Source organism: Salvia splendens, chromosome 2 (assembly GCF_004379255.2).
Source record: "Salvia splendens isolate huo1 chromosome 2, SspV2, whole genome shotgun sequence".
In the NCBI taxonomy this organism is placed as follows: Eukaryota; Viridiplantae; Streptophyta; class Magnoliopsida; order Lamiales; family Lamiaceae; genus Salvia; species Salvia splendens.
The window spans coordinates 24,193,040-24,265,128 of record NC_056033.1 but is presented as its reverse complement, the minus strand read 5'-3'; the positions used below and the strand labels follow the sequence as shown (position 1 = coordinate 24,265,128).

General features: G+C 40.4%; 2 protein-coding genes and 1 non-coding gene across 3 annotated transcripts; 2 read left to right on the top strand and 1 right to left on the bottom strand.

Annotated features, from left to right (window-relative positions):
* The first annotated feature begins 33,842 nt into the window (after positions 1-33,842).
* Positions 33,843-38,444, top strand: LOC121792028 (F-box protein SKIP5-like). The gene is made up of 5 exons (XM_042189811.1): positions 33,843-34,031; positions 34,539-34,683; positions 34,773-34,851; positions 35,715-35,773; positions 37,823-38,444. Exons 1-5 carry the CDS (start codon positions 33,905-33,907, stop codon positions 38,172-38,174), a joined length of 762 nt encoding a protein of 253 aa, XP_042045745.1. The 5' UTR covers positions 33,843-33,904; the 3' UTR covers positions 38,175-38,444.
* Positions 38,445-38,730: 286 nt separating this feature from the next.
* On the bottom strand, positions 38,731-40,197 carry LOC121792020 (aspartyl protease AED3-like). The gene has a single exon (XM_042189809.1). The coding sequence runs from the start codon at positions 40,110-40,112 to the stop codon at positions 38,796-38,798; it is 1,317 nt and encodes a 438-aa protein (XP_042045743.1). The 5' UTR covers positions 40,113-40,197; the 3' UTR covers positions 38,731-38,795.
* A 21,172-nt stretch (positions 40,198-61,369) lies between these two features.
* Positions 61,370-61,471, top strand: LOC121793174. The gene has a single exon (XR_006049015.1). It is a non-coding gene; the product is annotated as a U6 spliceosomal RNA (small nuclear RNA).
* Positions 61,472-72,089: the final 10,618 nt, after the last annotated feature.

The window sequence follows — 72,089 nt, the reverse complement described above, 5'->3', positions numbered from 1 at the left end:
TAATAGAAGACGAAGGATTTGCTGTAGAGCGCTGGGCACCGGAAGATGGCGCAAGTACAAGTCACAGTGTTTCCTCCGTGCCGATACAGATGGGTGTACCATGTAGTAATGAATATTTGCTCCAACATTTCATTGATATGCGCAGGAGCACATCACATACCACACTTCAGGCCGATTTGATTGAAGAAGTTTGGGCACGTATGGGAGGTGGCACAGCGTGAAGAACATTGTGATTTTCTATAAATTAATTTTTCGTTGTATAATTTTACTATTACTTTAATACGACGAAAATTTAGTGTTTAATTTTAATTTATTCAATTATAGCCATTTTTTTCTAATTACGTATAATTCGATAATTTTAATTATAATTGAATTATAATTGAAATAAAAATTTTGGGGCTATTGAAAGTGTCCACCTTATAGTTGCGGATAACTTTTTTTGTGGGTGCGGATATATAAACTGGGGAAAAAAAGGGGGGGGGAGCTATTAGGGCTGTCCGCCTATAGTGGATACTCTAATGCATAAATATTTTAGTCTTATGAGTAAAATCAACATTTAATAGTGATGAGTTAATTACTATTTGAGATGAGTAAAGTGATGAGTTAATTATTTGAGATGGTTTTACTCTTATGAAATGCATTGAGAAGACAAAATCAAGACTTAATCACAGCTATTATATGATAAACAATTATATGAACGGATTTGAATTCCTTATGAAGCCCTACTTAAGAGAGATAAAAACAAAATTCATCTCATCTGCTATAGCCTATAAGGAAGATAAGAAGGTGAATTTGGAAAGAATCGGCGAAATGCTGTTGAGCGTCTTCGTCGAGGACGTGCTTGAGCGTACTTTCCGCCTCTCCTGTTTTCGCTTTTCTTGTCCAACCCATTTTCTGCTCAATTACAAATAGAAAAAAGAGAGAAAAGCGGACGACCACTCTCCTTTTCCACAGGTACGCACTCCTCTCCTCCATTAGAGTGAAGCTTAAAACTTTTTTTACCTCCAAGTAAATTAGTGTAAGAAACTAATTACTAATCTACAAGAGAGTGGGCTTAAATTATTCTAATCCTAGGAGGATATTCGGAAGAACCGAAAGTTTTGGTTGACGACTCTGCCATTCTCCCAGAACTTAACTTTGTTTTATACTACAGTACTATTTCAAAACTTCTTTTGAAACCTTCTTTACACTCTGTCCAGTCAGCAAAAACAAATATCTATACTTTCCCGCTCAAAACATGCCACGTGTCGCTTCAAAAAATTGTAGCTTTATATATGTATAGATAATAATATATATAGATTCATTAAACACTAAGGACCTATTCACTTTTCAATGTAGGAAAGGAACAAATTTGAAACTTGGGCTAATATAATTGGGTATGGCCCACAGATTTGCTTCTCATTTCTTGTGTTTGGTGTGAAAGTAATGAACCCCTATTTGCATTTATGGCTCAAATATTCTTTTATCACTGAAAAGGCAATATGTACATACCGACCAAAATAGCCCATAATAAATTTGGAGAATCCATGTCTGCCACGCGAAATGAAAAAATTGGGCGCAATGTTTGCAATTTCCAATTGTCTTCATCCTACAAAAAGGGCCAAGTGATTTCAGACCTCCTCGACAAAGATTCGAAGTGGGTACTGAAGTAGCAACGGTATGCACGCATTTCTCAATTTGTTTGTTAAGTGACCCCTAAATCAGTTATGGTGTGATGCATAAGGGCTCCAATTTGTAATGTATGTATCTGTTGTACCGAATTGAACTACGAGTTGAGTTTAGATGTTGAGGTGATAACTCACCGACGACTGTTTTTAAACGACGCTTAGCTTGTAGTTTCACTTTGATGCAATTTTTTTGTGGTGTGTCGCTCCTTAATTAATTTGGGTATCCATTTTCCTACTGCTGAATCAAGTAGTTGCGATGTCATTGGATGCCTAGTGTGCAAAAATTTATTGTGTATGTGTTTTAATTAAATTGTTGTGTGGGTATGCCTTCCTCCCAACATCCAGGTGGTGTTCGTGGGATTGGTAACACCAACGCAGGTTTTGTGGAGCTGGTTCTTACGATGAATAATTTGTGATTTCGAGGGCTACTTGGGTTAAGATTTTGCTATTATTACATTATACCCGAACATGGTTCTCCGGCTTGCCGCGGAAAAAGTATGGCAAGGGTGACAGGTCCTATAAGATGTGGACAATTCACGAGGAGGAGATTTTGGCTGCTACTTTACTTGACTTGGTTGCTCGTGGTTCAAAGTCCGATAATGGGTTTTGCGCCAGCTATCTCCGAAAAATCAAAGACAGTATACGCGCAGAATTCCCAAACACAGACATAAAGGGTACCCCACATATCACCTCGAAGATTCAAGCATGGAAGAAGAGCTACATCAGTCTAAGAGGAATCTTAGGTCAGAGCGGTGTAGGGTACAATCCCCATGCTGATTATAAAATTGTTTGCAACAACGAACAATGGGAGCATATTGTTCAGGTATTCGATATTTATATCCAATTCAGTGAACGAAAATGTAGGCTGCATACATTCAGTCTTACTTTAACACATGAGTTGCAAGTAATGAGATTGTCCATGTAGGCTGACAAAAATGCGAGGGGAATGCAGCACAGTAGTGGAGCTGGTGCATGCAGGATATGGGTTTAGGAGTTAGACACAACTTACATACATTGTACTATATAGAACAAGAGATACCAACTTACATATAATGTAAGGGCATTCAAACACATATACTCGTCGTGCAATTGTTGGACTCATAACACCCTCCACACACATCAGCTACGGGCTCACTTGGTCAAGTGAGGCCACCAACCAATTGGTGAGTTTGACCCACACGAATTGGCATGCGGTGATAGTGTTGAGGGACCAGTTTCACCAAGTTTTTTACCAAGATCAATGAAGTATATGCCCACATCTGTCGTAGACTCTCTGTCCATTGGAGCCTGCTCTTCATGGGAAAGCTTTCGGCGGGCAGTTGGTGGGAGGAAAATCGCCGAGGAAGTCACCTCGTCATTTTCTTCACCAATTTCATTTCCATATGTCTCATCGCTTGGCAGAAGCTCAGTAGTATCAGAGATGACTATCACCTCCTTGGCTCGTCCTTGTGGTAGCGAACCAATTATGCTGGAATAATTTTAACATGTCGAGGTCAAATTATGTTTAACATGAAGACAAACACACTTTTGTTAGGTTATAGAATGTCAACGAGAGTATAATGAAATGTGAACAACCTTCATTATTTTCTCTCACAAATCATCGCCGGCAACCACCATATGGTTGGTCTGGTCCCACGGTGCGCAGAAGACAACAACAATGTCCTTGAGGACGCGTGATAAGTCGTATTCTATGCCTTGGTTACGGGTCAGTATGATGTGCTTAATTGATTATATTTGCAAAACAGTTGTTTAAAGTGTGCAGGTTAAGCATTCTAGCCAGTAGGGAAGTTTCGGAATGTTCAGGTGAAGGAGGCGCCAGCATGATCTCATACTGATCAGTATTCGTGCTAAAACGGCTTGAGATGGAGAAGACGGATAGCTGGGACGGATTACCCACAATTAAGGGCAAAGAAGTCAAATTGCAACGAGGATTTACCCTAAAATCAAGGGTAGCCTCCCTATAAAAGGAAGCCAAATTGGAGAGAGAGATAGACACATTCACTCATTCACCACCATCTTTAGGTAGAAAGTTTTCTCAGTAGTTTCAGTCTTTCAGCCGTGTCCCGCTTCTTGCCTCGCCGTAGCCATGATCACTTGACGTTCAGATGTTCCCAGAATTCCAGTCATCGTCCATTCCAGCCAGCAAGATCGTAGTTTAGAGTCTCATCGCCCGGAGTGGCAAAACACTTTTACATTGCTTTCGTAGTTTTAAATTTCTCGCTTTCCTTACGTTGGATCTTGTTTGCCTTTGGATATTTTCTGCTTTTGAAGTACTTTGTTGAAGATCCGAACGTGTTTATGCTATGAAGTTGATTTCCATTTCGTTTATTGTGGTGTTTCTTTATTCCCTTGCCTAGTTAGCTTAGATCTAAAGTTTCTCGGTGTTTAAAGTGCTGAATCTCTCAATTCCGTTTACGTAACAAATTTCTTTAGGATAGATAAACAAGTACTGTTTGATCGGAAAGTAGATCGTTGCATGCAAAGCTTAGTTTTAATTTCTGAATCGTTCTTTCATGTTGACCAGTATGCAGAAGTCCAGTTTCTGTGTTTGATTTCAGATTTGATTTCTTAGTTTTGGATCTGTGTTTGTGAGTTGTTAATCTGAGTTTTCCGTGTTGAATCTGGAATTGTTATCTGAATTTTGGAAGTGTTTGTTGAAGAAGATGATGTCTATTTCAATTGGAGGGGACCACTTACTTTTCGAGATGCTTTTGCTTTTGTCCTTCACTTTTAGTTAAGCCCTGTCAGCCTAGTCATCAAACTTCCACTACACTCTGAATATTCTGTTTAGCCCAAAATAGAAACCCGTACCTTTCAAATATTTTCTGTTACAAAATTGTCTCCCCATTCCACGTACACAGTTACATTCTAAATGTTTTCCTTACCGTCTGACTAGTAGAACACCTCCTTTAAGTTCCAGCCTAGGTAGAAACTCAACCCAAGCGTGGTAGCTAACCAAATCTTCCAATTGTCACCGCGGTAGTTTAAGAACGCACCATCTCTGTGGGATTCGACCCTTACCACCACTATACTGATCAGTAGAAGTGGGTTGAGGAATCTTTGAAACCAAGGTCTAGGTTAGTTAGGATCTCTATCCTGATCAGTAGGATATATCCTTGCTTGAACGACACCTACGCACCTAGGTCCTTTCAAATGGCGCCGTTGCCGGGGATGGATAGCGTTATTTGCAATTACTGTGAGTGATACTTCGGTGTATATATTGTGCATAACCTTTCTTTTTTTTCTTTTCTTTTCAGTTTATGAGAAGCAGTTCGGCTGCTGACCAGTGGAGGCCGAAGATACTTCAGCGAGGATCGATACTCGTAACCACTCGATCCGGGTTGTCGACGGCTTTATCTGACTTAGGTTCGAGTAGCGACGAAGAGCAATACAACATAGAAGGACCAATACCAGAGGAGATACCACTGTTGGAAGGCATTCCAGTTCAGATGGCCGCCAACGGAGATGAGGATCCAGAGATCGGTACCCTTAACGCGCATACCGAGGGAGAACCATCGCAAGCCATAGTCGTCACTCCAGGGCAAACCGCCTGCGATGTGAAGCCTCATGTGATCGCGATTCTGTCTACATACTGTGGGAAGAGCTATGAAGGGCCGTATGAGTTTCTGCATGAGTTTTGTAAAATTTGTAGGGCGCAGAGGAGACCAGCAGGAGCGAATGAGGATGATTATAGGTTGAAGGCCTTGCCATTTGTGCTCAAGGGGGAAGCCAACACCTGGTTCATGCGCCTGCCCCCCAACTCCATTGAGACTTGGGCCGATTTCAAGTCAGCATTCCTAGGCGAGTTTTTCCCGTCATCAAAGATAAGCGCGCTGAAAAGGGAAATAACTAATGTGAAGCAAGGGTATGATGAACCCTTGAGCGATTATTGGGCAAGATACATGGGTCTTTTGGAATCATGTCCCAACCATCGAATGGCGGACATTGAAGTACATCATACTTTCTACAAAGGTATGAACGCGGTAACCAAGGATCTAGCAAATTCATCGTCAGGAGGAAGCTTCACACAATTACGGGTCAGCGAAGCGAAGAGAGTCCTAAGGAAGCTACTGAATGCAAAGAAAGAGTATGACCATTCAAGGGAAGGATACAACCGAGAGCAGGCTGTTGTTGTCTCGTCTACTGATCAGGAAAATAAACTAGAGCAGAAAATGGCCTTGAAGATGGATGAGCTGAAGAAGTCACTTCTGAGTGCGATCAAGAAAAGCACCCCACCACCTCCCCCAACTGGGAATTACAAAGGTGCAGAACAGGGAAATCAAGGACCGAACTATGAACAGCCTAGTGACTACCTGAATATGGAACAGGTCAATGCTGCGGGGTACTTCAATTCTAGTGGGCATTGGATTCAGGGTAGACAACGGGATGCACCATGGAGGGATCATCCAAACTTTCGATGGGGAGACGGGGGCCAAAATCAGAACCAAGGACAGAACCAGTATAACCCCAATCCAAACCAAAACCCTAACCGTGGACTAGCAAACCCAGACTACCAGCCCAACTGGTCAGGAAGAAACCAACAAACCCAAAATCAAAGCCCACAAAGCCAAAACCCGAATCCTGTTTATGTACCACCCCACCAGAGAAACTTCCACAGTTTCCAAAATCAGCCAAATCATGCACCCCAACACCATCAGAACCAAAATCAGTTTCAAGCCCAGCACCAGAATCAATATCCTCAAGATCAGTACGTCCCTCCTGCCCAGTATAACCAATACCCGCCTAATCAAGGCCAGCAAAACTTCCAGAACTATCAACACCAAGGGCCGAATCATTTCCAAAATCCGAACAGGCCAAGGAGGTCCGTTGAGGACATGATGGGTGAAATGCTAGCGTCACAACAGAGCATCAAAGGAGACTTGCAATCCCATAACGAGGTCGTGCAGGGGATGCAAAATGCCCAGAAAGAACATAAGGCGAACATGGATATGATGAATAGGCAGTTAGCCCAACTGGCCAGTTCGGTGGGGGATTTGAAGGGAAATGCAGGTAAACTCCCATCTACAGTCCAAATGCCCGACAAGGCAAATGTGAGTAAGGTTACGTTGCGGACCGGAACTACTTATGACGCGCCTCAACCCAAACGACCTAGTGGAGGATCTAACGGAACGAAGATAGGAGGCGATACCGTTTCAGCGGAAGAACTAGGGAGGCCTATGCCTCAGATGCAGGATCCATTCTTCTTGGATGCTACACCAATTGTAGGAGATGAACCCGAAACCCTACTGACCAGGAAGGAACCTCATCGAGAGGAAGAGCCCAGAATGGAAGCCCAGACTCAGGAACTACCCCGGAAAGACTCCAAGAAGGTTGCTAAGGGACAAGTAGATGAGAAAAAAGGGGAGAAACCATTCCCATTCCGATTTGTCACAAAGAGGAAGAAAGAGAACCCGGTTGACTATTTGTCGATTTTTGGGAAGTTGGATGTCGCTATACCATTTCTCCAAGCCGTGAAACTACCCCCTCTTGGGAAATTCATAAAGGACTTCATAGCCGGGAGAGCCCAGAAAGATGGCAAGATTATGGTGGAAGGGATAGCGTCAGCAATAGTGCAAGAGACGTTACCACCCAAGAGAGCCGACCCAGGTATGTTTACCTTACCAATAACTGTTGGAGATGTGAAGGTCGAACATGCAATGTGTGATTTGGGGGCGTCTATAAATGTCATGCCATTGTCTATCTATAACCGGTTGAAGGGAGTGAGGCTGTCAAGTACTAGAGTATTGATCCAACTGGCTGATAGGTCGTGCATAAGTCCGGAGGGAGTTTTAGAGAATGTATTAGTTAGAGTGCATGATTTTACATACCCTGCTGATTTTTATGTGATCAAAATGAGTGAGCATGAAGCGAGGGAGTCTAGTGGAGTCTTGTTAGGAAGACCATTTTTGAGAACGGCCAAGACGATCGTGGATATGGATGAGGGGACTATTTGCATTGATTTTCATAGGGAGAAGTTTACCTTTGATATAAATGATGCCATGAAGAAACCTATTGATTCTGAAAATCTATGCTATGTTGATGTGATTGACCCTTTAGTCCAAGATTTTCTTGAGACCGAACTATTGCAGGAGAGACTCCAGGCTTTAGATGTTTATGAACAGGCTGACGTAGAAGCTGCTGCATGGTGTGATCTGATCAGTAGCCAGGGGTTGACCGATGAAGAAATTGAAGGAGCAATCAAGGATTTTTGTCAAAAGGCGGAGTTCATAGGAGCCGCAGGGGCTCAGCTACCAGTCAGTATAGAAGAACCATCAGAAGGAGATTTAGAAAAAGGGGAAGAGTCCGAGAAAAACCCCCTAACCGAAGACACACTTCCACCCCAAGTTGAGCTGAAGAAGTTACCCTCGAATTTGAAGTATGCCTTCCTCGGAGGTGAGAACTCCTATCCAGTGATCATCAGCAGCAGCCTTACGAAGGAACAAGAAGCTAGGCTACTGACCGTGCTGAGCAAGAACAAGAAGGCGATTGGATGGAGTCTTACAGATTTAGTTGGAATTAGCCCCGACGTCTGCATGCACCATATTAGGCTGGAAGAGGGAGCAAAGGCACATCGAGATGCCCAAAGGAAAGTAAACCCTAACATGCGAGAGGAAATATTGAAGGAAATCTTGAAGTTGTTGTCGCTAGGGATTATCTATTCAGTGCCAGACAGTGAGTGGGTCAGCCCGATCCACATGGTTCCAAAGAAGTCGGGAATCCAAGTCGTCCAAAATGAGAGGAATGAGCTGATCCCAACGAGGCTAGTCACGGGTTGGCGAATGTGCATCGATTACCGCAAGCTGAACAATGCAACAAGGAAGGATCACTTCCCTCTGCCTTTTATCGACCAGATGTTGGAGCGACTCGCTGGGAAGAAGTACTTTTGCTTCTTGGATGGGTACAACGGATATTTCCAAATCTACGTGGATCCTGAAGACCAGGATAAGACCACCTTCACTTGCCCATTCGGAACTTATGCATACCGGCGCATGCCTTTCGGCCTATGCAACGCTCCAGGTACGTTTCAACGTTGCATGATGAGCATATTTTCTGATTTGATTGAGGATTGCATAGAGATATTCATGGATGACTTTACGGTCTAGGGAGACTCATTCGATTCTTGCCTTCATCATTTGGATATAGTTCTTGAGAGATGTCAAGCGAAGAGTTTGGTTTAGAACTTTGAGAAGTGCCATTTTATGGTCACCGAAGGGATTGTTCTGGGACACGTGGTCTCGGAAAGGGGAATCCAGGTGGATCAATTTTTTGGGACAAGCTTTTGTAATAAATCGAGATGTCAGAATATTATCAAGTTGAGATCGACATAGTTTTGCTTGGCACACAAAATTGATTTAATTGGGCGGTGTTACTTAAATATGAGACATGCTCCCAAAAGAACACAAACCGGAGTTGGGGTCTTATTCAAATCATTTGTTGCCTATCAAGACGACATTCGAATTCTCTTATCTTACCTCCATTATTTTTTTTCTTCGAAAGAGCTTCGCGTGGGTACCTTGTACGCCTCAATCGGAGCTCGAATGAAGAAGTTATGATCCATTGACGAAGGTTGCGTGGAGCAGTACCAACCCAGACCGGCCAGGTTCGCAAGGCATGCGAAGCTGGCGACCCACTAGCTGGGTACGAGATTTTTGATGCAGTTCACCAGCGGGTCACCAGCTTCGAGCCATATTAACTTATAGACTCCCCGGACTTGTCCGGAGGTGCGTTTTGGGTTTGTTTTTAGCTTATTTTGAACTATTTTCCCACCCTAGGGTTTGTTCTTGGCCAAATTTTGTTATCGGGAGCTTCATTCGATTTAAGATGGAACTAACGAACTAAGAATACTATCAGGTAGGAGACAATAATACTGGTAATAAAGAAACACATCATCTTCGACATTATATCATACAAACAACGACCATCGATGTTGCAAATGTACGCAAGCTTGGGGCTGGACTAAGTAGCTTCGTCATTTAACAAAAATACATATACTACATAATTATTTTAACAAGCTTTTATCTCAAATAAGCTTCCCAGTCAATACACCAAACAAGATCAACACCAAACCCATAAGGCCAATGAGAAGATGCATCTTCAAATGATTGCATGACTGTCTCCCATGGCATTGTCCGCATTCGGCTTCCATCCCTACTACAACTTCAGCCTTGGCCCATGGTCGTGAAGGTCGACCTCATTTGCCTTTATCAACATCCCCCCAGTGCTTCCGTATAATACTTCTCGATGATACTTGAAAGGACCAGGGGTGCGTAGGTGTCGTTCAAGCAAGGATATATCATACTGGTCAGGATAGAGATCCTAACTAAGCCTAGACCCTGGTTTCAAAGATTCCTCAACCCACTCATACTGATCAGTATAGTGGTGATAAGGGTCGAATCCCACAGAGATGGTGCGTTTAAACTATTGTGGTGATATTCTGGATGGTTTGGTTAGCTACCACGCTCGGGTTGAGTCTCTACCTAGGCGAAAATTTAAAGGTAATCTCCTACTGACTAGAATGAGGGAGAAGTGTAGAGTTGCAGCTGTGTACGTGGAAATGGATAATCATGGTGTAACAGAAAATATTCGAAAAGTACTGGGTTTCTATTTTGGGCCAATCGGAATATCAGAAGGCAGTGGTAGTTGTGGTGACTAGGCTGACAGATCTGCAGGGTACAAACTAAAGGTGAAGGACAAAAGGCAAAAAACATCTAAAAAGCAAAAGTGGTCCCCAACTATTGACATGGACATCATCTTCTTTAACAAACATAACTAAAATCAAATGAAAACTTCAGATTCAGCGAGCAAAACACAGAAATAACGACTCACGAACACAGATCCACAAATAAGAATTCCAAATCTGAAATCAAACTCCGCAACTGAAACTCCGCATACTGGACAACATGAACACAAATCGAAACTAAAGACTAGACTTTGCATGCAACGATTTACTTCACAATCAAACAGTACCAGATTATACTAACTTCGAGAAAATTACGACGACACAGAAACGAACGATTTAACACTTTTAAAAAAACAACCAGAAACATTAGATCTAACTAACTAGGCAGAAAAGAAAGAAAGCAGCTCGACAAACTGAACAGAAATCATCTTCATAGCATTAAACATTGTTCGGATCTTCAACAAAATACTTCATAGCAGTGAAATTCAAAAGCAGCAAAGATCCAACGTAAGGAAAATGCAAGTAAATTAAACTACGAAAGCGAAATAAAAGTGTTTTGCCACTCCGGGCGATGGAACTCCTAAACTATGATCTTGCTGGCTGGAACGGACGATGACTGGAACTCTGGGAACATCTGGGCGTCAGGTGATCATGGCTGCGGCGGGGCAAGAAGCGGGACACGGCTGAAAGACTGGTATTACCGAGAGAACTCTCTACCTAAAGATGGTGGTGAATGAGTGAATGTGGATTTTTTTCTCCAAGTGGCTTCCTTTTATAGGGAGGCTTACCCTTGATTTTAGGGTAAATCCTCATAGCAATATGACTCCTTTGCCCTTAATTGTGGGTAATCAGCCTCAGCTATCCGTCTTCTCCATCTCGAGCCCTTTTAGCATGTATACTGGTCAGTATAGAATCTTCCTGACGCCCTTTTCACTTGACTCATTCCAAAGCTTCCCTACTGGCTAGAACGCTTAACCTGCACACTTTGAGCAACTATTTTGCAAATCTAAACATTTACGCACCTCATACTGACCCGTAACCAAGGCCTAGAATACGACTTATCAAACTGCTCACACTTACCACATGTTTATCCTCAAGCGTGAAGAACAAACAAAAAGAAATAAGTCGAATTCTAGCCTGGTTACTCCCCTGACCGACGCAAACCTAAACTAGACTCTAACTATGACGCAAAGATAAACACATAGAAAAACACAGAAAAGCACACATAACACTAAAACACAAAAAAAAATCGGGCTATATTTTCAACCATCCCTTACCTCAGGATCAGGTGCAATTCGGCCTTAGACAGCTTTGAACTTCTGCCGCCCCCCTTTTCTTTCCCAATCAGTATATCTGCTTGTCAAGATCGCCCAAACTCTCGGCCAAACACTAGATTCACTCGGTCTCTCATACCTCACCAGGAATGTTAGGACCGCAATCTCTCAATATGCTCAACCACAATTGCTTCGGACTTAGATCTCACGTGCAGCTACCGAAGGACTTAAAGGTTTGTACTGGGGTTATTGGCTTGTAGTGTTTTGGGGTAGATGTTCCTAAGGCTCTAAGTTTTCAAAACCTCTTCTTTATTGATGTGGGGGGGGAACTGTGTGCATTAGGCTCTTGATCAGTTGCTTTTCTCAGCTGGCGCTTCTGACTTGGGTCTCCAACTGTGGTCAGTAGCATCTTTGTGGCTTCGCCACCCTTATTCCTTATTTTTTCCTTCCTTTTCTTTGTGGCTTCGCCACCCTTACACCTTCTTCTTTTTTTTTTTGTGGACCTGGGATGACTCCCTGGTTCCTTCCTTTTTGTACAGCTTTCTGGCCAGTAAGCTTCATTCGCCTCATACCTTGCACACACAGTCCCAGTGGCTAGGGGTGTTTATCTGGATATAAAAGGTTGGGAAAAAGGGTTCTAAAGGTGTATTTTTTTTATTTTTTTTAATTTTTATTTTTATGGGGGGGGGGGGGGGGTTTCCTACTGCCTTCAGTGTTTGCTACCCGTGGTCACTTCATCCTAGGCAATTTGTGGTAGCCACTCTTTTCTTTTCAATATGTGTGGAAAGTGGTTCCACTTAAAGCTTATAACTCACATTTTTAAGAGGGCTTTCGCGTTTGGCTCTAAGTATGGGCTTTTCTCTCATACTCACATCATCTATCCTGACTAGGAGGTACTAGGGAGGGTGGTTTCAGTTTTCCAGCATGTCTTATCTCCCTCAATTCCCCTCATCTTCAGCTCGAGTCAGTTGAGTTTTAAGCCCAATCAACACTCTAAACAACAAAAAAAACTAGACCTAACAAGACATAAGCACAAGCACAGACCACACATACATCATACTGACCCTTGCGTCCCCCCTCCCACTTCACAAGTGTCTGCCCTCAGATAGGGCTGTGAAGTGGAAAATGTAATGGTCAGTATGGTGGACACACAGACAACAACAAACAACATACTAAAAACGAAACTTCTCACACTTAGACTATAGAATAGGCTAAGTGGGAGAGTTTAAACACCTAAACAGAAACCAACAACACAAACTCATATATACACACTTCTCACACTTAGGCCATGCTATGGACTAAGTGCGAGTCAACATACAAACGAAAAAAACATAAGAAGAAAACATAGAAAAACATGCTCAAACGATACAAACCTTTACTTCTCACACTTAGACTATAGAAGAGGCTAAGTGTTATGAAGTGAAGTCTGCGTACAACCACAAATTAACTACCTAAACAAACATTAAAACAAACATGAAAAACTTAAAAAAAAAACAGAAAACTAAAAAGCAAACTAACTTGTCAGTATGGGGGGGTCTATCGATGTCTCCTGCTCCTTAGCGGGGCAGGTGGTGCAGGTTGCTCCTCCAGTTGTTCCTTCTCCTTCCCATCTTGGTCCTCATCATCCTTCGCCGGCTCCTCGGCAGCTGCCTCGGTTTCAGTTGGTACACTTGGTCCGGTATCCTGACTTACATGGCCCCCTACTCCCGCAGCTTCTTCTTTCCTCTGGTGGGTCATTTCCTCTAATATGTTATCGATCATGGATAACAGCCTGTTCATCTCTTTCTGCATCCTGTGGTTCTCTTCACCTAAGTTGGTCACTATCACTTCCATAGATGCCTGCCTCTGGGTCAGTAAACTCTGTCCTGCAGACTCCTTCAACATTCGTTCCATTACCGATGCCAATGGCACCACCTCCGCTTTCAACTGCTGATTCTCTTCTTTCACTTCTTCCATCGCTTTCTCCATCCTTTTGCGACGCTGCTCTTGTTCTGAAACTTCCTGGGCTGCTGCTACCCTTCCGGTAGGCAAAGCTTCCTCCCCCATTGCATAGAAGCGGGGCACACCCTGCCTCAAATAGACCGTGTTCGTGCGGACGAACAACGGTGTGTCAAACATTCCCGGGGCGTCCACCATGCTTAACGGGGAGAGGTCTTCAGCCTCTCTGACGATGATATTGTTCTTCACGAACATTCCCAAGATGTGGCAGAGGGAAAGATTCCGTGCGGGATGGGTAGCTATTTGGTAGCACTGGTATGCCGTCCAAAATCCCAAGTGCAATTTCCTGCCCTTCTTGGCACACCACAAGATGTACAACTCCGTCATTGATGTTCTCACAGCCGAATTCGACTGCCCCAAAAGGTTGAAATCTAAGAACAGTTGAACTAAGCGTAAAATAGGGTCGTTGAAATGGATGGACCGCGAGAGGGTGGACTGGAACTCTCCTGAAGCTGGGTGAGTCAACTCCCCCCAAGCCTCCTGTGGTTCGAACTCTACGTGTCTGCGTGGGATACCCCTCTCCCTATTCTGCCACTCCGAACTCAACGCTTCCTCCAAGTACACATACCCAACCTCACCGTCCACTCGATTATACTCATCCTAATCTCACTCCCAAACACCTTAAAACTGATGCATTCCTCATCCAAATCAGTGGTAACTTTAAATCTAAAAGACGAGAAAAATTCCTTAGCCAGCTTGACCGGGATGTTCATAACCTCATTCTCCAATAGCCACTCGAAACCCAACGCACGCAAAAGAGCGAGAAAAGAGTCGCGAACCTCCAATTCATCCAAAGAGGGGAGATGAAGTACCTTTCCACTCTTGATTTGTTTGCTCTTGTCGTCCTTTTTCGGGTAGGCGTTCTGGAGTTTCTTGGAGTCGAACAGCTTCATCTCCTCTATCACGCCGTCATTGAGGCCGACCGTCCACCGCCGGTATCTTAATCTCTCTACCGCCGGATGAACGAGCTCCCTATGATCAGCCAAAAGATACTGTTCCGTGTACTCCTCATCGTCCAGAGAAACATTGCTGTCGGACGATGGTTCAGAGCTGGCTGTATATTCGTTGTCACTCAACTCCCGCTGGCTCGGTGGAGTTCTTTGGGTTGCTTCCGCGATGACGATCCCGATGTTCACAACACGCTGTTTCTTGGTGCTAGGCTGTTTCCTCATAACAGCCTTGCCCTTCCGCTTTCTTTCTACTCGGTATCGGGTTTCCTCCTCCGCCTCGGTTGGTTGCATCTCCTGGGTAGTGGGGCTACTCTCTATTTTGGCGTCTTCCTTCGCCGGTTGTTCGGGCCTAACTGACTTGGGTGCGAGGTCCAGACCCTCAGCCACCCGCTCGGTTTCCACACCCTGATCCTCTTGCACCGGAGAGGGTTCCTCGACTACTACTTCAGCATCTATTTGATCGGTAAAAGATGGGGGCTCCTCCCCAGGTTTTGTGGGAGTTTTCCGTTCGTCGTCACTCACGATCTCTAGAGGATCCTCCGCCGTGTTCGGTTTCGCCATGCTGGATGCCCACTTACACAAACAATCATGCGATATCCTCTGCGGTTTGGCCGGCTCTGCCTTGGAGTCTGTCTTCACTACCAGTTTCCGTCTGATGGGAATCGGCTTTACTACCTGAGGTGCCACTAGGGTGGATGCTTCTACCTCTGGTTGTGTTGTCTCTGTTCCTGTTTCCTTGGCTTCCGTAATCGTATTGTCCTCTTCTTCTTCCAGCTGGTATGCCGGGCTTTCTGGTTCACTTACTCCCTTTGTTTCCTCGCTCATGCCTACTGCCTTTGAAGCGAGGTCTAGACCCTCAGGCTCCGAGGCAGTAGCTTCCGCTGCTTGGCCTACTTGGTTCAAGATGGAATCAAACTCCTCATCTGTCATCAACGACCGCTTCTAGGCTGATTCGTTCAGATCTATGTCCTCCCTTTCCACTTCATGAGACACCGGCTCCTCCTCGGGCGTCCTCTCCGTTTTGCCACTCCCCTCATGGGTTGTCTCTTCTTGGCTGGCCCTTTTCTTACGCTCCTCAGGGTCGGAGTCGTAATGGGCGGCGACAGCGTCGAGCTCCGCCGAATCTGGTACCGAGGTTTCCGATGGCGCGGTCGCCGAGGGAGATCCCTCCTCCGATTGTACTTCTGCGTGACTGACCGGTGCAGGTGGAATTTCACTGGGTGCGGTTTCTACGCCCCCCATTTGACCGAAACCAGCCAATGCCGTCGTCCAGTCCCGAGTAGGGTCCTGTTGACGAAGAAATGCCATCATGGCATCCATGGAAATCATAGGTGGTGGCTGAGCGGTCGGTGCTGGTGCTGGTGGATTTTGCTGTGGTTGTGCCTCCTGGGTTTCTTGGCGGCGCGGTTTGATTTTCTTGGCGAACGCTTTCTTCCCCATGATCAGAAACCTGCGATTTAGTGGTGGAAAGTAGGGTTTGATATCTTGGAGAGAGTTGGGGTTGAGAATGATGTTTCCGTGAGAGAGATGGACAAGAATTTCTTGAAAGCGAATTTGAAAATGAGGGTTTGTGAGGGAAAAGGGTTGGGACGGTGAGTTTAATTTGGGTGAGAGAGAGCAGTTGCAGGTGGTTGTAACCGGTTATCAGGGGTTGCCGGTCGCGACGCTTCAGAAGGGAGGCGGTTTAGATTTCTGGCCTCTGATTGGTCAGCGTGTCCCTCCTCTCTGCTCACGCGCCATCCTAGCCGCTGTCACCCTGCAAAAGCTGCACAAGCCTTAATTTAAATTATCGTCCTCTCCATAATTTCCCCTATACTTACCTAAAAAAGAAACTAATTCAAACGGGCACCTAAATAAAATTTGAAATAGCACCAGATAAGTAATCCCTTGGTCAATGTGTACTCCAAATTAAAATTAAGGCCCGAAAATATTTTTGGATTTTTAGAAATTATCTTGCATGCAAAGATTAACTACATATTTACAATATTTACATCTTCCTTAGGTAATTTGGAATTCTACTTGACCAGTATATGCAAGCTATTTTTTTTTTCAAAAAACTAGCCATGTGGAAATCCGAATTCCTATCTTACTGATCAGTAGGACACCGTAGTAAGTGGTTGCAGTGGAATTTCATCCACTACACCCACCTCACTATTCTCCCTAAATAGTTTCAGCCTATGTCCGTTTACTATGAAAGGCTCAGAGTTAGGAAAACTCCCTGAAATTTCCACTGCCCCATTAGATCGGAGTGCAGTTATGATGTAAGGTCCTGTCCATTTGGACTTGAGCTTTCCTGGCATCAGCTTCAATCTTGACTGGAAGAGTAGTACTTTCTGGCCAACATGGAGCTCCTTAGTTCTTAGATTTCGATCATGCCACAATTTAGTTCGCTCTTTGTACCACATGGCTGAGTCAAATGACTCCAATCTAAGTTCCTCAAGCTCCTGCAGTTGCAGCTTCCTTTCCTCTTCACAGGCTGTAGCATCCATATTTACTTTCTGTACTGCCCAGTATGCCCGGTGTTCAATTCCAACCGGTAAATGATACATCTTCCCAAAAACGATCCGGTAAGGAGACATGCCTATGGGAGTTTTGTAGGCTGTCCGATATGCCCATAGAGCATCCTCTAACCTCACACTCCAGTCTTTCCTAGAAGGATTGACGGTTTTTTCCAAAATTTTCTTTATCTCGCGGTTAGAAATCTCCGCTTGACCATTTGCTTGCGGATGGTAAGGGCTCGAAAGTCTGTGGTGCACACCGTATTTCTTCATTAAGGCTTCAATTGTGCGATTACAGAAGTGTGTACCTTGATCCGATATGATCGCCCTTGGAACTCCGAACCGGCTAAAGATCTGACTTTTTAAGAACTTGGCCACCTCCTTTGCTTCACACGTGCTTGTGGCTTTGGCTTCTACCTATTTGGAGACGTAATCCACTGCAACTAGGATATACAGATTGCCATAGGATGAAGAAAAAGGCCCCATGAAATTCATTCCCCATATGTCGAATAGCTCGCAAACTATTATGGGTACCTGCGGTATTTCATCCAGGGCAGATATTCCACCGGTCAGTTGGCAACGCTCACAGCTCCTGCAGAACTCGTACGCATCTTTGTTGAGAGTTGGCCAGTAAAAGTCGCTATCTAGAATCTTCCTTGCCGTCTTCTTGGACCTGAAGTGCCCTCCACATGCTAACTAATGGCAGTAGGTTAAAACATCCCGCTGCTCCCAGTCAGGAATGCACCTCCTTATCACTTGATCGGACCCTACTCTCCACAGATAGGGGTCGTCCCAAAAGTAGTATTTTGCTTCACTCTTGATCTTCATTCTTTTGGCTTTGGTAACACTCGGTACTTCTGGAAGCTCTCCAGTTACTAGGTAGTTGGCCAGGTCCGCATACCATGGCTCTTGCCCTACCTTCTCTTTCCCTTTTGCTGTATCATTCTGACCAGTAAGTTTGAACACTTCTTCCCAATCAATTTTTCTGGGCGCAAAAATCACCTCACACAAATGTTCCTCTGGAAATTTATCATGCACTTCGTCACCGTTTCCATCTTGCATTATTCTGCTCAAATGGTCTGCCACCTTGTTCTCGACTCCTCTCTTATCTTCCACCTCCCAATCAAATTCTTGTAACAAGAGTACCCATCGGATCAAGCGTGGTTTGGATTCCTTCTTGGCAATCAGATACTTAATCGCTACATGGTCAGTATACACTATGACTTTGGATCCCAGCAAATATGGCCGAAACTTCTCGAAAGAATACACCACTGCCAGCATCTCTTTTTCAGTGGTATCGTAATTCCGCTGGGGTTGATTCAGAGTCTTGGACGCATAAAAAATTACGTACCTCTTCCCATCGATCTTCTGACCCAGCACGGCTCCTACCGCAAAATCGCTGGCGTCGCACATTACTTCGAAAGGATGGTTCCAGTCAGGAGCCCTTATGATAGGTGCGGATATCAGCTTTTCCTTGAGAAGGTTGAAAGCAGCCTTGCATTGCTCATCAAAAATGAACTCCACGTCATTCTGAAGTAATCTGGTAAGGGGCTGGGCGATCTTGGAGAAATCCTTGATAAATCTTCGATAAAATCCGGCGTGCCCCAGAAAACCCCTTATTCCCTTCTGATCAGTAGGGAATGGTAATTTGGATATAACATCTACCTTGGCTCGATCCACTTGGATACCTCTTTCTGAGACCACGTGTCCTAAAACTATCCCTTCGGTGACCATAAAATGGCACTTCTCAAAGTTCAAAACCAAACTCTTTGCTTGACACCTTTCCAAAACTATATCCAAATGGTGAAGGCAAGAGTCGAACGAGTCTCCGTAAACCGTAAAGTCATCCATGAATATCTCTATGCAATCCTCAATCAAATCGGAAATATGCTCATCATACATCGTTGAAACATACCTGGAGCGTTGCATAGGCCGAAAGGCATGCGACGATATGCATAGGTTCCAAACGGGCAAGTGAAAGTGGTCTTGTCCTGGTCCTCAGGATCTACGTAAATTTGGAAATACCCGCTGTACCCATCTAGAAAGCAGAAAAACTTCTTCCCAGCTAATCTCTCCAACATTTGGTCGATGAACGGCAGGGGAAAATGGTCCTTCCTGGGCGCATTGTTCAGCTTACCGTAATCGATGCACATTCGCCAACCCGTGACTAGCCTCGTTGGGATCAGCTCATTCCTCTCATTCTGAACTACTTGGATGCCCGACTCTTTGGGACCATGTGGATCGGGCTGACCCACTCACTATCCGGTACTGAATAGACAATCCCTAGCGACAACAACTTCAAGATTTCCTTCAATATCTCTTCTCGCATGTTAGGGTTTACCTTCCTTTGAGCATCTCGATGTGCCTTCGCTCCTTCCTCCAACCTAATGTGGTGCATGCAGACGTCGGGGCTAATTCCAACTAAATCTGTAAGACTCCATCCAATCGTCTTCTTGTTCTTGCTCATCACGGTCAGTAGCCTAGCCTCTTGTTCCTTCGTAAGGCTGCTACTGATGATCACTGGATATGAGTTCTCCTCTCCAAGGAAGGCATACTTCAAATTCGGTGGCAACTTCTTCAGCTCAACTTGGGGTGGAAATGTGTCTTCGGGTAGAGGGTTTTTCTCAGTCTCTCCTTCTTTTTCTAAATCTCCCTCTGATGGTTCTTCTATACTGACTGGTAGCTGAGCCCCTGCGGCTCCAATGAACTCCGATTTCTGACAGAATTCCTTGATCGCTACTTCTATTTCTTCATCAGTCAACCCTTGGCTACTGATCAGATCACACCATGCAGCAGCTTCTATGTCAGCCTGTTCATAAACATCTAACGCTTGGAGTTTCTCCTGCAATAGTTCGGTCTCAAGAAAATCTTGGACAAGGGGGTCAATCACATCAACATAGCATAGATTTTCGGAATCGATGGGTTTCTTCATGGCATCATTTATATCGAAGGTAAACTTCTCCCCATGAAAATCAATGCAAATAGTCCCCTCAGCCATATCCACTATTGTCTTGGCCGTTCTCAGAAAAGGTCTTCCTAACAAGACTCCACTAGACTCCCTCGCTTCATGCTCACTCATTTTGATCACATAAAAATCAGCAGGGTATGTAAAATCATGCACTCTTACTAACACATTTTCTAAAACTCTCTCAGGACTTATGCACGACCTATCAGCCAGTTGGATCAACACCCTAGTATTTGACAGCCTCACTCCTTTCAACCGGTTATAGATAGACAATGGCATGACATTTATAGATGCCCCCAAATCACACATTGCATGTTCGACCTTCACATCTCCTACAGTTATGGGTAGGGTGAACATACCTGGGTCGGCTCTCTTGGGTGGTAACTTCTCTTGCACTATTGCTGACGCTATCCCTTCCACCATAATCTTGCCATCCTTCTGGGCTCTCCCGGCTATGAAGTCATTTATGAATTTCCCGAGAGGGGGTAGCTTCACGGCTTGGAGGAATGGTATGGTGACATCCAACTTCCCAAAAATTGACAAGTAGTCAACCGGGTTCTCTTTCTTCCTCTTTGTAACAAATCGGAATGGAAATGGTTTCTCCCCTTTTTTCTCATCTACTGGTCCCTCAGCAACCTTCTTGGAGTCTTTCTTGGGTAGTTCCTGGGTCTGGGCCTCCATTCTGGGCTCTTCCTCTTGAGGAGGTTCCTTCCTGGTCAGTAGGGTGTCGGGTTCACCTCTTACACTTGGTGTATCATCAAAGAAGAATGGATCCTGCATCCGAGGCATAGGTCTCCCTAATTCTTCCGCTGAAATGGTATCGCCTCCTATCTTCGTTCCATTGGATCCTCCACTAGGTCGTTTCGGTTGAGGCGCGTCATAAGTAGTTCCTGACCTCAACGTAACCTTACTCACATTTGCCTTTTCGGGCATTTGGACTGTAGATGGGAGTTTCCCTGCATTTTTTCCCTGCATTTCCCTTCAAATCACCCACTGAACTGGACAGTTGAGCTAACTGCCTATTCATCATATCCATGTTTGCCTTATGTTCATTCTGGGCATTTTGCATCCCATGTACGACCTCATTATGGGATTGCAATTTTCCTTTGATGCTCTGTTGTGACGCTAGCATTTCACCCATCATGTCCTCAACGGATCTCCTTGGCCTGTTCGATTTTTGGAAATGACTCGGCCCTTGGTGTTGATAGTTCTGGGAGTTTTGCTGGCCTTGATTAGGCGGGTATTGGTTATACTGGGCAGGAGGGGTGTACTGATCTTGAGGATATTGATTCTGGTGCTGACCTTGGAATTGATTTTGGTTCTGATGGTGTTGGGGTCCTGGGTTCGGCTGATTTTGGAAAATTTGGAAGTTTCTCTGGTGGGGCGGCACATAGACAGGGTTCGGGTTCTGGTTTTGTGGGTTTTGGTTTTGGGATTGTTGGTTTCTTCCTGACCAGTTGGGCTGGTAGTCTGGGTTTGCTGGTCCACGGTTAGGGTTTTGGTTCGGATGGGGGTTATACTGGTTCTGACCTTGGTTCTGATTTTGGCTTCCGTCACCCCATCGGAAGTTTGGATGATCCCTCCATGGTGCATCCCGTTGTCTACCTTGAATCCAATGCCCACTAGAATTGAAGTACCCCGCAGCATTAACTTGCTCCATATTCCCGAAGTCATTAGGCTGATCATAGTTCGGTCCTTGATTTCCCTGCTCTGCACCCTTGTAATTCCCAGCTGGGGGAGGTGGTGGAGTGCTCTTCTCGATCGCACTCAGAAGTGACTTCTTCAGCTCATCCATTTTCAAATCCATTTTCTGCTCCAGCTTATTTTCCTGATCAGTAAACGAGGCAACAACAGCCCGCTCTCGGTTGTATCCTTCCCTTGAATGGTCATACTCTTTCTTTGCATTCAGTAGCTTCCTTAGGACTCTCTTCGCTTTGCTGACCCGTAATTGCGTGAAGCTTCCTCCTGACGATGAATTTGCCAGGTCCTTGGTTACCGCATTCATACCTTCGTAGAAAGTATGATGTACTTCAATGTCTGCCATGCGATGGTTGGGACATGATTCCAAAAGACCCATGTATCTTGCCCAATAATCACTCAAGGGTTCATCATACCCTTGCTTCACATTAGTTATTTCCCTCTTCAGCGCGCTTGTCTTGGATGACGGAAAAAACTCGCCCAGGAATGCTGACTTGAAATCAGCCCAAGTCTCAATAGAGTTGGGGGGCAGGCGCATGAACCAGGTGTTAGCTTCCCCCTTGAGCACAAATGGCAAAGCCTTCAGCCTATAATCATCCCCAGTCGCTCCTGCTGGTCTCCTCTGTGCCCTACAAATTTTACAAAACTCATGAAGAAACTCATACGGCCCTTCATAGCTCTTCCCACAGTATGTAGGTAGGATCGCGATCACATGAGGCTTCACATCGCAGGCGGTTTGCCCTGGAGTAACGACTATGGCTTGCGGGGGACTCTCCTTCAGTATGTGCGTTCAGCGTCCCGATCTCCGGGTCTTCATCTCCCTGGTTGGCCATTTCCCTTGGGTTGCCTTCCAACAGTGGTTTCTCTTCTGGTATTGGTCCCTCTATGGTGCCCTTCTCTTCGTCACTACTCGTGCCTAGGTCAGACGAGGTGGTCGACAGGACAGAACGAGTGGTTACGAGTATAGTTCCTCGCTTGAGTATTTTCGGCCTCCACTGATTAGGAGACGAGCTACTGCTCATAAACTGAAATGAAAAGAAAAAGGAAAATTATACACAATATATACACCAAAGTAACACACACAATAGCAACTCAAAAACGCCATCCATCCCCGGCAACGGCGCCATTTGAAAGGACCAGGGGTGCGTAGGTGTCGTTCAAGCAAGGATATATCCTACTGGTCAGGATAGAGATCCTAACTAAGCCTAGACCCTGGTTTCAAAGATTCCTCAACCCACTCCTACTGATCAGTATAGTGGTGATAAGGGTCGAATCCCACAGAGATGGTGCGTTTAAACTATTGTGGTGATATTCTGGATGGTTTGGTTAGCTACCACGCTCGGGTTGAGTCTCTACCTAGGCGAAAATTTAAAGGTAATCTCCTACTGACTAGAATGGGGGAGAAGTGTAGAGTTGCAGCTGTGTACGTGGAAATGGATAATCATGGTGTAACAGAAAATATTCGAAAAGTACTGGGTTTCTATTTTGGGCCAATCGGAATATCAGAAGGCAGTGGTAGTTGTGGTGACTAGGCTGACAGATCTGCAGGGTACAAACTAAAGGTGAAGGACAAAAGGCAAAAAGCATCTAAAAAGCAAAAGTGGTCCCCGACTATTGACATGGACATCATCTTCTTTAACAAACATAACTAAAATCAAATGAAAACTTCAGATTCAGCGAGCAAAACACAGAAATAACGACTCACGAACACAGATCCACAAATAAGAATTCCAAATCTGAAATCAAACTCCGCAACTGAAACTCCGCATACTGGACAACATGAACACAAATCGAAACTAAAGACTAGACTTTGCATGCAATGATTTACTTCACAATCAAACAGTACCAGATTATACTAACTTCGAGAAAATTACGACGACACAGAAACGAACGATTTAACACTTTTAAAAAAACAACTAGAAACATTAGATCTAACTAACTAGGCAGAAAAGAAAGAAAGCAGCTCGACAAACTGAACAGAAATCATCTTCATAGCATTAAACATTGTTCGGATCTTCAACAAAATACTTCAAAGCAGTGAAATTCAAAAGCAGCAAAGATCCAACGTAAGGAAAATGCAAGTAAATTACACTACGAAAGCGAAATAAAAGTGTTTTGCCACTCCGGGCGATGGAACTCCTAAACTATGATCTTGCTGGCTGGAACGGACGATGACTGGAACTCTGGGAACATCTGGGCGTCAGGTGATCATGGCTGCGGCGAGGCAAGAAGCGGGACACGGCTGAAAGACTGGTATTACCGAGAGAACTCTCTACCTAAAGATGGTGGTGAATGAGTGAATGTGGATTTTTTTCTCCAAGTGGCTTCCTTTTATAGGGAGGCTTACCCTTGATTTTAGGGTAAATCCTCATAGCAATATGACTCCTTTGCCCTTAATTGTGGGTAATCAGCCTCAGCTATCCGTCTTCTCCATCTCGAGCCCTTTTAGCATGTATACTGGTCAGTATAGAATCTTCCTGACGCCCTTTTCACTTGACTCATTCCAAAGCTTCCCTACTGGCTAGAACGCTTAACCTGTACACTTTGAGCAACTGTTTTGCAAATCTAAACATTTACGCACCTCATACTGACCAGTAACCAAGGCCTAGAATACGACTTATCAATTCTCGTCATACCACCGGAATGACCCTGGATGCTTGTGATTCGTTGGACATTTAAGGTAATAGCTCCCTGCGTTCATAGCGACTTTCCCGCACAATGCAACACCATTTTTTTCCAGAATCACATCTACATTCTGAGAAATCAAATGGCTCAGTACTCGTGGATGAATTTGTGCTTAAACAAATTAGTAACAGAATAGATGATGACTCCACAAATTTACAATGCAATAAGCAACAAAGGTCAGTATTTGTAGATATCATAACATCAGAATACATAGTTTTGAAAAAAAACAACAAAAGCAAGTAAACATCAGTAACATCACATAAATCAATGACGTTGGTTGTTCCACATGTTCATAGCTAAGTTGTTGGGCGTGTCCACTTCGTAGTTGGCTCAACGCAATTTACATAATCTACACCGATAAACTGTTCATCAGTAATAGGTACAAACGCGTTGGGTTCAACTTCTACTGGATCAACATTTATTTTACGTTTGATGAAGTTATGGAGTAGGAAACACGCCATGATTAGACGAATTTGAGTCTTGATTGGATAAAATGAAGCACTTCTATGAATCCTCCAACACATTTTTAGTATTGCAAAAGCATGCTCTATAACATTTCTCTGCCTTTGTGTGTCTCATGTTGAACATTTCTTTTGGATTCTGAGGAGCTGTAGTGCCCAGTCCCCACTCCTTTATACAGGGTCAAAAATCCATTACTGTTAGATTAGGCATTATCGCACAAGTAATAATAACCTATAAAAAACACATCAAAAACCTTAGGAAACAACAAAATAACAAAGACACACCTTGAAACCGTTATGCCGAGCCACAACATCTCTAAGTACACGCGAGTCACCGGTTGACCCCTCCCACCCCTGTAATAGGAACAATGTAATATCCAAATCTTTTAGAAGTTTAGAGTTAGAAATTAGAAATTAAGATTAGTGGTCTTATACATGTTTTTACTTATTTATATTAGAATTAGATTTATGATAATGGAGTTATTTACTTTCACTAGTTTACATAAGAGAAAAATAGAAAATATGAGAAAACTAAGATAAAGAAAAAATACAAAGAAAAAGAATAGAAAGTTGATGAGTAAGTTAGAAAAAAAATGTGTCATATGGGGAAATTTAGGAAAAAGAAAAAGAAAAAAATAGAAAAGGTTTGGAGATAGATTTTAAAATCAACACTCATACTTCTCTTCTCTCTCTCCACGTACTCCCTTTCTCTGTGAGTTTTGGGCAGCTCCTCTACTCCCTCCGATCAGCCACCGTGATAACTCTGGCGACTCCAGCACGAAGCATATAGCACACACCATAAAATCCCAACTCCCAATTCCCCATACTTTCTCTCAATTTTGGAGTCTAGGCTGCAAACCCACCTCCATGTAACTTACAAAATTATTGAAATTAGAGGTTAGATTCTTCCACAGCTCCCTAAATGTTGTTTCTAAGTATAGTAGTGATGTCAATTGATGTGAATCCATGCCCAAAATTGAATAGGACGAAGCTCTAGTTTTTGCCTTTTTGTGCTAACTTGAATTTTGATTTTTGATTGAGCGTTTTGATGAAATAGGATTTTATTATTGATCACTTGTGTGATTTAAAGCATGAAAATAGATTTAATTTGTGGATTTATGGGAGACAAAAATTAGGGTTCATGGATTTTAAGGATTTTGTATCATTGATGAGTTTGTGTAAATTGGCTTTGAAAGTATGTAATTGGAATTAGAGTGTGTTATATAAGCACGAAAGTGATAGGAAAAATATGATTTTGGGATGATATTTGACCATAAACCCTTGATATGAATTCAAAATAGTCACTTACTAATTTTTGTACTACATGATGTTGGGGCTGCCTTGTGGTGAAATTTGATGTTGATTATTGCTCCATATACAAGCTGAATATTCTTAAAAAGGATATAGTAAAAGAGGTTTAGTTGTTGGTTGTTATCAAAAGGTTTTGAATTGAAGTTTTAGCTTCAAAATGTCAATATTTTGAGTTTAACTTTAAAATAAATTGGTTGTCCCATGTTTGCAAAATTAGCTAGGTTTGTTTTATGAAGAAAAAATGAAAATGAAAAAATGAAAATGAGAAGATAGGATGGGCTTAACCTAGGAATTCGGGCCCAACACCTTCTTATAAATAGCAAGGAGAATGCATGCAAAAGGAGGCTCGGCCTTTCAAGTCCAGTATCACCTCAGTTATCACACAGTCCTCATTACATATTCAAGCATGGAGAACGGGAGCTAGGAGTCATCCGAGTCGCAGTTTTACTTCAACCGTCCTCTTTTCTTCCTCATCGGGAAGAAAACACGCAGATTCGCCTAAGAAGCCTTCATAGTTTATTTTTCTTTAAAACCCCGAGGGACCGAAACAACTGTTGCTCAGTTTTCATTCATGTTATCTTCCGTATTTTAGCTGTTATTTTGGTTTAGTTGATACTCTGTTCCTTGTTGCTGATCGTTCTTCTGATTTTGAGAAATGGGATTCTGTTTTGTTTGTTGAAGATCGTTTATGAAATGGAGTTTTCGATACAAGCTGCCTTGGATCTGATGTCCTCTGTCGTGCTTTCTTTTGTTTAGCTTAGTTTTGTTTTAAATCGGAAATATCTCTGCGCCTTCTGTGATTGATGTTCAGATCTGAATGTAGGATGAAATATGCGATACATGTTGAGCTGAGTTTGGTGTTTTGAGAGTTAGATCTTGTTTGGATTGCCTTCGTTGCTCTGTTTTTCATTCTCTCGTGGTTCGATCTAAGTTTCACTTCGTTAACTTGCATGAGTTTAGGTTAAACCCCCTTAATCTGTTTTCTCTTCAGTTAAACTGCATGGATCCGTGTCTGATTTGCTTGTTTCTTGCTTTAATGTCGCATGCTTTGTTTCCTTTGCCGTGATGTTTATCGTAGATGCTTAGCGAAGAAGGTAGTCATAGTTAGTTAGAATCGCAGTCCATGTCACTTTTTCGTTGCTTGCAGCTTTTTGTAGTGTTTTTTTTCTTTCAGTGGTCCCCACTGTTATGTTGACGTGTGATTTCTGTCCAAGATGATCAGTTCAAGTTATGCTGTTTCATGTTGATAGTTTAGTGGATCAAGTTAGTGTATTGCTTTAGTAGTTTTAATTAACCCACTTGTAGCAAAGCGTGGTAGTAGCCAACCCCCAACATGTCTCATACACAACTCTGCATGCCTCTGTCCCTGTGGGATTCGACCCTTACATTCCTTTACTAGTCTATAGTATTGTGCGTTAAGGTATTGAAGGCCCTAAGCCTCTCCGTTTGCATAACCAACGATTGGATAATTGCCTACTTGATCCCTTCATCATTGACTGGATTAGTTAAGCAGTATCGACATATTAAAAACTTGTTGTGTGAACTAAAGTCCTTAGGTTGAGAGAAATCACCTCTCTGCATAATTATATTGCACAGTCCTTCAGGGACCCATAAAGTTAACATCACTCAAAGTCTTCTTGATGCAGTTTCTCTCAGTACAATTGCATCCCAACACAAAGATATTGCATAAATAAATAACCAAAGCATGAACAAGAGATATTTGTTGTGCAAAAAAAAATCGGGGACCTTGACACTAACTCAATCAAAGGATGTAGTTAATTGGAAACAAAATACACAACAAAGCACACCATAACATGTATAACTTCATTTATGGAGGTATTACCTAGGGTGAATAATGTGTTGACAAATTGTCACCAAATTTCAGTTGTACGCCATAAAACAATCCCTACTAAATGCCGCATTTGCAATGAATGAGTGTGTCATTATATGAAATGCATAAAGCAAAATCTAAGGAAAAATGTTACGACTAAATCGTGTTGAATGCTAAGCGGAGTTTGATCGTCAAGCTCGTAACGTGGTTAACTTTACCGTAATTGGTCGATCACTCACCTTCTACCACACGCCGGAGTGTCCTGCTAATCAACTGCTCTGACTACCGCAACTGATTACTATGAACGACTGGACCTCGCTTCGAATTCGGGGTTAACATAAAGCGCTTCCACCGACCCGTCGCAACTAGAGTTGAGGAAATACGAAAGGAACATAAAGCGACTCCAAAAGTGCTTCCCCCAAGAGCTATATCATCTTTATGTTCCTTCCCCCAAGGAATACGAAAGGAACATACATCAACCAAGTCCAAAAGTGACTCGGTCCGCACAGGAGATACAAATCACAAGAGCTAACAAAGCTACAATGGTAACCCCACAGACAGGGTACTAACCATCTAACTAACGAGAGAACTAAAAAAAGAAGCAAATAAATACAAGGATGATGACCAAGGGTTGGCCAACTCCAAAGGAAAAAATAAAAAACATAAATTAAAACCACGAGCCAAGTGTAGTAGTCATCCTCACGAGCGACTTCAAATACCGAGGCACTGAATCCGCATCATAGAAGGTGATGGCAGGGGTCTGGGCCCCCTACCTGCCAGGAAATCGGCTGGCCGGTTGCCCTCTCAATAGATGTGAGAGAACCTGACCTGCAGCTGTGAGAGCAAAGTGCGAATGCGAGCCATGTGATGTCTCACATCCGCTGCTCCCCCGCGTCCTGAAGTGAACACCGCGACCACTGCTGCTGCATCCATCTCGACCCAAACCTGTGATGAGAACTCCATAGCCATTGTCAACCCGTGAAGAAGAGCTAAAAGCTCCGCCTCAAAGGCCGACCCAGCTACGAGTGGCATGCAAAAGTCCCCCAAGAGAGAACCGTCTGAACCACGATCCACTCCTCCACCGCCAGCTTGTCCCGTCGAGGTGATAAAGGCCCCATCGGTGTTCAGCTTCACCCAAGGATCATCGGGTGGATGCCAAAGCACACTCAGGGACCTCAGAACTCGCCGGAGGGGAGGAACCGAAGGCATGAAGTCGACAGCTGGAGTGCAACCGCGCCAGTGAAGGGGTAAGAGCACGCCCGCCGCCACCAAGATCCGCAAATGATGAATAACGGCCAAATAACATGAGAGGAACGAAAAGAAACGCCGCGGTGCTTGCAGCTATTCCTCCCCGTCCAAATAAACCAGTATACTAAACAAGGGATAATGAAGCTGATGTGCAAGGCAGTGGCCCTGTGAGAGGACCTCCACCAAAAACCTAATCTATGTGCAATATCAGTGCACGTGTGTGCTAATGTGGGGGAACCAGCCATCGAAGAAATCCCAAACCGATCTCGCCACAGGACTCGACACAAATAAATGCTGAAAAGACTCAACTGAAAAAGAAGAGACACAACACAGACACTTGGATGCGAGAGAGATACCACGGGTCTGAACATAACACTCAACAGGGACCTGCTGGAGGAGGAGGCGCCAGATGAAGACAGAGATAGTCGGGGTCAGCCCAGCATTCCAAACCATGCAAAGTCCGAAATGTCTAGGGGACCGTGTCCGGATGAGCTCCCAAGCTGAGGCCATCGAGAACTCGCCATCGCCAGTGAGGCTCCATCGCATCACATCCCGCCTGCCTACCTCAATCGGAACTGCCCTGATTAGATCCAACACCTACAAAGGCACACCATAAAAAGCCAAATAATCATGCAGTTTTTCAAAATGCCAAGTATGATCATGCCAGAACCTAGAAACCTCAGCGACAGGAAGGTCAATCCCGGGCGGACAATAGGTCCTAAGGGGGCGATCCCCGACCCACACGTCATCCCAGAAACTAATCCGCCCTTCGCCAAGGGACCATCTAATGAAACCATGAACCTCACCCCTAATACGAGTGAGGCGACGCCAGATAGCACTATCATGCGGAGAGTAAGGGGAAATAAAAGCATGACCAGCATGAAAACAGTACTTGCGCATAGTGAACTGCGCCCACAAAGAATCATGCGGGAGAAATCTCCACCAGAGCTTGATGCTGAAAGCTTTGACGAGCTCACGAAAATGACGGATGCCGAGGCCTCCCTCATCCAACGACAAGCAGATCTTCTTCTTCCAGCTAACCCAGTGAATCTTCCTCTGCCCCCCCCCACCGTGCCCCAAAAAAACCTGGCCAAAATCTGCTCCAAGTCCTTCATCCAATACTCATACGGCTTCAGAACCTGGAAGATGTGAAGAAGGATGGTGACAAGGGTGCTCTTGATCAGAGCAAGGCGACCTCCAAGAGAAAGATGTCTATGCGACCAGCTGTGAATATTCTGTCGGATATCTAACAGATACTCGGCCTTCAGCCCCCCCTTATAGATAGGCACTCCTAGGTAGGTAAAGGGGAGAAACCCCTGCTGGAAACCACTAGCCTGTGCCACCTCTGTCGCCCAAGAGTCGAACTTCTCAAAGAGATAGAAGTGACTCTTTCCCTTGTTCACCATCTGACCCGAGACGGCGGAATAGTGCTCCAGACACTGCACCAGCCTCTCCACGGACTGTCTGTGCGCCCTGATGAAAATGACAATGTCATCGGCATAAGACAGATGGGATATGACCGGAGCGCGCCTAGCACATCTATATGCCATGTCAGGATGCGTGTCCACGAGCCTGTCCAAGCTCCTTGAAAGGTAGTCCGCTGCCAGCACGAACAACGAGGGCGATAACGGGTCTCCCTGGCGGAGTCCTCTCGTGGAATGGAAGAAACCTGCCGTAGCTCCATTCACAAGCACAGAAAACCAACAAGAAGAAATGCATCGGCTAACCATACTCACCCACCCCGGTGGGAATCCCATCCTCTCAAGCACCACGAGGAGGAAAGGCCACTGCACTCGATCATAGGACTTTGCCATGTCTAGCTTGAGGGCTAGATTAGGCTAGTTTGCCTTCTGAATAAGCGACCTGCTGATGTCGTGAATCAATTCCTAGGCCATTAGCACATTATCACTAAGCAAGCGACCCTTGACAAAACCGCTCTGGTTCGGCGCTAGTACCAGGGGTAGCAGCGGCGCCAAACGCGATGTCAAGATCTTGGTGATGATCTTGTTGGTCACATTGCAAAGGCTAATCGGCCTGTACTCCGCCCAGGTCGCCGGGCTTGCCTTCTTCGGCAAGAGTATGATGGTCGTGGCTGTGAAGCTGCGGGGCATAGGAGCTCCTAAGAAGAAGTCCTCCACTGCTGCCACCACCTCTGCTCCAACGATGTCCCAGCAGTGCTGGAAGAACAGGGACGAGAAACCGTCCGGACCCGAGGCGCTGTCTCCACTGATGCCAAAGACCGCCGCTCTCACCTCATCTGAGCCGGGGACTGCACAGAGGCCCTCGCGGTCCACAGACTCTGGGAGACTGCACAAGAGATCAAGATCCGGCTGCTCCAGCAACTAGAGTTGAGGTTGAGGAAACTGACCTACGGAATTTGGGGGAAAATGAAAGGGGGAAATGAAAATCGAGATTTGAGGAAACGAAAGTGTGGCTGGGGTAAATTTGTAATTCTCCTCAATTCTGACTTTAACCAACTCTCCCAAGTTTCAAATGTTGTGTTTTGAGTTTGGGTATTTCTTTAATGAATAGTAAGGGATTGTGTTGAATTCTATAGCCTGTTAGAATTGTATCTGTGTAAGTGAACATCAGAATTGAACACTTCCAAATAATAATATGGGCCCTAATCTTGGTATTTCCCACAAATTGAACGAGAGAGTTGAACGAGATTTGGGCTCTAATCTGGGTATTTCCCACAAATTGAACACCCTAATAATAATATGGGTCCCACTGACCATTATCAACTGTGCATTAATTTTCATATCATTCCAAATACACATATTTCTATGAGATGAGGGAATACCACTTTATGATAGAAAAGAGGAGTGTTCATTGAGTTTTCACAGTCGAGGAATATAAATCAGCTCATCTCCATTTTCATCTTGTCACGTCAGCATTTATATCATCCAGTCCAAATTTCTGCAATAGTGTCCTACAATTCCGTCCTATAAATCAGTTCATCTCCATTTCCACATCAGTACTATTTCTAATTCATTTTATTAATCATTGATGTTTATCAAGTAAAATAAAATATCAAAATCAAAATAAATTGCAGGTCAAACATAAAAAACAAAATATACTCCCTCCGTCTCACTCAAGATGTCCACCTTTTCTTTTTAGTTTGTCCAGTTGTCCCATTCAAAGTGTCCACTTTTTAATAAATCTCCCTCTCCTTTCTCCTCATTACTATTTTCAACTACATTTTATTCTCAACTTACTCTACTTAAAAACTCTTCCTAAAATCACATGTCACTCAAGAATGTGGACATTTTGAGTGAGAAAGATGTACTTAATTAAAAACCCTTTGTTACTCAAGAATGTGGAATACATGTATGGGACAGATGAAAAGGAAAATATCCTTATTTTTTATAGACGAGGGAGAGTATTGTTTTACTTCTACAAAGAGCTGACTTGTTACCTAATGTAAACACCGTTCACAATTATTCCACTATGCTAAAGACTTAGACATGTTTGTTTCTTATACATTTAAATGTTTGATAAACATCTTATAAATGCACAAACAAACATAATAGATAAAATTATTTCTTCTCAGATAGGGTAAAAGTGGATTGTAGAATTATTATATACAAGTAATTTTAATTTTTCTAACCGCTCAAAACATGTTCTTCAGTATACTAATCCTAGCAAGTCAAGTGTCATGTCCCTCATAAATTTTCATCCTCCCTTATAATGGTGGTTGAAAATTTTCAATCCTCAAGCAAGAGAATTTTGTCACTATTCTAATAAAGTAATTTCCGGTTTGATAAGCTTTGTCCACCCAAAATTAAAATTTGAGTTCAGGAAAAAGATTAGAAGATACGTGGTTGAAAATAAAGATCTTCATGAAAAGTAAGCAATACACTTCGATTATTGGAATCTTAACGGTATGATCATCTATATGTGGAATTCATTAGTTATGATTTATATTCTTCATATGGAATTCATGAATTATGATTTATATTCTTTATATAGACGAATTATATGTTCCTAGCATGCAACTTATTAAAATTGCACGAAAAGTGATAATCCATCAATCACTTAAATAGATGATAGTAGTACTATTTGCTAATTTATTTATTCTGTAAAATCTTCTGCTGCAACCCCAAGAGTGAGAATAACCATCAAATAGGAATCATGGCCATGGGCAAGGATCCTGTGCCAATATATGCACATACAACTATTATTCTATAATAAAATATATTAATATTTTAATATTATAATTTGAAATTAAAATAATAGGAGGTGTGTAACAGCATCCCTATTGGAGGGGATCCAAATCCTAGGAATCATAGACATCGTAAGCTTATTGGATAAGTATAATCCGGCGAAGTTACAGTATGAATTCGATTATTCAACTCAAAAGTTTCTACTCTTTCTATTCCTCCCTTCATCCCATTCTATTATCTAATCATCTTATTATAGTAGAGTATTATAGAATGAAGAAAAAGTAGTGATGTACCCATAAAATGTTTAGCCCAATTGTAAGGTAAGGCTGTTGGGCTGTACAGCCCAATTGGCTTTTATTGAATAAATGTTCCTTTAAATAGACAAATAACACATCGCTCCAGCGCGTGAAGTAACAATTCGTTTCATACCCAAAAATCCCTAATTTTGCCATTTCGGTGCAAGTTGAATTAAATGGAGGCAGGGCAGCCGAAGTTGAAGAAATTAGCAAAGCGCGGCAAGAATTCATACATTTGTCAAATAAATAATCTCGATGATGGTTGTCTCATGCTAATTTTCAGCTTCCTCTGCCCCATTCCAGGTATGAATTTTTGTTCTCAATCATGTTTAAGCTATTAGTTATTGGTTGAATTCCTAATTTTTTTGAGTCAGTTGTTTCTTTGAAGCCGTATTATGAATATCTGTAGCTATGCCGAACGTCAATTTGGCTTATTATGTGGCGTTTCATGGTAAATTGGATTCATTTCCTGTTACTGCCGACAAATATGTGTTTTTTTGTTTATCATAGTTGGATTATTGAAGCTAAAGTGATGTAATTGTGTTAGTGCTTCTTAAATTGAATTGCTTTTCGGTAACCGAGGTGTTTATATCGATTTTAATTGCAAGAAAGATTTTTCATTTGCGTTCCTTTATTTTTGATGAAGTATTTTTTTTTATATATATAAAATTCGATTTTTTGTAGATAATTGTTTCTATGCTATATTTAACTAATTTTTAATGAGGTATCCGTAGAAGTTAGTATATGAATATAGTATATTGATTGGAATAGTTTTGCAGTACTCTGGGACTTTTTCCTTCCTTATTGCAGATCGGTATAACACCGCCCTCGTTTGCCGCAGATGGCGTTTCCTAGCATGCCATCCTCGTCTCTGGTTGCGTGTTGATAGGTCTGTTAATGATCTATCTGAGCCTGGGGTTTACCCCAATATTGAGACGGCTGTCGCTGCAGCAAGGTCAGTGACGCTTGATATGTGATGTTCAGTGTCGCGAGACGAATCTACTCGTGAAAGGATACTACACTCTTCAGCTTAATGATTTGCAGGCCTGGAGACACTGTATTGATTGCAGCTGGAGGGATTCACCGAACGTCTAATATTCAGATCAAGAAGCCTATCTGCCTTGTAATTTATGGGCCCTCTTATTTATCTTATCTTTGTTTCCTTTTCTGATCTGTCTGACAAAGGTAGAATTTATGTTAAATATATCTGTTTGTATGCTGAGCTTATAGCAGTGTGTACACTGAGCTCTTAGCGTTGCCTCTACGTTTTGTTCTGGATAAGGAGCAGTGTATGTTGAGTCAGTCACATCTCAATATGAAATAAAGAAATGCGGTTGAAGAAAATCACTTGTATGCTACCACTAGTCTCAAAAACGCTTCCACCTGGCCCCAATTTCTTGCTGTATGTAGGAGCATTACACAAAAGTTTGCCTAACATAATTGATTGATGTGATAAGATATGGTTCTTTAAAAGGGGGATGAAAAAAGTACTATGAATATTTCGTAGGCAATAGGTATATAAAGTTAGCCTCGTAGCCAACTTCTGTATTTGTTATGACATGCTAAATATCATACTCCAGTTTGGACTTCTCAGATCAGTTGCAGATATGACAATTGCTAAAGTCATTATTCTCAACAACAAATGCTGTTGAAATAAAACTTTAGAATAGACAGAGTCACAGAAATCATTTTTCCTCTTATTCATCGGTTACCTACTGTATGTCCGTTCCTCCTTATTAATTTTGTTGCTTGGCTATATTTTTGACATTCATATTCCTCTAAATTTGTGAGGTTTATCCTTTTAACCGCCATTCTCACTCTTTTTTTCTTTACTTAGATATGGGAGAGTTATAATTGGTGACTATATGAGGGGTTTGGTTTCAGGATGTCTTCAAGTTTGTGATTTATACTGTCTAACCATTTCAATTGGCTTGTATCATACGTATAATACAGAAAAATACCTTATTTCTACAGTATTTTTTGCAGATTGGCGCAGGTGAACTTCCTGATGATACAACACTTATCTGCTCCCGTGGTTCTGAGAGGTTTGCTATAATCTGAGTTTTCTTTTCTTTCTTAAGTAAATAAAGAGTTTTACTTCTTATTAATTAAAGAGTTTTAACTGCTGGATATAGCATATACTTGCATTGCATGCTTCTAATCTCAACAGTGATTTGTCTAATGATTCTGATTTAAGTCTTAAGTCTATAAGATTTTTTGGTGAGGGAAACTTGATGATTGTGTTAAGTATGGAGATTGATGCCCTCAACCTGTTTGCTAAATTGACGCACACAAACTGTTTGACCTAAGCACTCTCACAAGATATATAAATAAAAGACTTCAATGGAATTGCAAAACTGAATATCAAATAACATAGTCCTACGAGGTCCTTGGCCTATACCAAAGCCAAACTAAACAATATTCTGGGACGTGCCCACTCCTACCCTATTCCTACTATGAAAGGTAAAGATTACTATGGAAAATAAAGATAAAGATAACCTTAATTATTACTATTAAAGATAAAGATAACCTAATCCTACTGCAACTATTTTTCCAAAAGATTAATACTCCATAGTTAAAGGTCCTCTTCTATCTCTTCAAATCCAACTCTTATCTTCAATTCTTAATCTGTATCAGATTGAGTTAAATAGTCAATACCCAAAGGGTGTTTAGATAGCCGAGCTTATATGCTCCAACCAATGATAAGATGTATCATGTCAAAAGTTTATAAGCTGTCAAAGTATTTGGATAGCCGAGCTTATAAGTTAGAGAGATAATTGTGAGCCAGAGTAGAAATTTAAGGGAGATGAAATTTCAAAAGAATATGCTGGAGATAACGATCCAAATAGAGTTCTTTTTTTTAAGACGATCATTGTATATAAGATTGAGAAAATTTGAGTTGGTTGAAGGGAGCTTATAAGCCCCCTGGAGTTCATTTTTTACGGCTTATAAGCTATTTTTGGGTTTATTTTGTCCAACACTTTGTAGAAGCTTTTAAACCCCACCAGACACCCTATATTCATGTGTTTTCATAGGCCACATTTTTGTGGTCTAATTCACCAGTTTGTGATATGGAGTGAAAAGCAGAGAATGAAAAACGCAGGAAACTTATTGATAAAATGCACGAACAAGAACTGACTTTGAAATATAAACTGAAAAGAAAAGGAAACACTCCTCTCGTGAGGCCATAGATTTCTCCACCTACGGATTACCTCCGTCCAATAATGGTCTTCTCCAAAAGATATCTCTATCTATTGAGAGTCTCCCAATATATAGACGTTTACGTGAAGATTATTGAAGATATCAAATCTTATCAAACCTGAAGATATCAAATCTATTCTAAATAATAGTAAAACATATCAAATCCTAACTAATTGATACTCCATTCGTCCCATAAAAATATGGACGTTTGGGACGGCACGAGAATTAATGCACAATTGGTAAAGTAAGAGAGATAGAAAGAAAAAGTAATTACAGTATTGTTAGTGGAGAAATGGGGCCCACCTTATTAGAGAGAAAGGAGTTACCAAAAATAGAAGGAAATATTTTTATGGGACATCCCAATGGAAAATATCCTTATTTTTATGGGACGGAGGGAGTAAAAGATAACAATCAAAACTAACACTCTAGAAGATCATTATTGGACGGTGGTAATCCGTAGGCGGAGAAATCCGTGACCTTGCGAGAGGAGCGTTTTCTTTTGTTTTAAATTTATTTCAAAGTTGGTTCTTGTTCGTGCATTTTATCAATAAGTTTCCTGCGTTTTTCATTCTCCACATTTCACTCCATATCAATTTGTATCAAGTGTTATAACATATCAAGGGTCAGTAAATTAAGTGAACCTCGATTAGTTATCATAATGCAGTCAGTAAAGTTCTTACTTTTGAGTGATGAGTTTTGTGTGCATGTGTGGCCAAGTGGGGAAGTCGTTAACACCTGAGGCCAAAGGTTGAGTAAACCTTTACCAGTTAACACCTGAGGCCATATCTACTGGAATGCAACCTTAAAGTTTCTGTTTATCCAATCAAAAAATTGAGTAAACCTTTACCAGTTAGAACAATTTTAGAAAGTGTAGTTTTGCTGTATATCTACAGTGCCCTGGAGTTCTTGGCAACATGCAAGCTGGCTAATCTGACGGTGAGGGCAGAGCTCGGCTGCTGCCTTCTGCACAGGGGCGGGAGGCTCACTATTGATGGCTGCATTCTCCAATGCGAGTCGAATCCCTTGGACCATCTCTCTCATGCCATTGTGACCACTGCAAGCCCTCCTGACGAAGTTCCAGCAGCTCCACTAAAGAAGAATGGTGATTGTGTTACTGTAATGCGAACACGGATTGAGGGAGGCGCAAAGGCTGTCTTGACAAGCGGAACACTCTCCCTGCAGCAAGTACGCGTCATATATACTCGCACTTCCCTGTATTTCTGGTTCAGCGTCGAGCATACTTGAGACCGAACTAATCTGTGGTCGCGACTGACCTCTTTCTTAATACTCATTCGTCCCCCTCCCCCCAAAAAAAGAAGAAAAAGAAACAAAAAATATCTTATGTCTTTGGAGTCTTTGTACTATATCTGCAGTGGTGCCATCTCAAGTAGTTTGTAGTTGTAACTTTAGTAGTTTTCCAGTGTTGTATACTAGTATAAATTTCCAGCCACTTTTTGGTATGGAATATGTAACAATAGACCTTTTTAATTTTATTGCCAACTAATGTTTCATTTATTGGAATTTTTTTCTGCTTACTTTCACCTATAGGTCATTGCATTGCCCACTTTACCATCATTTCCAATTCAACTAATTAGTCTAATTTGCGTTTTAATGCATTAAACATCACAGAGTTGTGGTAATATTAAACCATGTCTAATTTGTATACATTTTAATTATTGAGTTTTGCTCAAATTCTGGACTTGTTATTCCTAACTTTTATGTTTTTAAGTTATTACTAATTCATTGATCGATGAAATATATTCACGGATTCAATTTTTTGTTGATGTATGCAAAATGGGAATTTGGAGAAAATCCATTATTATCCCAAGTTAAAATATGAAGATGAAGCAGCAACATAAGCAGAGGCTAATTACAGAGCTCACGCGCAATTCCAAGGCGAGAATTGACAGTGTCGAACAAAATCCTGAGATTCTGCTGCTGCAAATTGGCTATCACATTGAGCACCGAGTTCACATTGTTCGGTGCCGCAGCCATCGCCAAGCACGCCAACGACCCCGAGCTGCTATGGATCAACACATTCTCCATCGGAAGCTTCAAATCCAGCCCTGTAAAATGAAACGTAACAGTTGGCGCTATCTCTTCATTCGTCGCTGCAAAGCAAGTGTCGAACGCTCCCAGCGAGCTTATCGCCCCTGTTATTTGCTTCCTAAATTCGTCCCGAATACTTATGTATACGGGTTGGACGAACCGGGTTATAACCGTACCCGAATCTATAATGGTGCCCGACCCGGTGCTTGGGTCGAACGCTAGGAGCTCTGGTGCTATTGGAACATTGACCCGGCCCACACTGACTCCGGTGAGGTTCACGTAGTATAGCGATGGGCGGTGTGGGTTCTTCAGGAGCAGGGTGGTTCGGATGTTCTTGGGTTGGCCTGCGGGTCCGAGTTTGAGTGAGCCCGAGAAGTAGTACGACTTGAAGCTAGGGAGACAATATGAGAATACACCGGAATAGACCGGCCCGGTTTGAGAAAGTAATGACATTGGTCCGCGGCCCAAGCCCAATAACCCTTGGGGCGGGATCGACCCGCCCGAGATGGTGTTGACACACCCGAAAGCGTAGTTTGGGATGACAGTGTTGCCTAATGTGAGGGTGTCACGGGATAGCGTGGCTGAGAAGGTTGATCCGGCACCGTAGGACCGGTTAAAGAGGCATGAACCGGACCCAACTGCCGGACACGAGACCCCACTGACTTGGGTACATTCTGGTACAGAGCAGTCCAGTGAGGCGTAAGTGGTGGAGGAGTTGGAGGCGAAGACAGCGGACGAGCACCCTGTGCAACCGCTGGATGGGATCCATGCAGCGTCGTTGCTAGTGTCCAACACCATGAAGAAGAGCTGGCCCGGAGTCCCAATCTTGACCCGGACAACGTAGTTGCCCGCGTTTATGAGCTGGCCCGAGGCGATAGGGGCGAGGGTGGGTTTTGGCGCGACTAGGTTTGACAAGTATGAGATTCTTTTCGGGTCGTTTGAGGCCATGTTAAGGATGGTGTCGACCCATGATGTGGCGGGTTTGGGAAAGTCGAAGGGTGAGCATTTTCCGAACATGGGGATGACGGATAGATCCGAACCGGGGGACGAACATGGGTCAAAAGAAGAACCATTGCAAGATGTGGAGAGACAAATGATGAAAACTAATGTTAAAAGAATATTGGAGTGTTCCATTGAGGCTGTTTTATGAGGATAAGGATGATGGTTGTTACAAGATATTGTAAGGGGGTTTTATAGATAAGAGTAGACAGATGGTGTGAGCAAAAAAAAGTGGTAGAGAATTGAAAATTACAATATATTAAGGATTCTTATATAAATATACTATATGCATTAAGATTTAATGCATGTGAAGAACCCTGGCCCTTTTATTGACAAAGAAACAAGCATGGGTAAATATCAATACGGAGAAAGGATTACTTTAGTTATTATTGATTTTTCAATTTAATACTCCCTCTGTACCATAAAAATATGGACAATTAAAATGACACGAGAGTTAATGCATAATTGATAAAGTAAGAAAGATGAGACCTACATTATTATTAGTGTTTAATGAGTTGTAATAGTAGGCAATAGTGATATAAGTTGTAAATAAATTTATGTATTGGTAATGAGTTGGAGACAACTTTTCATAGATAAAAATACTCATAATTTTATAGGGCAAACGAAAATGAAATTGCACATATTTTTTATGGGACGGAGGGAGTATATAATTATTCCATCTTATAATGTCTACGATGATTATATCTTAATTAATCGAGTGAATAAATAGAACCTTCTAAATTGCTTTGTCCGGTCCTCATTAAGTGTTCCATAGTTGACAGTTGCGGATTTTAAAAAATGGTTTGACTTTATAAAGAAAAATGGAAGGATAAAATTAGTGGAATATAAGTCCTACTTGTATATATTACTTTCCCTGTCCCACAAGAGCATGCACTATCTCTTTTTTAATCCGTCATACAATAGTATGCGCTTTCTAATTTTTGAAACTCTTTTATCTCTAATGAGGTGATACCAATTCTCCAATAATCATACTTTATTTATTTTTTCTCTCTATCTCTCTTTATTTTACCAATTGTGCATTAACTTATACTCAACCAAAAGTGTTTACTCTTATGGGACAGAGGGAATAGTATTATAAGAATTGTGAGTGAAATGAATTAGTAGAATATAAGGTCTTACTATAAAAAAAATAGAATGAGCCAGTTACTAGACACCGAATGAAAATGATAAAATGGAATAAGTAATGAGGATCGGAGTATATATATAGGTGGATGAAGATAAAATGTGATAATTAATGAGGACCGGAGTAACATTATATATTGGTGGTCGAAGAGCCCATGAAGCAAAATGAGATAATTAATGGGGATCGAAGTAATTATCTATATATAAGTGGTTGAAGGGGCCCTGAAATCTGAACTCACTATGGAACCCTATTTGCAGGATGTTTTGTTTGATATAAGAAAAATGAGATACAAGACAAACTTATACTGCGATAACTCTTTATATTTTACCTATCGTGTGGACCATGTCTTACAATTTTATTTGTATTTTTGTAACCCAAATTGTGGGTATTAAATTAGTCCAACTTGATATTCTTTAATTATATGCTCTATTGCATGAAAGTAGGTTTAATTATGTGAAGGTACATATATGATACGATCACACACATGTTTGTTAGGCAAGCAGGATCATGAATGATTCAGATATTCCATTCAAAAATCATTATGTTCATTATGTGTTTCGTTAATGAATATAATGATAATAGTTTGGTAAATATTGAGTTTTGTTGTAGTTAAAATGTTTCAAACGCCTGGTTCAAGGTATATTATTAAAATAATAATTTTAGTGATATGTGATTGAAGTAACTGAACTAGTTCTACGGGTGGTGATTAAAACTGATTATATGATTATAAAATGGAAATTAGCAATTTTTTTGGACAAAACTTAATTAGAAAAAATTATCAATTTTTTAGTGGACGAATAAAGTACCTCATACGTTTTTTGGCACATAATTTAAAAATAAAATAAAATAGAAGTGAAAATAAATATATTATCTTTAATAAAAAATAAGTCAGTTTAGAAGGTTGTCCTAAATCATTTATGATAGAATAGAGGAGTAATTTTTTAACTAAATAGATTAGTAAACCTATTAATTATAACTTATATAATCAATAATATGAAATCCTACCCTATAGCGGTAATCCTCAATAAACATATATGTATATAGGGGAGCATTAAGGTCCTATTGCCCCCTTAATGTTAAGTTCCAATTTAATATCTATCATTGGATTAAGATGTTGGACGGATTAGATTAGTAGGAGATGTGATAGTCAGTATTACATTATTAGGTCGATTTGGTACATTATGGGGGTAGAATAGGAAACACAAGATTTTATACATGCGTTTCAAAACTGCAAAATCCGAGATTTCAGCAAAATGATATCATTCCAATTTTGAGAGACCATTGACCTTCCACTCTCTCACCATCACTTCGTCTCCCTCAATTCCCCTCTCTTCCAAAACACTAACCGCCTCTGAAATCACCCAAAAAACCTAACCACCGGTCATAAGTCGGAAAAACTCCAATCAACGCCATTTCAATCCCCGACGACGACTTTCAGTAGTTCGTATACTGATTTCCTTCATCTCAACATGTGTTGACGATCGACCATACATCATCTCACAGTCGCTTACTCCTTGGTCAGTAATAAGGTAATTTTCGGTCAACTTGTAGTTGATTCAACATTGGGAAACTGATTTTAGTTGCCTAGTTGCATTATTGTGAAACTGTCCATCAACCCTCAGCCAAAATGCAGGGAATTTTTTTTGATTTTGGTTGATTTGAGATGTGTTTAGGTTTTAGTAATTCTTTGATGAATCTACTTAGTTCCGATTTTAATTGAATGGGTTGTTATTGGGATCTAATTTTTGTCAAATTTAAATCTTGATGCAGTTAATGTGGTCATTTGTTGTGCATAGTTGTGTGTATCTTAGAAATGTTTTGTTACTACATTATTCTGATTTTAATTTGAATGGGTTGTTATTGAGATCCAATTTTTAAATTTTTTGAGTTACAGTTTTTGCTCTATATGGTCCTCTGTATCTTCTTTCAAAAGGCATATGCACATTATTTAACCCAATATTTACATTACTTCATACTGATGTGCTACATTATTTTATGTTATAGTATGAATGTATGATCTGTTACATTTTTTCATTTTTTCTGTACATTATTTACTCAAAATTTTACATTATTCGATACAGATGTGCTACATTATTGTGTTACAGTTTCTGTTCTATATGTTCCTCTGTATCTTCTTTCAAAAGTCATATGCACATTATTTAACCCAATATTTGCATTACTCCATACTGACGTGCTACATTATTTTGTGTTATAGTATGATCTGTTACATTTTTTTATTTTTTCTGTACATTATTTACTCAAAATTTTACATTATTTGATACGGATGTGCTACATTATTGTGTGTTATATAAGAGTATATTATATTAGTACACTTTTTTACTTACATTACCGGCTTCATAAGGTTACAGTAAATATGCATACAATAGGCCTTTAGACATTGTTTGATCAAATATTTACATTATTATTATTTGTTATTTGTAGTAATGTAAATACGTATTAACCAGTAATGTAACATTTTGACTAATCAATGTATCTGTTTATGAATAGGTACAAAGAGGCCCCGAGTCGAATTCGATGACAGTGAAGAGTCCGCTTGTATTATATTTCTTTTTTTTGGGTTTGTTGTAATATGATGGAAACAGAAAACAATGAATGTTTTTGAAACTGTTAAACTTAGATTTTGGGGATGTAAAAGAGTTGTGATGTACATTCACATCTAAATAGTGTAACATTAATTTATCAAATAATGTACATTTACGATCTAATGATGTGGACAGAGAAGATCCCAACATTAATTACTTGATGTAAAACATATACATTATTATTGAACATACATATGTTGGTGCCCCAATATTTTGATAATGTAAATATACTTCAAAGTAATATGTAAATCTTTAGTAATCAGTAAAGTAGAATCATAACAATATCATGTGTTAATATTATAATGTAGACAACCCATGAAATAATGTAAGTGGGTACCTACAACCTAGCCACATGGATTGCTAAACCTAAAGGGCATGAATTCAATTTTCTTTCAACATTATTCTCTTCAATCTGTACATTATTCACTGATTCGTGCACATTATTAGATACTATTGGTACATTATTTAATGTACCAAATCTTAAACGCATTAAAAATAAAATTTAATTTATGTGGTGGTGCTATAACCTAGCCCCATAGGTTGCTAAACCCAAGGGGAATGATTCAAACTCTCTGCCCTTTGTGATGGTTCCGTTTGTGAGTGGGTACTACAACCTAGCCCCATGGATTGCTAAACACAAAGGGCATGAATTCAAGTTCCTTTCAAAATTATTCTCTTCAATCTGTACATTATTCACTGATCCGTGCATATTATTAGATAATATTGCTATATTATTTACTGTACCAAATCTTAAACACATTAAAGAATGAAATTTAATTCATGTGGTGGTGCTATAACCTAGCCGCATGGGTTGTTAAACCTAAGGGGAATGATTCAAACTCTCTATGCTTGGTGATGGTTTCGTTTGTGAGTGGGTACTACAACCTAGCCCCATGGATTGCTGAACCCAATGGGTATGGATTCAACTCTCGCCAAACATTAAATACTTACATAGGTACATCATTTAGTATTACACATGTACATTAAAGGACACTTGGCGTACATTATTTAGTTCTACTTAGCCTAAACATTATTCCCTGAAATACATACATAATTCAAAAATGAATTTTGATGTATGAGTTAGTAATATGCCCTTGCCCTATGGATTGCTAAACCCTATGGGAATGACTCTAACTCCCTTCTCGTAGTCAAGATTTTGTTAGTGAGTCGGTATTATACCCTAGCCCCATGGATTGATAAACCATTTGGGGAATGAATTTAACTTGTGTCACACATTAAACCCATTGTAATGTACATTATTCAAAGATGACATATATATTATACAACTATAATCGTACATTAATACAATCTACATTATACACTTAATATAGTACATTACTTGTCAAAAATTTACAAGCTATAACTTACGAAAAGAAAACACGAAAATCTGTAAGCAATGGATGATTTCATGAAAATAAAACGACAATTGATGCAAAATAAAACTAAATACAAGAACGAACTAATCACAAACAAATACAGAAACCATAGATGTCAAATACACGACTAATACAATAACTTTCTACCAAAATTTATCAATAAAAAAAAACAGACGTCTTCAATTGAAAAAAAGACGACAACAATTTCATGAGAAGGTTTTCAATGAAGAAAAAACGATGAAGGAGAGAAGAAAAAACGATGAGGGAAGGAAGAAAGATTGTTCAATTCCCCCAATTTCAACATCTCCATATCCGATCTCAACCGTTGCGCGAAGAGATCAGAAATGCAATTGTGGAGGAATTGGAAATCGGCGTCGTGGTTGAATCTCTCCACCACTCTCCTCGCTCTCTCAATCATCCTCTCTTCAGGCGTCGTGAATGAATACTCCAACAATTTGGTTTTGTGACGAAACCGAGAATAATTGAGGGATAGAAGAAAGATAATTTGGCATGTAATCTTGTAGAAAAAATCAGAATGAATTAAACGTATTTTTGCTGATCTTTGAAGGAGAAAATCAAGGAAATTACCATAACTAAATCCATTTGTGTATAACAAAAATGACCTTTTTGAATTTATTTAATATTTTCTTTAATAACATGTGGCACTATTTTCGGCCATTAGATCTTCAAATTGTGGGGCTGAGATTTAGTTGGAAGAATGAACAATAATTAGAAAAAGGATATGAATACATCCCTATATATATAATCTCTTCATCACCTAAAAATATGGATTTTGGAGATGATGAAAGTTTTAATGCGAAATTAATATAGTAGTAAAGAGGTTGCAAGAAAAAAGTGATTGAAAGATTGGTATTAGAGAATTAGACCCATCTCATAAGAGATAAAATCTTGCAAAAAAGAGAATTGAATTAATTTTGTAAGTAGGACAAAATGAAATAAAAGAGACTAAGATTTGAGGATTGAATACTATTTATAGGTATAAAAATAAGAATAGAAATAACTATTTCATTATGATATTATCTCACTATACCAATTAACCCGTTAATAAATAGTACTTCATTCGTCCCCAAAGAGTATGAACTTTGATTTCTGCACGAATTTTAATGCATTATTGGTAAAGTAAGAGGGAGATGGATAGAGAAAGTTTTCTAAGTATTGTTAGTGGAGAATGAGTCTCACCTCATTAGAGAGAAGATAATTTCCAAAATTGAAATATTCACTATTTAGAGATGGACGAAAAGGAAAATAGTGCATAATCTTCATGGACAAAGAGAGAGTAATAATGAAGTTCATTTGTGATGCATAAAATATGACCTTATCATGATTTTGGTTATTAAATTATGTTTGATTGTTTCATATCTAAACATTATGAATTAGTTATATCCTTTATCATAAAGTGATGGAGCCGTTAAACTTAAAGGTCAAAAGATTTTGACTCAGTGAATACTTTAAATACTAGTCCCTCCGTCCCAAATAAATTGAGTCGTATTTTACTATTTCATTCCAAAATGTCCTAATTAAGTTGAGTTATTTTTTTTGACAAAAACCAAAATATTTAATCGCTCTTACTTTATTATCACACATTTACTGTCTCTTATATCTCTTACTTTATACTCTTTTTTATTTTATTTTATCTTATCTTTAATTAATCTGTTTAACATAATTTCTTAAACATTGTGCCCGAAAGAAATGTCTCAACTTAGTTGAGATGGAGAGAGTATTAATTAAGTATTTAAAATACTAAACTACAATTCATTTTGGTATTAAACATATGAGCATTTTATTATTTTTGTCCCAAGCATTATGTTTTCTGGTTTCAGACGATGCTAGAGTTTCATTGGCGATGTGAATCACGACGATTATAACCCAAATTCAGCAATTTGGACAGTGTAGGGCGGCAAGAGATTAAGGGTATTTAAGCTCTATCATCCAAACTTCAAAATTCTTCTGATATGCCCAACTATTAAATCGCATGTCTTTAGTGAATGGATTGCGACATTTGATCAACTACATCAAGTTGACCAAGATGGAGGCAGTGGCTTAAGCTTTGTCATTGCGAATTTCAATTATGTTTTATTTTCTTGACAAAAAAACTAATAATATTGATTAATCATATAATTTTAATCATTTTTTGGAAATTTTCAAGTGTATAATTACTATTGTACTTTCTCGGTTCAAAAAAAAATAAATCATCTTTTCATTTTCGCCCGTCCACTAAAATGATCTCATAATAAAAAGAGAAAGTTACTCTCAATTTATTACTCACTTTTTATCTTTCTCTCCTATTTTACCCACTTATATCTTTCTCTCTTACTTTACCAGTTTCATAGTAAAACAGGTAACATCCACCAATGAGATTGTTTTTATTGAATAGATGGAGTAATAAATTTCAAGAAGAAATATCAATATCATGCAGGAATTTAGGTTCCAGGTTCGCCTCCGAAATTTATAGTGGGCTTACAATTTTATGTGCATGCATCGAAAGAATTTTGATGATCGAATGGAGAGTTAAAATACCTAACGACGTCGTGACTTGATCAACGTCACTATTTAGATATGAAAGTGAGAGTCTTGGTTTGATTTTATTATCAACAATGAACAATAATAGAGCAATAGAGAAACCCGTGAGAGTTGTCATTTATTTATGGTTATCGTTTTTTCTTATTATAGTGTTTCTTGTTGAAGTAATGTTATGAAATGCAATTTGAATAATTTGGATTACAAATTGGCAATTCAAAATATAATAGCTCGTTCATCATTTGATGAAGCAAGACGTACTACAAACATTTGAACATCCTTATATATTTGGTTGCACACCAATTCTTTGAATAATAACCCAACTAAAAGTTCACACCAATTATTTGCATAATAACCCAAATAAAAATTTAATTTTTCTACTTCTACATTGTGATCCTACACATTTGCTCCAATTCATCAATCTTCACTTAAAAATTATAATTAATCACGGATTATTATATTTATACGGTAAAAAATGACATAATTTTGGTTGACTGCTAGTTTTTACGACTTTGTCCAAAAAAGCAAAAAATGGACCGATTTTATAAATTCGAGATACAAAGATACCAAATACCACCCCCTCCACCCGTCCTAAGACCATCCACAATAGGAATAGCCCAGCAATAGCCTAGCCACTGCCACATCATCAGCACTCAAAATCCTCCTGCCACATCATCAAAACAAGTAAATAGCCCAGCAATAGCCCAGTCATAGCCTAGCCACATAATATCCACATCACTATTAACAAATATATACAAAATGAAATAATTAACAATCACACAATATACGAAATTTAATTTACGAGACATATACGGGAAAAGTTTAATAATAATATTAAAATTAAAAAAAGTACAATAATTTAAAAAAATACATTAATTTAAAAAAAAAATACAATAATAAAAAGGAGTGCCAATTCACTCCTCGTCTCCGTCGTCGCCGCCTCCGTCGCTGTCGCCACCATCGCCGCCGCCACCACCGCCGGTCTCCCTCCGTGCCGCCTCCAACTCGTCCTGCAGGCTCATGAGCAAGGTTTGAAGCACGCTCTTCTCCACGGGATCCGTCGCCACCCGCCATTCGGCCATCGTCTTGATCAACTGAGCGCGCGTTTGGGCGCGAGCGAAGAATTTGAGATCCTCGGTGGATTGGCCAAGGGGGGATGCCGACTGGACCTCCTGGGAAGCCCCGGCGTTCCCCCTCGCCTCCCGCTGAGCGCGCTTGCGCCCCATCGGGTGAGGTCGGCCACCGACCGAACGCGGCGTGGGGAACTCCTGCGTCGTCTCGGGGAGGTCGAGGGAACCACCGCTGCTGCCGCTGAAATCGCCGGTGTAGTTCAGTCGTTGCTTCTTCGGCCAGCCAGAGTCGACACCTACTCGGAACTTCTCGGACTAGTTCAGCACAAGATAGCAGTTCCAGTAGGTGAAGTCCTTGTATACCCCCTTCAGTGGGAAGGCTTTCTCAGCTATTCTCCTGCAGTCCTCCTCCGTTTGGCCACTGCTCATCATGCGGAGTGCGTTGGTGTACAAACCCAAAAATCGGGAGACCGCACCCCTGATTCGGTTCCAGGCCTTCCGGCAATCCTCCCCATTGCGTGGCCTCCCCTCCGGGCAAAATCTCTTGTAGGCTGCTGCTATCTTGCCCCACATGTTGACGATCCTCTGCTCGTTCGAAACGAGAGGATCGTCGCAAACACTCACCCACGCCTTGCAGAGCGCGACGTTCTCCTCGTCCGTCCACCTCCTCCGTACCTCCTCCTCACCCGGCTGCGACGACTCGCCGACCTTCTTCTTGCCCTTCTTCGCGGGGGCGCCACGCCCCCGCTCTGCCCCCCTTCAACGAGAGTTTCCGGAGCTCCGGGAGTATCAAACACCAAGTCATCTAAGGAGAAACTATCAAACCTCAAGGGCGTTTGGGTCGATGTGTGTGATGAACCAGTCGAAAAATCTGAACTGGGGCGATAGACATCCCCCGCCGTCGCCGGGGAACCCCCAGAAGTTCACTGTGTAGCCGGTACGACCCCCGGAGTCCCCTGTGTCGGCGGTACCCCCCCGGGCATCATCTGCATCCCGGGTGCCCATCCCGTTGGTGCCCACCCCGGTATCGCCGGATACCCCCCCGGTGGACTCCCCCCGTTGGCATCTCGGAATACATCTGCTGCCACGGGTAAATGTTGTAGTACCCGGGCATCTGACCCCATCCACTTCCCAAGGGGATCGACGGTGTTTGTGACCCGCTACTCCCGGAACTAGGCTCGTTGTTGAGATTCATTTCCCTTGTTGATCTTGTACAGAAATTAAGATAGAGATAGTACTCGTTAAAACAAGTGGTGCGAATGAAAATGACTAGCAAAGCGCGTATATATAGTGTTTCGGAAAAAAAAATTTTAAATTTCGCGCTAGGCGGTGCGCTGGGCGATCCGGGCGCTGCAATAGCGCCGAGCGGACCGCCCAGCGCCACGCGACCGCCCAGCGCTGCGCGGTTTCTCTCTCCATTCGCCCGCTGGGCGACTGCAATAGACCGCCCAGCGAACCGCCCAGCGTCAGCGCTCGGCTGGGCGGTCGGCTGGGCGGCATTGTGGATGGTCTAAAAAAATTGACTAGTTTTTGGTTGATTATAATTAATCACGGATTATTATATTTATACGGTAAAAAATGACATCATTTTGGTTGACTGCTAGTTTTTACGACTTTGTCCAAAAAAGCAAAAAATGGACCGATTTTATAAATTCGAGATACAAAGATACCAAATACCACCCCCTCCACCCGTCCTAAAAAAATTGACTAGTTTAATCATTTTCGGCCGTTCTCTAAAATTAGATCAAGTCTAAATATAGGAATTTTTTGGCCAATTACACACCACTAGTAATAGTCTGTATTTGTAATGACACAGAGGAGGGAAGTAATATTTCTACCTATGCCAATTTGATTTACATTTATTTTTTGAAATAGGAAAGAATTGAATTTGAGAATGAATAGGATGAGGAATGATTGGTGGAGAGCTTTGTTGCAGCAAAGTCCTTTTGTCCCTTGTTGAGGTGAGCACGACATGCGGTCGGTCACGGGAAACCAGTAAAGACTTTCCAGTTCACGTGCATTTTTTTATATTTTTTTATTACGGGCCAATAATTATTTTGATAGATTCAATAATGCTCCTGAAATTAATTTTACGTTATGTATTTTGCAGACTATATTTTAAAACTATGCTGATAGATTATAACACGATATATTATGCTAATATAATAAAATAATATATTGATTATATCGCAACATTATGTTTATTATATTAATATTAGTGTTCATATTGTCAGGCTTTGCTAATTATATTTAGAAGCTATACTAATTATATCGTGAATGTAAACCATGCTAGAATAATGACATTTCCAAAATTGAAACTTTTTTACATATTCATAAAATTCTCTTTTACCTGTCAGAATGTATAATATCGTCATTTTGGAATATTTATTATTATATTATTTGATTTTTTTATTATTTTTATTAAATAGTTATCATATTCTACAAATTCATTTTACTAAATTTTATTAAAATAATTATATAAAAGTAATATTCACTTTCCACTAATTTTTATATCCAATTTCATTCACAATTTTAAAATCTACTCCCTCCGTCACATAAAAAATATGGGCATATGATATGATACTAGAATTAAGATTAAATTGGTAAAGTAAGAGAGAGGAGGTGAATGATACTTAAAGTAGAGTTAGTGGATAATTGGACCCTCATTATTATTATTATTAATGTTTTAATGGTGATATAAGTTGTAAATAACTTGATGTATAAGGATAATAAATTGGGATAACTTTCCGTAAGTGGAAGTACCCATATTTTTATGCGATGGACAAAAATAAAATGTGCACATATGTTTATGGAATGGAGCGTGTATAATTTTTTAAATAAGCCAATTAATGATTAATATTCAGATATAAAAAGTTAATTGCAACTTAATATTTATTTTACATGTAAATTAATGTTCTCGGTTATCAAAAAAGGTAAAGGGGGAGAATTGCATACTCCATCCGTCCCACAAGAATATGCACTATTTCCTTTTTAGTCCGTCCCACAAGAATATGCATTTTCTAATTTTGGAAAGTCATTTCTCTCTAATGAGGTGGGACTCATTCTCCACTAATAATACTTTAATTACTTTTTCTCTCTACCTCTCTCTTACTTTACCAGTTTTACATTAAAACCCGTGCCGATCCCAAAGTGTATATTCTTTGGAGACGGGGGAGTATTATTTTTATGTTTCGATGTCAAGAATTTAATTATATTATAATTAATTAAATAACACTTCTCTATCCTATCATAAAGAACTCTTAAACTTTTTATGAACGTCTCATCTAAAGTGAGTCATTTATTTTTTTTGGAAAAATATAACACAATTACTCTCTCTTCATTCATTTACTTTATTTTCTCTTTTACTTTATTCTCTCTCCATTTAATTCTCTAAAAAAATTGTGATCAATTGCTAACTCACCTCTTAGTTGCTAACTACAACTAATTTAAGACTATATGAATTAAAAGATCTAATGGTCTATAATTTGTCATGTGTAATTTCATTTTTATTATTTTAATATTGAAAAAAATAAGATTAACTATCACATTTTGCAATGTCAATATAGTGTATTAAAGATATTAACACAAAACATTGAGTATGTCAACACAACTTAATATTGTTATTGTACACATATTAGGTTGACATATAATGTTTTTTTTTAATAAGGAGGATCGACGATGGTTCCCCATCTACCCCCCGAAGTGACTCGGACCCCCGGCCTAACGGTCGGAGGTGAAGCGTCTTACCTAGCAACCTTACCCAAGAACGAGTCAGCCAACCTTACCCAAGAACGGGTCTAGACCAGTTAACCTATCAACCCAATCAAGGGGACCTAGTTAACCTATCTCCCCCAGCGCCTGGGTCCAGGCCAGGACTCAAGAACCCCCAGGGGAAATTAATCCCAAGATGCGCCTCCCAGGGGTCGAACAAGTGACCTCTAGGATGGCGCGGTATCCTTGCCCCTCAACCACTTGAGCTAGGGGGCTTGGATAGGTTGACATATAATGTTATATGTCATTAGCTGTTTGACATATAATGTTATCTATGTTGACATTAGCTGTTTGGCGAAAAATATGAAAATTTAGGATTTTTTTAGATTTTGACATCGTAATATATGCATGTAAGATTTCGTTGGAATTCTTATAAAATTATCTTTAATTTGATATATGTTGTGTGAAAAAATAATTTAAATTGAGATAGTTATAATCATTTAAAGTTTTGAGATATTTTTCAAAAGTTAGTTATAACTAACTTTTTGTTAATTGATATTAATATCCCTAGTTGACATTTTTTGTACATTATATTGATATTGGTTGTATGATCTTGTGCATTGATTTAATTACCCAAAGCCTATCATTTAGTTGTAGTTAGCAATTTAAGAGTGAGTTAGCAATATAACACACCCATCTCTAAACATTAGTATTTTCTTAAATCACGTGTTCCAAAAGAGTCGTTTTGCTTATGACGGAACAAGGGGTTACAAACAAAGAATCCACAAGCTCTTATATATGTGCAATTGTCCATTATACATATAATACAGTTAAGTACTATTTTGGTCCTAAACATATGACCGATTTACGATTTTGGTCCATAACATTCACTTTTTGAAAATCGAATCCAAAACATACGAAAATATTGTCGAATAGGTCCTTTTTGACGGTTTCCGTCATTTTTTACGGTCAACTGTCAATTACTGAAAATTTGACCCGATTAGCCGATTTTATTACTGTAGCTAATTTTGATTTTTTTTTTATATTTTTGGAATTAGATGTAAATGTTAAAAGGTATAGTACTATTTTGGTCCTAAACATATAGCCGATTTACGATTTTGGTCCAAAACATTCACTTTTTGAAAATTGAATCCAAAACATACGAAAATGCTATCGAATCGGTCATTTTTTGACGGTTTCCGTCATTTTTTACGGTCAGCTGTCAATTAGCCCAATTTTGACCCGATTAGCTGATTTTAATTACTGTAGCTAATTTAACCAATAAATGGACAACAAAATACAATACAAAGTGGTCCTTCATATTCATTATCTACTTCGAATTGGTCCTGAACATTTACACGATCAAAAGTCATTGTCATAAGGCATTGCATCAACCTTAGCACCATCAAAACCCAAAAACAACCACAGTTAGTGTCGAATTACATCCATAAAAAAATATTGTCATAAGGCACCACATCAACCTTAAACACAATCAGCACCCAAAAACCATAAAACCCCAAAAATCAGCTAGACCAAGTATTCATTGTATTTATTACACAACATGACACACAATTTTTTCTCAAAATCGAGACTTCTTCCTCCTCTCAAAATCGGGGTCGCTTTCTGGAGAAGCTCGACGATCACCGTCTGAAGAAGGGTTCATTGTCTGCCTTGCTTCCTCTTCGTCGTGACGGAGTTCACCGTCGTCTTCAACTTCTGGTATCGGAGAAGAATGGACTTCCGCGTGAGAGCTAGGGTTAGAACCCACAAATCCCAACGCCACCGACGGCCCTTGTTCGTTGCCTTGTACATTTTGCTTCGAGGAATCAGCCGATGGACCATCTTCGGTGTCAGGCGGATGTCCATATGTGGACTTCCTCTTCTTCGCATATGTTCTAGAATCGGAGAAGAATGGACTTCCTCGTGAGAACTAGGGTTAGAATAACACAGAAACCCCAACGCCGTTGACGAGCCTTGTTCGTTTTGCTTCAAATAATCATTCTTTTCAGAACTACAAGTTGCCGACGGACCTTCTTCGGCTTCATTTTCATGTGGATGTGTGGACTTCCTCTTCCTCGCATATGCAACTTTCACGTCGCGAGACCGTCACTGCAACGGGAGTTTGGGTACAACGACTTCCAACTCATGGCAACCAACACAATAATCGGTCGGAATCGTAACTAGGGTTTCTTAGGTGAGTGACGAGATAGAAGAGAGAGAAGAGAGAGTTTGACATTTCGTTTTTTTCTAAATGAAAAGTTAAGAGATATTAAGTGAATTTAGACGATTTGTTATTCAAATTTAAATATAAAAAAATGAGTTATTCACCAAAATAATTAGCTTAATATTAACCTACTAATGATCTTAGATTAAGTCTAATCGGTTCAAATTTGGACTAATTGACAATTGACCATAAAAAATGACGAAAACCGTTAGAAAATGACCTATTCGACAACGTTTTAGTAAGTTTTGGATTCGATTTTCAGAAAGTGAATGTTCTGGAAAAAATCGTAAATCGGTCATATGTTTTAGACAAAAATAGTACCTAACTCTTAAAAATGTGATTTGATATTTGTTAAGTATAATTTGATCGATTATAGTTATAACACTGTTTTATTATGTAGTGGACAAATTTTTATCATGTGGCGGACAAATTTCCATCAACATATATTATGATATGTTTATTCGCGCAGAATGTGAAAGTCTATAGTTTAAATCAAGACTTATACTTGAATATATTGTATGAATGTAATGACCATAATGTAATACTATTTTCATTATTACAAACTATTTCCATTATACAAGAAATTTTTATGTAATCATCAATCATGCGATTTCCTACATACAAGCAAAGTAATTTATGTATTACATCGAAATTATTATCATATTAGTTTCGAATTTTATTATAACTAGCTGGCAGTTTTAAATTGAAAAATAAAACAGTGTTCTTTAACTAAGTGGTAAGTACAATTGCAGAATGGTGTACTAAAATGCAATATAGATGCTGGTGTGTTCCCGAGGCAAAGAAAAGTAGGTTGTGGGGCGGTTGTTCGAGATTCTGAAGGGACTGTGGTAGCGGCGATGTGCAGACAGGTGGGAAGGGTAGCTGACCCATCTATGGCCGAGCTCCATAGCTTGAGAGAAGTGCTAAGTTGGGTCAAAAGAGAGGGACGAATGGAGATAGAGTTTGAGATGGACCCAACGGTAGTACTCACGGTGACATGGGTAGAAAAGGATGAATCCATCTTTGGAGCAGTGGCAGAAGATTGTCGTCAGTTTTTGAAAGAGGTATCTAGATCCACTATGAGGTTTGTAAGGCGATCAACGAATCAGGTTGCTCACACACTTGCTCAGGCATCGGGTTCTATAGCTGATAGCAAGTATTGGTTGAATTGCATTCCAATTTTTATTCACAATATAATCGTAATGGATTTGATTGAATAATATACTAAATTTGGTGTAAAAAAATTTGGTAAGTATAACCTCAATAGAAAATATTTACTATATAACATTTGATATCCATAACTTTTGAGATATTTCTTCTTGCCCTTGTCTTTCACTCAATCACAATTTTGAGAGTTGTAATGTCCTAGTTTGTTACATGTTGTACAGTTTGTTGCATGTTGTACATTTTCACGGTGGTTTGTTTTGTTGGAACATTTTATTATGGTTCAACATAATAGTCTAAAGATTGTATAATATTTATGGCTATTTATTGATTGACTCGATTACGTGATCTACTAAGGTTATATAATTTATAGGGTTAAACGATTATCTATGAAAGTATGAGGACTATTGTGCAGATACTACTTTGGATAACTTTAATTTTGTTATGGGTGAAATTAAAGTTATAATAAAGTTAGAGACTTATTCTCTAAATACATGGTTATGGTCCTCAAGTGCAACCTATAAATAGGTCAATAGATTCTCATTCCTATTGATCACGTATAATATCAAGACTTCACAGATTACAGAGAATCTGTGAGAGAGCGTTGTCACTTGGAAGACTAATTTCCATAATGTGCTCCCGAATTTTCCCTCGGCCATTATACCTCATAGTCACAAGTTTATGAATCAATGAAGCCGTTTCGTCCTTTTCATTGCTTGCGAAATTCAAATCAATGGCCTCGAGGAATTCCTTAGCAGTTGCTTCTTTCGGGACAGTACCACGAAAGTTTTCAGGGATGGCATGTTGCATAATCATAAGACTCATGCGATTGGAGTGTTCCCATCTCTCAAAATTCCGTTTATCCTCATCAAAACTTTCATCAGTAAGAGGGGCGGGTTGCTCCGTCCGATGTGCATAGTCTAAATTTACAATCCCCAAACCAATCAATACCTTGCTTCTCCACGATGCATAGGTATTGCCTTTTAGTACAGGAATGGAATTTAGAAAACCAATAGCAGATTCTTGAGCTAGCAAAGAACAAATATAACAAGTATGATAATAATTAGCTCACATAAATAATAAGTAAATAAATTAAATAATGACAATTCCCATTTTAAGATGTCGGCGCAACATTAAAATTTCATCTTTGGACAAAATAATAACTCGCAAGTGACATCTTAACACGTAGTAATCCAATATGGATAATCATTTCCTGTCAAACACTGCTTCAAAGCTTACGACACTTAATTTGACGATCAGTGATGATCAACTAGTGCATTTGGTTATGATATCTCTTCCTCATCAATTTGATCACTTCAAAGTTAGTTAAAATACTGTGAAGGATAAATGGTCATTGAATGAGTTGATTTCTCATTGTGTTCAAGAGGAAGAGAGGTTGAAGCAAAGTAAGACAGAAAGTACTCACTTAGCAACAAGCAATAGGGGGTAAACGAAGAAGGGACAAGGGAAAGAGGATTCTTTCCGAGTTCTCTAAGGGGAAGAGGATTCTTCCCGATTCCTCCAGAAATGTTGCGGGTCCATCTGCAAAACAGTTTAAGAAGGAAAGATCAGGTTTAGTTTGCTTCTTTTGCAAGAAAGATGGACACAAGAAGAATGATTGTGAAGAATATCACGCTTGGCGCGTAAAGAAGGGTACATTTTTCACTTATGTTTGTTCAGAAGTTGATTTAGCTTCTGTGCCTGGACATACTTTGTGGTTAGATTCTGGTGCTACTACTCACATAAGTGTGTCCATGCAGGGTTGCCTCCAGTGCCGAAAGTCGATTGATGCTGAAAGATTCATCCATGTGGGTGATGGCAAACAAGTTGAAGTGGAGGCAATAGACACATTTAGATTATTATTAAAAACTGGTTGTTATTTGGATTTGGAACAGACATTTGTTGTACCGTCATTTAGACGGAATTTAATTTCTATTTCTGTATTGGACAAATTCGGTTATACTTGTTCATTTAGAAATGGTAAATTTAATATTTATCTAAATTCAACTTTGGTTGGCACTACTTTCAAGTTTGTGTTGAGTGCATTAAGGGGAAACAAACAAACATTAGGAGATTTGAAGCCAATCGGACTACAGACGTTTTAGAACTTATCCATATAGATATCCGTGGACCGTTCCCTACTGTTTCTTGGAATGGTCAACGATATTTTATTACGTTCATAGACGATTATTCCAGATATGGTTATTTATATCTAATAAGTGAAAAATCTCAAGCACTGGATACGTTCAAGAGTTATAAGGCCGAGGTTGAAAATCAACTTGGCAAAAGAATTAAGAACGTCAGATCTGACCGTGGTGGAGAATACTATGGTAGATATGATGACTCAGGTGAACAACGTCCAGGACCCTTTGCCAGATTTCTTGAGGAATATGGAATCGTTCCCCAGTACACAATGCCAGGTAGTCCTACCATGAATGGTGTTGCAGAAAGACGAAATAGAACCCTCAAGGATATGGTTAGAAGCATGATTAGTCATTCTACTTTACCAGAATCCCTTTGGGGAGAGGCACTTAAGACCGCAACATACATCCTAAACCGTGTACCTACTAAAGCAACTGCCGTAACCCCTTATGAATTATGGACGGGCAAAAAGCCCAGCTTAGGTCATTTACATGTTTGGGGTTGTCCAGCAGAAGCTCGGCCTTATAGGCCACATGAGCATAAATTGGACTCTAAAACGGTAAGTTGTTACTTTGTAGGTTATCTTGAGCGGTCGAGGGGTTTTAATTTCTATGATCCCACAACTAGATCATTTTTCGAGACGAATAATGCAAGGTTCTTTGTGGAAGTTGAGTTTGGGGGAGAAGATGGTATTCAAAATGTTATCTTTGAAGAGCAAGTAATTTCACTTCCCTTCATTCCAGAACAAGACAACACTCTTGTAATTCCTGTTCCGCCTCCCGAACAACAACATGAAGAACAACCTCTACCTCCTCAAGAACATGACGAAGTAGTGCCACTAAGAAGATCCACTAGAGTGAGAAGACCTGCAATATCTACAGATGAATATATTGTATACCTCCAAGAGCATGAGGTAGCTCCAAGAGCATGAGGTAGACATTGGAGTGATAGAAGATGACCCAGTCACTTTCCGTCAAGCCATTGAAATCTCTAATGCTCAAAAGTGGATCGATGCTATGATTGAAGAGATTAAGTCTATGCAAAGCAATGCCGTTTGGGATCTTGTCCCATTGCCTGAAGGTGCAAAACCCATTGGTTGCAAGTGGATTTTTAAGACCAAACGGGATTCGCAAGGCAATGTGGAAAGATATAAGGCTCGTCTTGTAGCAAAAGGCTTTACTCAAAAAGAAGGCATCGATTTTACTGAGACTTTCTCTCCAGTTTCAACGAAAGACTCATTCAGAATAATCATGGCACTAGTGGCTCATTTTAATTTGGAGCTACATCAGATGGATGTAAAGACAACGTTTCTTAATGGAGACATTACAGAAACGATTTATATGGTGCAACCTGAAAACTTTGTGTCTGGTGACCCAAAGAAAATGGTATGCAAACTTAAGAAATCCATCTATGGTGTTAAACAAGCATCTCGTCAGTGGTATGTTAAATTTCATCAAATTGTCGTCTCATTTGGTTTTGAGACAAATCCAGTTGATGAATGCATATACTATAAGTTCAGTGGGAGCAAATTCATTTTCCTGGTTCTATATGTCGACGATATTCTACTTGCTTGCAATGATGTAGATTTATTACGTGACACCAAGAAATTTCTTTCAAGAAAATTCGAAATGAAAGACCTTGGTGATGCTTCTTTTGTATTAGGAATCCAAATACATCGAGATCGTTCCTTAGGTGTACTTGGATTATCACAAAAGAGCTACATCGATAAAGTATTGGCAAGATTTGGTATGAAGGATTGTAGACCAGGAGATACCCCTGTGGCTAAAGGTGATAAATTCAGTTTAAATCAATGCCCTGAAAATGAGCTTGCAAGAAAGGAAATGGAATTACATCCCTATGCTTCGGCTGTGGGAAGTCTTATGTATGCACAAGTATGCACGCGTCCGGATATTGCGTTCATAGTAGGCATGCTAGGCAGATATTTGAGTAATCCCGGTATGGATCATTGGAAAGCAGTCAAACGTGTTTTGCGGTATCTGCAAAGAACAAAGGATTATATGCTCACTTATAGGAAATCGGATCAGCTTGAGATCATTGGGTATTCTGATTCGGATTTCACGGGATGCCAAGGCAGTCGTAGATCCACGTCAGGTTATGTTTTCATGCTAGCCGGAGGGGCTATATCCTGGAAAAGTGTTAAACAAACATTGATAGCCACCTCTACAATGGAAGCAGAATTCATAGCTTGTTTTGAGGCATCACAACATGGAGTATGGCTGCGAAACTTTATTCAAGAACTGCAAATTGTGGATAGTATTGAATGACCACTCAAGTTATATTGTGACAATATGTCCGCAGTCATGTACTCCAACAACAATAGGAGCTCGTCGAAGTCTAAACGCATTGACATCAAGTTCCTTGCTATTAAGGATACAATTCAGAGTAGACAATTGCAAATTGAACATTTAGGTTCAACTTCCATGCTTGCAGATCCTTTTACTAAAGGTTTACCGCCTTCGGTCTTTCATGAGCATGTATTTCACATGGGTGTTCGACCTTGTGATACTTTGGTTTAGTGGGAGTTTATGTTCATCTATGTAATAATTTTAAATTTCAATTATATTAAGTGCACACTTTAGTTACTTTGGTTTTAGTTACTTTGAATTATGCTTTGGTATTTTCTGATCTCACTATAGTTTCAGAGGACCAGTTGAAAATAGACATGCAAAAGATCACATAACATGTAATTTTCATGTTGCACACTCATATTTTGATTTGTGTTGCTGGATGTGTTGATATTTGTGATCACTGATGAGTTGAGTAGTGTATACGTGTTGTGACTTAAACTTCTTTGGTTCTATATTAACATGTTTAGTAGACCGGATCGGTAAAGATGATTAATATAAATAGTAAGGTTATATAATTTATGTTGGCCCAAGTGGGAGATTGTTGGAACATTTTATTAAGGTCCAACATAATAGTCTAAAGATTGTATAATATTTATGGCTATTTATTGATTGACTCGATTACCTGATCTACTAAGGTTATATAATTTATAGGGTCAAACGGTTATCTATGAAAGTATGAGGACTATTGTGCAGATACTACTTTGGATAACTTTAATTTTGTTATGGGTGAAATTAAAGTTACAATAAAGTTAGGGACTTATTATCTAAATACATGGTTATGGTCCCCAAGTGCAACCTATAAATAGGTCAATAGATTCTCATTCCTATTGATCACGTATAATATCAAGACTTCACAGATTACAGAGAATCTGTGAGAGAGCGTTGTCACTTGGAAGACTAATTTCCATACTTCAGAATCATCAACAACATCATGAATCCAAATCCATGTACGCTTCCGCTTTATGTTTATCAATCTTATTCAACATGTATGATTTATGTGATGAATTATGTGAATCATTAATTTGATTCCAACATGTGTAACTCATTCCCAGTCCATTAGGGGACTTCCGGTAAAATTGGAATGATACAGAGAAGATTACATGACCCCTGCACAAGAATGGCACGCAGAAATTGAGAAATGTTTAACTCATTCCCAGCTTTTTCCTTTCTACAAAGCATATTACTTCTAGATCCTTTTGTCTTGACCATGTTTAAAGGATGAACCTCGATGAAAAGGAAAAAAATGTATGATGATCATAACAACGGAATATCTCCATCAAAGTCAACCAAAACCCCGTTACAAGGTTATTGTAGCACCCCGGAAAATTGTGAATTTTTTAATTATTTTTATTTGATGGCTTATTTTATTTTAATTAATGTGGATGTTGAATGAGAATTTCTTTTGTGGAAATTGAGTCTCTATGTGTTTGAGTTAATTATGTGAAATTAGTTGTTGTGAGTTATGTGAGTTAATGTGATTAAGCTTCCAATGTGTCAATTAAATTAAATGGGATAATGCATAATCATTCTAGCCATTTTATTTGAAATTCTCGGCCCTCCTATTTATTTGAATTAATGCTTTCTTTATTGGATTTAATTAATTGCTTTGGGATATTTATCCAAATTAAATCCAAACCAAATTATCCCTATGCTATTCTACATGATTTTCGACCACTTGGTCATCCCTTGAGATTTTCGAAATCTCCTATTAATTAGGAGAGGGAATTATTTTTGTAGATTTAATTGGTATCTTGTTTATCTCTTTTCTTGAATTAAACTCCAATTAAATCTTACCATATCTTGCCAAATCTCTCCATATCTTATGTTAATTAGGATTTGATTCTTTCTTTCCCTAAAACCTAATAATTTTTGCCCATATGTCTTACAATTACTTGTGGGATTAATTTATTTGTAACCTATTTTGTGGGAGTCTATTCCTACAAGAAATTACCAAATTTAAATCCTATTCCTATTTGATTTGAGGATTTAAGTATTTTTCCTTGATTTTTCCCATTATACACGCCCCTTTTTATTTCCCCACTTGGAGATGCTTGAATTATTTTGTTACCTTATTTATGAGATACTCAATATCTTTTTACCTATTTTGTGAGTTTCTTTCTCTCCAAGTAAATACCAAATAAATATCTATGCTAATTAAATAGCAATTTTCGAGAATTACTTCCCCACGTACTACACGCCTATTTTCCTTTTAATGGTGGGATTTCTTCATTGACCTCTATTTTATTCTTCCACAATTTTAATTGCTTTATTGTGGGATTTATCCCAGACTATATATTAAAAGAACCCTAACTCTAGCCCTCATATTTTCGCCTCCCTCTTCTCTCCATACCACACGTCTCTCTCTTCCTCTCCTTCTCCACCAATCCTTCACCAATTCCTTGTTCTTGTACCATTGTGGAGTTGGAAATTCAAGATTCATCGAAGAATCGCATCATTCGTCATTCCTACCGATTATTTTTCAAGAGAACGGTATACTTTGATTCATCTTTCTCCTTCTTACCATTGAATCCATGTTTATTGATCCCCTCATGAATATAGTGAGTGTAGAAATCGTAGATCTAAAAATTAATCGGTTGGGAAGGATGTTTGCATGAGAAAGTATGTGTATGTGCGTGTATGTATGTGTGTGTGTGAGTTTGTTGATGATTCATTGGTGAATGCTATGTGTAAATAGGAGAACATAGTTGTGATGTTGTTTTTGAAGCGGGAATATGTGTTGAAAGCATGAATATATATGTGTGGATGAATGATAGACAAACCCTAGTTTGTAAATGTTGCGCATGAAAACTGTGGTGTTCGGACAGTAGGTTCCGATGAGTGTTTGGCCGACCAAACGATCTTATTTTGGCACGAATTTTTAATTGAGTGAAATTTGAAGTGTCTTCTGGGTTGTGTCAAATTTCAGCCTCTTTTGACGAAAGATGAATTTTTAACGAATTTTTCAATTGAACTGCGCAGTCCTGTCAGAATTTGTATTCTCGTCCAGTGAGTTTCGTTTTTGTTTTTGACCGACCTAAAGATGTGATTTTTGGTGTGGATTTTTAACTGGATGAACCTTGATGTGTCTACTGTGTGGTGACCAAAGTTTAGCTTCAAATGATATCGGATGGATTTTTAATGATTTTTACAAAACGACCGCGCTGTTCTGCCAGATTCATGTCTTGATTGAAATAGTCTTGTTGGCAAGTTTTGAATGAAATACATGATACATATGTGAGTAAGAACTTATCCTATGATTTGATTATGCGTTGCACGTTGATGTATGCCAAAGGGTTCGTATCGTTTATGATGGTGAACCAACGTTGGGATGGGCAATATGAGAAAACGATGAAAGGAACAATAGGACATGCATGAGTAATGTGTTGATAGAAAACTGATCGTGTTGTATTATGTGGTTATGATGTTGATAAGGGTTGTTGTGCGTACGTGGGTACGAAGAGCAAGGATTTCAATAAAGTTGTGAACCGTGTTTGTAAGCAATCGAGGTGGGCTTTCTTTACTAAAACTCTTTTACGTTATGATATTGGAGATATAAGGGTGGTTTAAAGTGTTATGTCATGCCATGATTGTATTGATGTTGAGATTGTTGCCTGATGCCTAGTTCGTTTGAGCTTGCTCCGTTAGGCTATAGAGCTGTGATTGTTTTGATATTGAGATTGTTGTCTGATGCCTAGTTCGTTTGAGCTTGCTCCGTTAGGCTATAGGACTATGTGTGAAATGAATTCGGGTCTGAGTAGGGCCGCAAACCCTATCAGGCTGTGTACACTGGTGGGATCGGGAGCCGTCCTTGCTAGTCGGCCGATCTCGTGGCCGAATAGTGTGGCCATACTTTTGTCGCACTATGGTAAGAGGATGTGATTGATTGATTGTGGAGAAAGTGAGGAGATTGTTTTGACTGGCCAGTCTACGAAAATGTTTTGTGATACTCGATGATATTCTTTTCTAAAATGTTAAAACTCGAGTTCACTATGGTATGGATGACATAACTTTTATCAAATATTTTGGCGTGTGTCCACTGAGTATGTCAAGTACTCAGCCCTGCATATGTTTTCTTTATGTGCAGGTTGAGCGGTGATGTTGCGGCGGATGTTGAGTCGAGCCTTAAGAAATTTCGGATGCGTCGTGTCTTCATACATAGGCGTCTCCCTATGACTCTCTAGACACCTTTATTCCCCTGCCTTGTTTCAAATCGTTCTTGATAAAGTCTTTCGTTTTGCTCTACACTACTTTATGATATTAATTATTTTGAGATATTAACCCGCTGCTTAATTGTTTAATCGATTAAAACTTTTCTTTTGAAGCTTTGTCTAAGATGTTGTCTTTCATTGTTTTCCCCTTCTTCTTCCCCGCTCCTTAGTCCCTTCTCTAGTCACGATTTCCCCGTCTTTACTATCCTTAGTAAGGGCGGTCGTGACAAAGTGGTATCAGAGCTTCGTTCTTTCGCTCTGGTCCGAGAGTCTTCTTTCAGATTAAGTATAGATTAGTACCCCTAGACTAAAAGTGTCACGAAGGCTCAACATCCGAGGCATCACGCTCAACCACAAGAAAGTGAGGTATGTTTTAAGTTATTGAAAGAATATGGAATTGATGATGATATGATAAGGGTGTATTGGCAAGAGTATGCATGTGTATGGAAGTTATGTGTGAATATGCTAATGTGATGATATGATTATGTTGGAACATGAGCATGAGTGACACGATGTTGTAAATGTGTGCTATGTGTGAGAAAGTGTGAAAGTACTACGACGTAAGCATGCGAACATAGGAAGCCACGTGGGAGTTAGAAGATAGGATGAAAGAAAAGTACACCGAGTTGTTTTTGTGAGACAACCAAATTTCTGGACGAAATTTCTGTTAAGAGGGGAAGGACGTAGCACCCCGAAAAATTGTGAGTTTTTTTTTATTATTTTTATTTGATGGCTTATTTTATTTTAATTAATGTGGATGTTGAATGAGAATTTCTTTTGTGGAAATTGAGTCTCTATGTGTTTGAGTTAATTATGTGAAATTAGTTGTTGTGAGTGATGTGAGTTAATGTGATTAAGCTTCCAATGTGTCAATTAAATTAAATGGGATAATGCATAATCATTCTAGACATTTTATTTGAAATTCTCGGCCCTCCTATTTAATGGAAATAATGCTTTCTTTCTTGGATTTAATTAATTGCTTTGGGATATTTATCCAAATTAAATCCAAACCAAATTATCCCTATGCTATTCTACATGATTTTCGACCCCTTGGCCATCCCTTGAGATTTTCGAAATCTCCTATTAATTAGGTGAGGCAATTATTTTTGTAGATTTAATTGGTCTCTTGTTTATCTCTTTCCTTGAATTAAAGTCCAATTAAATCTTACCATATCTTGTCAAATCTCTCCATATCTTATGTTAATTAGGATTTGATTCTTTCTTTCCCCAAAACCTCATAATTTTCGCCCATATGCCCTTCAATTACTTTTGAGATTAATTTATTTGTTACCTATTTTGTGGGAGTCTTTTCCTATAAGAAATTACCAAATTTAAATCCTATTCCTATTTGATTTAAGAATTTAAGTATTTTCCTTGATTTTTCCCATTATACACGCCCCTTTTTATTTCCCCACTTGGAGATGCTTGAATTATTTTGATACCTTATTTATGAGATACTCAATATCTTTTTACCTATTTTGTGAGTATCTTTCTCTTCAAGTAAATACCAAATAAATATCTATGCTAATTAAATAGCAATTTTCAAAAATTACTCCCCCGCATACTACACGCCTATTTTCCTTTTAATGATGGGATTTATTCATTGACCTCTATTTTATTCTTCCACAATTTTAATTGCTTTATTGTGGGATTTATCCCAGACTATATATTAAAAGAACCTTAACTCTAGCCCTCATATTTTCGCCTCCCTCTTCTCTCCATACCACACGTCTCTCTCTTCCTCTCCTTCTCCACCAATCCTTCACCAATTCCTTGTTCTTGTACCATTGTGGAGTTGGAAATTCAAGATTCATCGAAGAATCGCATCATTCGTCATTCCTACCGATTATTTTTCAAGAGAACGGTATACTTTGATTCATCTTTCTCCTTCTTACCATTGAATCCATGTTTATTGATCCCCTCATGAATATAGTGAGTGTAGAAATCGTAGATCTAAAAATTAATCGGTTGGGAAGGATGTTTGCATGAGAAAGTATGTGTATGTGCGTGTATGTATGTGTGTGTGTGAGTTTGTTGATGATTCATTGGTGAATGCTATGTGTAAATAGGAGAACATAGTTGTGATGTTGTTTTTGAAGCGGGAATATGTGTTGAAAGCATGAATATATATGTGTGGATGAATGATAGACAAACCCTAGTTTGTAAATGTTGCGCATGAAAACTGTGGTGTTCGGACAGTAGGTTCCGATGAGTGTTTGGCCGACCAAAAGATCTTATTTTGGCACGAATTTTTAATTGAGTGAAATTTTAAGTGTCTTTTGGATTGTGTCAAATTTCAGCCTCTTTTGACGAAAGATGAATTTTTAACGAATTTTTCAATTGAACTGCGCAGTCCTGTCAGAATTTGTATTCTCGTCCAGTGAGTTTCGTTTTTGTTTTTGACCGACCTAAAGATGTGATTTTTGGTGTGGATTTTTAACTGGATGAACCTTGATGTGTCTACTGTGTGGTGACCAAAGTTTAGCTTCAAATGATATCGGATGGATTTTTAATGATTTTTACAAAACGACTACGTTGTTCTGCCAGATTCATGTCATGATTGAAATAGTCTTGTTGGCAAGTTTTGAATGAAATACATGATACATATGTGAGTAAGAACTTATCCTATGATTTGAATATGCGTTGCACGTTGATGTATGCCAAAGGGTTTGTGAAACGAGGTATTTTTTTTATCGCGTGTGCACAGAAATAGATCACTGCAAGCGCTTGGTCAAGACACCACGCTCCTTAAATCCACTAGAGCACAAGGTCTAGGAACTTAAGAGAACATAAAGTGCTTGGTCGTTGGACACACATCGACTCCCCTTCAAAAAAATATAAATCCCTCAACCCGAACACTATGAATTAGTATAGGGAAGTGGGGTCGATCCCACAGAGATGGACTCGCAAAGTAGTGCTCAGAGACTTTGGACAGACAAATGGCTGCTGCCACGCAACAAAAGGGTTGAGAATTTTAAACTACATCTAGACCTAGGCAGAAAATGTAAATGCTAGACCTAGGACATGTTAAACTTGTAAATTCAGACTTCGACAACAAGAAACATAACCACTTCCTAGACAGTGTAAACAACTACCTAATCTAGCTAAACAGAATATGACTGAAAGTGGGGACCATAATTCCAAAAATGGCAAGTACGGAAAGAACTGCAGATTAACAAACTCTGACGCTAGCTCGCAGCAAAATGCATCCTCTCAACCAAATTAAACTTGCAGATGAACAAACAGAGCAAAAAGCGAGATTCGAACAGAATATAGAGATTTGGTCGTCGTTATCTTGCTGCAACTCGGAAACACATCAGATCTGCGTACACTAGACGGAATGAAAGAAAAACACGTAAACTAAGCATGAAAATCAGATCGAAACTACTCAGATTCACGTCAGAATACTTGATCCACTCCGGATCCAAGACATCCGAACCCAACAACCAACAAATCCAGCAATTCCAACCAAAATTCCTCCACAATCCAACTCCAATCTCCCAGATCTGACCATTAACCTACAATAACTCAGTGAACAGCTGCGAAACGCATCCAACTCAGACAATTTAAAAACTCCAAAATCTCAATAAACGAAACGATCAAACCAGAAATCAACACAATCGCCATAACGGAAAATCAAACTTGCATTTAAACCAGAAACTATTCGGTGAAAACAGCGAACCGAGCTTCGAACAACGAAGCTCGGCAGAGTAAGTAAAATGCGGAAAGCGGAAAATAAATTGTTTCTTCGCTCCTAACAAGAGCGGTGTTACACCATATCGGAAGCTAAGATGAAACCCGAACGTGCGAACTGAGATCTCCTCAAAACTAGTATCAAGTGTGTGTGTGGGAAAGTGAACTAAGCAACAGGCTGTGGTGAGGTCTCCCCCGGGAAGATCCCTCCAGCTTGCATGCTTCTGCCTTTTATAGATGCGGACATAGCCCTTGAGTCTTCGTAGAAATCCCTATTCTACCCTTCAACTCTGGAGCTTCCTCCGTCGAGCAATTCTCTTCATAATCGTTCACTAAATCGCCAGTTCCTCGACCTTGTGATTTTTTGGTCTTCTTTCCTGGACCTGGCGAATTCCTTCACACACCTGGCTTAAAACGTGCGTTAGTCCTAGTAAAATCACGAATTAAATCCCTAGACCCATGCATGAAATTAGCCTTATCAGTTTGTATCGTTTATGATGGTGAACGTTGGGATGGGCAATATGAGAAAACGATGAAAGGAACAATAGGACATGCATGAGTACTGTGTTGATAGAAAACTGATCGTGTTGTATTATGTGGTTATGATGTTGATAAGGGTTGTTGTGCGTACGTGGGTACGAAGAGCAAGGATTTCAATAAAGTTGTGAAAAGTGTTTGTAAGCAATCGAGGTGGGCTTTCTTTACTAAAACTCTTTTACGTTTCAAAATTATGATATTGGAGATGTAAGGGTGGTTTAAAGTGTTATGTCATGCCATGATTGTATTGATGTTTTTTTTTTTTTTTTTTTTTTTTGTTTTCTCAAACACCATTACGGCGGGGGGTTAGGCGGACCCCCAACCTGTCCATATCAAATCAAACGAAAAAGTGTCGTACATTGACCAAGACCAAAAGTGACTTGGTCCACAAAAAGAGATACATATCAAAAAACCTATCTAAGCTACTAGGATATCCCCACAAGCCGGGTATTATCCATCTAGCAAACGAACTAATAAAGTACATAATAACTTGGGCGATGACCAAGGAGTGGTCAAGCCCAAAGGAAATACAAGAAATACATATCAAAATCCATAACAAAAAAAAAGAACTCATCCATCTCGATATCTGAATCTGATGTTCGGATAGCCCAGCTGGTCCATCCTCACAAGCGACTTCAAGTACCGAGGCGCTGTATCTGAATCATAGTAAGTGATGGCAGGGGTCTGGACCCCCCTACCTGCAAGAAAATCTGCTACCCGGTTACCCTCTCGGTGGATGTGAGAGAACCGAACGTGCATCTGTGAGAGCAAAAGGCGAATGCGAGCCATGTGATGTCTCACGTCCGCCGCTCCCATGCGTCCCGAAGTGAACACTGCGACCACTGCTGCTGCGTCCATCTCGACCCAAACCTGTGATGAGAACTCCATAGCCATCGTCAACCCATGAAGAAGAGCTAGAAGCTCCGCCTCGAAGGCCGACGCAGCTACAAGGGGCGTGCAAAAGGCCCTCAAAAGAGAACCGTCTGAGCCACGAACCACTCCCCCACCACCAGCCTGTCCCGTCGAGGTAGAGAAGGCCCCATCTGTGTTCAGCTTCACCCAAGGATCGTCGGGTGGATGCCAAAGTACACTCAAGGACCTCAGAACTCGCCGGCGAGGAGGAACTGAAGGCATGAAGTCGACAGTCGGGGTGCAACCGCGCCAATGAAGGGGGACTAGCACACCCGCCGCCACAAGAATCCGCAAATGCCGAATCACCTGCCAAATAACATGGGAAGAACGAAAAGAAACGCCGCGGTGCTTGCAGCTATTCCTCTCCGTCCAAATGAACCAATATACCAAGCAAGGAATGGTAAAACTGATGTGCAAGGTGGGAGCCCTGTGAGAGGACCTCCACCAAAAACCTAATCTAAGTGCAATATCAGTGCACGTGTGAATGTGTGTGCTAATATAAGGGAACCAGCCATCGAAGTAGTCCCAAACAGATCTCGCCAACGGACTCGACACAAACAAATGCTGAAAAGACTCGACTGAAAAAGAAGAGACACAACACAGACACTTGGATGCGAGAGAGATACCGCGGGTCTGAACATAGCACTCAACAGGGACCCTCTGGAGGAGGAGGCGCCAGATGAAAATAGAAATGATCGGGGTCAGCCCAGCATTCCAAACCATGCGAAGTCCGAAATGTCTAGGGGACCGTGTCCGAACGAGCTCCCAAGCTGAGGCCGTCGAGAACTCGCCATCGCCAGTGAGGCTCCATCGCATCACATCCCGCCTGCCCACCTCAATCGGAACAGCCCTGATAAGATCCAACACATGCAAAGGCACACCATACAAAGCCAAATAATCATGCAGTTTATCAACATGCCAAGTATGATCACGCCAAAACCTAGAGACCTCCGCGGCAGGAAGATTAGTCCCAGGCAGACAATAGGTCCTAAGGGGGAGATCCCCGACCCACACGTCATCCCAGAAACTAATCCGCCCTTCGCCGAGGGACCACCTAATGAGACCATGAACCTGACCCCTAATGTCCGTGAGACGATGCCATATAGGACTATCATGCACAGAGTAAGGAGAAATGAAGGCACGACCAGCATGGAAACAATACTTGCGCATGGTGAACTGCGCCCATAGTGAATCCTGCGCGAGAAATCTCCACCAGAGCTTGATGCTGAAAGCTTTGACGAGCTCACGAAAACGACGGATGCCAAGGCCTCCCTCATCCAACGGCAAGCAAATCTTCTTCTTCCAGCTAACCCAGTGAATCTTCCTCTGCTCCCCAACCGTGCCCCAAAAGAACCTGGCCAAGATCTGCTCCAAGTCCCTCATCCAGTACTCAAACGGCTTCAGAACCTGGAAGATGTGAAGAGGGATAGTGACAAGGGTGCTCTTGATTAGAGCAAGGCGACCTCCAAGAGAGAGATGTCTGTGGGACCAGCTGTGAATCCGGTCCACCATCTTCTGTCGGATATCTAAAAGGTAGTCGGCCTTCAGCCCCCCCTTATAGATAGGCACTCCCAGGTAAGTGAAAGGGAGGAATCCCTGCTGGAATCCACTCACCTCTGCCACCTCAGCCGCCCAAGAATCGAACTTCTGAAAGAGATAGAAGTGACTCTTTCCCTTGTTCACCATCTGGCCCGACACGGCAGAATAGTGGTCAAGACAGTGTACCAGCCTCTCCACGGACTGTCTATGTGCCCTAACAAATATGACAATGTCGTCGGCATAAGACAGATGGGATATGGCCGGCGCGCGTCGAGCACATCTATACTCCATATCAGGATGTGTGGCCACAAGCCTGTCCAAGCTCCTCGACAGATAATCTGCAGCAAGCACGAACAAAGACGGTGATAACGGATCCCCCTGGCGAAGTCCCCTCGTAGAGTGGAAGAAACCTGCCGAAGCCCCGTTCACAAGCACAGAGAACCAGCACGAAGAGATACATCTCCTGACCATACTCACCCACCCCGGCGGGAATCCCATCCTCTCAAGCACCATGAGGAGGAAAGGCCACTGCACTCGATCATAGGCCTTCGCCATATCTAGCTTGAGGGCCAGATTAGGGGAGTTAGCCTTCTGAATGAGCGACCTGCTGATATCATGAATCAATTCCTGAGCCAGGAGCACATTATCACTAAGCAAGCGACCCTTGACAAAACCGCTCTGGTTCGGCGCCAATACTAGAGGAAGCAGTAGCGCCAAACGCGATGTCAAGATCTTGGTGATGATCTTGTTGGTCACATTGCAAAGGCTAATCGGCCTGTACTCCGCCCAGTTCGCCGGGCTTGCCTTCTTCGGTAGGAGTATGATGGTCGTGGCTGTGAAGCTGCGGGGCATAGGGGCCCCCAAGAAGAAGTCCTCCACTGC

Bases quoted from the DNA above. Each gene is read 5' to 3' on its own strand.
- LOC121792028 (XM_042189811.1), top strand. From the start codon at position 33,905: ATGGAGGCAGGGCAGCCGAAGTTGAAGAAATTAGCAAAGCGCGGCAAG. The intron at 34,852-35,714 runs GTAATTTATGGG...TATTTTTTGCAG, and splicing joins TCAAGAAGCCTATCTGCCTT to ATTGGCGCAGGTGAACTTCC. The intron at 35,774-37,822 runs GTTTGCTATAAT...GTATATCTACAG, and splicing joins TGCTCCCGTGGTTCTGAGAG to TGCCCTGGAGTTCTTGGCAA.
- LOC121792020 (XM_042189809.1), bottom strand. From the start codon at position 40,112: ATGGAACACTCCAATATTCTTTTAACATTAGTTTTCATCATTTGTCTC.